The 72,089-nt window shown below is 39.6% G+C and overlaps 1 protein-coding gene across 1 annotated transcript; it reads right to left on the bottom strand.

Annotated features, from left to right (window-relative positions):
- Positions 1–55,064: 55,064 nt before the first annotated feature.
- LOC144478480 (uncharacterized) lies at positions 55,065–61,290 on the bottom strand. The gene is made up of 6 exons (XM_078196400.1): positions 61,212–61,290; positions 60,699–60,779; positions 60,011–60,385; positions 58,048–59,142; positions 56,236–56,586; positions 55,065–55,327 (listed from the first exon to the last, which is right to left on the bottom strand). The coding sequence occupies exons 1-6, from the start codon at positions 61,288–61,290 to the stop codon at positions 55,065–55,067; spliced, it is 2,244 nt and encodes a 747-aa protein (XP_078052526.1).
- Between the last annotated feature and the right edge of the window lie 10,799 nt (positions 61,291–72,089).

The raw sequence follows: 72,089 nt of genomic DNA, 5'->3' as shown, positions 1-72,089 counted from the left end.
AGCCACATCCCATTAATTTCGCGCGACCCCGTGTCTTCGCCGAAATGAAAGAACAAACGCGTAATCCGCTCGCTTACCGCGCGACAGCACCCAAAAACTTTTCGTTTCCTTTTAAAAAATGTTTGACCAACATTAGTTGTATTACGTTGCATTCACTTGTGACATGTTTGTTAGATTTCAGACTGGATCTTTTATAAAAGTGTTTTGGGAATTTTCTTTCAGAAAATGGTAATCGAAGTCAGCGAATTCAATTCTAAATAAGAAATGTCAACTGTTTACAATATTTAAGATTCTTAAAATATTCAACATACTAAAATTTCTCTGTCTATGAGAGAGATTTGTTTTCAAATATTTACTTTCGTTGTTTGTATGAAAGTCAACCTCTTAGATTTTAATAATTGTATACAACGAATGCTATATCATAGGAGTTAAATACAGTTCTAATTAAAATGCACAATAATTCCAAAAACTGTATAATTGCATTCATGATAATATGGTTTATAAATTTGTATTTTATAGCAGTTCGTATAATTTTGCATCTCGAGATACAGACGAATTCTGTAGCAACCACGTCGATACAACTTAAAATTCATAATAATTTCAAAATATAAACGTATAGAATTAAATGCATGATGATATGGCTTATAAATGACAATGATAAACATTCATGACATTCTGCATCACGATGACGAAGAATGCTGTAACATTCGCATTCACAAGCGTCTTAATAATTCCTAATCCATCAAAAGACTCGTGTTAAATAACTTTATCAAAGTTGAAAGCTCTATATTCATAATATTTTATATATTTAAAGTCTGAATATAGTTTAAATTGAAACTTTTGTGTATCATTTGAAATTTTGGCTACGGATTCCAGCCATAATAAACGGAGAAAATCCGCAGTTTAGCGATCAGAAAGGTATTCGAGGACGCATTTAGCAGACGGTAGGAAGCCGTTTGGGTAGACAGGAGCTCGTAATATGGCTTATTAAAATTACAGAGGGCAGCCAGGGGTGGAGGGTTCGAGCGTCGACCGCATCCCGGCTAGGGACAGACCGCGACAGAGCCAAGACAGCTCGTGACCAGAGCCGGAGGGAACGTAGTTTCGAATAAGTCCATTTCACGGGTCTGCTTTATACGGGCTCCGGTCCCGGGGCTGGTCCAGGCTCTGGTCCAGGAACTCGACCGCCAGGGATTGCTCTCCGCGGACTACCACGCCTTTCCTGGATTAATGTTATAGCTCTTCGGTTCGCTCAGACCGCGAGGAAGACCGGACAACTGCTCGTCAGTTTCCCGGTGACCTCAAACTGCGTCGCCTGGGTATGATTTAATCGGCTGATCCTGATAACCGGGCGAAATTACCGCTCAAGTTTCGCTATTATCTCTCTAGATGGACAATTTCGTGAACTACAGCCTTTCGACGTTGTTCAAACGCGTTTGAAGGTTCGCGATCTGGATGAAAAATATACTGTTTCGTTCGGGAGAGTCCACGAAGTCTACTAGTCGAGAATAATTGTCATAGCTTTTATGGTTGAGTTAGGAAATATTGTCGAAGTTGGGAAATGTTCTTGTCCAGGCATTGCACCGAAAACGATTTGCTATTTCAATATCATTTTTAACTACATTCCAATGTTCAGAATGTTGTTAACAATATACTATCGTGTTTGGGAGGACCTAAAGAGCTGATTCATGAAAAATTGATTCGTGTGACTTTTATGATTAGAGTAAACAAAATGTTTAAAGTTAAAATCGTGTGTACAGGAAAATTGTAGCTAGGCGCTTCGTAGCTTCTGAATAATGTTTGTTTATATTTAAATATTCCCAATGCGTTTAGCAAGTATACAGTTACATTTTCGCGACTATTTATAATTCCCGTAGCTACACACCATTCCTAATACATTGCGTTTACAGTAGGAACACTTCTAAGAAGAGAAAGATCGCAGAAACCTCATCATCGAAACCTGCTCCTCGTTACTTTTTCGTTGGAAATATCATCATAAAACGAAAACAAGCAGAGAAATATAATTGAAGCAATAAGGACATGATTATAACACTTTTACACCCCAGAAACATTAGAAGCGGATCGCAAGAAACGATCGGTGCAGTCGCGGACGTCGAATTACCGTCTCTGATACCGAACGTAGAACGTGACGACACTCGCGCAGTCGGTAATTATGTTTTACAAGGAACAAATCTCACCTAGCGGTGTCCGAGACGGTTGAAAAAGTGGTTTCCGGTAACAGAACGGTCGAACTGAATGGCAGTTTCTTGCGCCCGTTCATTGCAGAGACAAATCCAGGGGTCTCGTTCTTGCCGCCTCGGGACGCGTTAATCCCATTTAAATCGCACGACGGATATTAAAACCTTCATCCTGCTCGAGTAATTGGGAGAGTATAAATTGCAAAAAAGTAATCACCCGAGAGAGAGAGAAAGAGAGAGAGAGAGAGAGAGAGAGAGAGATCGCAACCAGTTTATTTGCGAGGAGTTGTCAAATGGAGACCGTCAATGTCCGCGTAATCGTTTGATGTCCCCGTGGACTGTAAAACGCGGCGATCGGTTAGGTTAAATAACAGTCGTAAATTTTCACGTTTTACGGGAATCCGGTGCCGGAACGAATAAATCATCAGGCCGAAGTTTTTGCCGGCCGAGCGAGAGAGGAGGGTTCTAATAGAACCAGTTCTATGACGATTTTTCAGGCGGTTCGATTCGTTTCCTGGCGGCCGTGGTTCGCGAAACGGATTTTTCTCGGCTTGTTCGCTGAAACGGAATCAACGATTCGATGAATCCGCGGATTAAGCGGCAAGATCGGCAGAATCGCAGCGACGCGGATCACGCGCCGCAATGCCGGAAGAAAAATCAACGGCCACATGTCCGCGTGTACCACTGCCGCGCCGGCGATATTAATTACGATAATTGCCTCCGAGATGATAAATGACTCGGCCTTACACGGGCGACTATTGAACCGGCCACCATCCCGTTCTCGCGACAACGATCTTGGTCGTCCTGTAATTAAAGTCGGCTAATGAAGCATCCGCGGACGCGCGGCCGGCCGATCGAAAGCTCGCCTCTTCTGGTTTCGACGTCAACGCGTTTTTCTTCTTGCGGTACCCGGCTTGTGAGGTCTCCCTACTGTTATTATGCAACAATTTCAATTTTATTTGACTCTCTGGTTCTTGGCTGATTGCCGTAGTTTGGTCGGCCTGTGAAAAGAGCGCCGGAAAAGTGACAAAGTTTAGTGATCTGCAATCGAGGAAATTGTTTGAAATGATCGTTCAATGTAGATGTAAAATGTAAATGGAAGACATATGTAATTACAATTATTTTACAGACTTCTATAAGCAGGAATGCAATAAAGGATTATTAGTGCAAAATTAAAATCAAAGTATAAGTTTTGTCGTTGTACATGACTACCAGCGCTTTAGTTTTCAAGTCTTTGCGATAAAGTTAAATCTTATTCGGATTGCTTCGAGTGAGGATAATATTTATCTGAAATAACTGTTTGAACGAGTTTCCCTTAGTCGAATATTATCTTAGAATAATTTATTGTTCGAATGATTTTCTATTCGGATAAGTCATTAGCCGTATAATTAATTAATTATTCAGATGATCTTTTATTCGAATAACTCGAATAATTAATTATTCAAATGTCTTTTTACTCGATTATTTCTATATTCTTTGCTCAAATAATTAGAGGAACCATAAAGAGACGCGCTATATTAGATCAAATTTATTCAAATCAATTATTTTTCCGTAATCAATTAATCCTGTGCGAATACAATCTTATGATGTGTGTCGAATAAAATTTGATTGGTCAATCTTTATCGTTCATCCGACATCCGACTACAATTTTGCCTAACACTGGCATGGAGTTCATTCGCTATGCTTATATGTAACAATTTCCTGAACAGTGATCGTGGGTTACAGAATGTAAATTAGCCGCGTGAACAATGCCAAGGCCTTAGGAGCACGTATTCAAATTAGATTCATAACGAGGATCGGATCTAGTATAATTAAATAACTTAGTCGAGAGGAATATTTAATATTCCTGTTGTAAATATTACCATACGTTACCGTTGAATTTACGATATTAAATTTGCACAATAACGAACGTTATCTGGTGCATCGAAATTTCCGAGGTGTCTGTTAACTTTGCGAAGCAGTCGTATGCTTTGTAGGAGATCGCTATCTAATTCAATAATGGTTGCGAATTAGGTAAACACTGTGGCAAAAATGCCGAGGCTAAGATTCTGTCACAACGTTTCACTTTTACCAGGCGTACCAACGGGCGTGACTAACAAGCTATTCGACAGGTTTCCCTGCATACCGAATCTCGGTCCTACGAACGTTTTAGCCGAAAGGTTATGGAAAAAGTCAGAACTGCGAACGGTAATGCTACATACTCGATCGTGCATGGCGAAGTGTCTCCAGCGGTGACTCATTAAATAAATATTGTTACAATCTGTTTCCCAATTCGTTCGAACATTAACGCATTAGAGAGCGGAACGTGATCATTTTATAATAGAGAAAAGCTGCTGACCCTGGCTCTCTTAAACTCGCAAGTGACTCACCCTGTACAATAGCCCAACAATTAGCCGGCGAAGCGTTAGGCAAACATTAATTTCGGCTGCCTAATTTTGAAGACCAGAATCAAGTGGAAATTTCTACGCAGTGTTTAACCCCTTGCAGTCGAGTGGTGAATCTGAGTCGCCGTTAAAATTGTTACAGCGCGTTCCAAAACAGTTTTTATATTATGAAAAATTAGATTTAAAAAAATTATTAAAATTATAACTGTTGTTGCATGAATTGCAAGATTCAATTCTATTTGCATAAAATACAGTTTGTCATATAAAATGAAAATGCTATATGTCAGAAAAGCTGATCTAAATTAGTCGAATTTTTTAAAATGTTAATTGGACTAGTTTACCATTAAAGCCAGCCATTAAAAAGCTGCGATTTTCACGATTTCTGATTGTTCCTAACTGTTAACAACGGCGATCGATTTGCGAAACACGTTTTTCAAAGTTCCGTTGTAAATTTAAATAAAGAAAGTTGAATGATTGTTGTACTTTCAGTTCTAATTTTTACCAAACAGAGATAATTTTAACCAAAGATGGCATAATTATAATCATCGCTGAAAAATATATGATTTTTAACAAGTTACGTTGTTTTCATATAGATCATATCATTTCTACAGACAGTGTCAAAAAATGGCGGTACCAAATTTTCCGGGCAAACATGTGTTAATTACATGATAACATCTGATAACATGTCAAATACACGGCAATTGGTCAGCCCGCAATAGCCAGCTCCGCTACCCTGCACTTTGGAAGAATTGAATATTTCCCTGCATGATACCACATACAATCGTGGATGTGCCGTAACTGTATAAAATCCAGTTAGCCAGCAACAACCATTGCGACATGAAGAAAATAAATTGGCTAAACACGGAGGGGAGCGAGTGGACAGTTCTTGCAGCGGAGCATCGCCGCGGCGGAACCTTCCATTTCGAGAACTATAGCTAGAAGAGGACTGGCCTGATCGAAAGAGGAGCGTATCGAAAAGCGGGCCGCTTGATTACGCGGTCACGGTGACCATGGAGATCGTCACCGATAGAAGAAATGGTCCGGTCTCGCGGTGAATCGGCTAATCCTGCGATTCACACGAGGCAAGGACGTGGAACGGCTTCTTGAAAGGTCCGACGCCGATCAGTCCAGCGACGATCCTTCTCGCCACCGCATTTACAATCGTTAGCCCCCCTCCCCTCCTCCTCCTCCTCGTCCTCCTCCTTCCTTCTCTCTGCCCCACGGTGGAATCGTTTAGCGTAATTACGGCTCTTGTCACGGTTCCTCCGTCCCCTCCGTTCGAGGGCCCTCGGCCGACAAATGTAACCGGTCGATTTTTCTCGCTTCCACGCCGCGCCGGCCACTGGAACATCGTGAACCCCGCGATCGGTGTTGATGGATACCCGATGGATGACCGCCCGGCGCATTCCAAGGGCCCGCGACGACATTAAGCCGCGGTGAATCCGCGCGAGCCGCGCCGCCGCACGATCCTCTCCCGGGTCCTCTCTCTCTCTCCGGCGCCTTTCATTCACTCACGGTATAATGCACCGGGCATAATCGAGCGTTAATTCATTGGCCCCCGGACAAAGGACGCGTTCCAGAGTGATACAAAGTCGCCGTTACGCTGCGCCGAGCTCGTCCACGGTCCCGGCTTTTTGCGAGATCCCTGTTCGACTCTCCTCGATCCTTCTTCTCGATCTGGACACCACGGGAGGAGACCGGAGACTGCTGCGCCGCACGCGGTAAATACCGTGCAATTGTTTTATCGGGAATTATTGTTAACACTCCAACGGCGGGTGCCGGGTCCACTTGGACGTAGGCTATGAATAATGTTACTTGACGATTTAGTTTTTGATATTAATTGAAAATACACGTTCCGTTCGGCTTCATTGAAATGATACGCGTATCTTGACCCCTTGCACTACGACTCCTTTCACGCTGCGTTGATTAGCATTTATTTGTCCTTAATATTTTTCTTAATAGGACCAGATCAATTCTGTTTCTTTTATTGTCTTTATTTAGTTTCGTTTTTGATAACAGACGAATTCAATTTGATATCGATTTGGAAGGAATTGATAATATTCATATTTACTAGAGTTGACATGGAATATTTATCACGAGTTTTATTTGTTATTATAGTGCAAGAGGTTAATAAATATAGTGAACGAAAGTGACGACTGAAATTATAAATAATCCTTCTGGTCAAGAAGATTGGTTGTTCGAGCGTTAAGGGTGGGCGACAATCGATTAGCAGTCATTTTCTAGATTTAGTTTTGAAAACAGGCATTTTGATAGCTTTTTTACACTGCTTTTATACAGGGTGTCCTGGAAATCGTAGTACAGCCGGATTGGGGGTGATTCTGCATCAAAAAAGAAGAAAATATTTTGATATAACATTTTTTTATCTCGATCTCCATAATTATGTTATATGTTCACTCTGTTGTTTTCATTTCCTACTACTGGTTCTGGAACTTCTCCTTTGGGTTTGGTAAATGCACCATAGTGTTGCAAACTGTTATTCAATTTGAAAAACATTTGTCGCGATGGTTGTCGATATCTTTTTCAATAGACAATTTTTGAAAATATTTCGAGATCTAATAACTTTTTGCCATGGTACTCTAATCATTTTTTACGTAGAATGTACAGGGGAATCGACCTGTGTAAAAAAATTTGCATTTCCATTTAAAGAAATGATGCAATTGTTAATTGCACATGCACTGCTGCATCTAAAAAATTTAAAGGCCTACAGATGTAGCGCACTTCGAACCATTTATTTTTCTTCTTCGGCATTTTTTCATAAATGCAATAATAACGGAGTATACAAATTATTTTGTCGATTGGTAATTTTGGTAATAAGATTGTCTTGGAGAAGAAACAATCGTCATCATGCGCGGGAACTGCAGTAATCATTGCAGCTTTGAAATGTTATTGTTGTTTCATTTATTTGAATCGTAATGATAATTATTGGCTTTAACATACTACTGTCACGTCACGTGATATAACACGAAATCATGTGAACCTGCTTATTTCTATTATCTCGAATGTGTTGGATCAGATTAGGCTGTTGTAACACTGTGAACCATCCATAGACCGAATTCTTTCAGTGAATATAATAAGATTTATCTAACGGTAAAATAACAATTATAAAACTATATACACAGATAGTATATGTATGTATAAGCAAAGTTTACAAGTTTAAAGAATTTTGTTACAATTAATTTACTTTGTAACTCGCATCAATAGTTTAATATGCTATTTCCTAGAAACCCAGTCTACGTCTATACGGTATTGAAATGCCAAATTTTAACTTATTGCAGAGATATGTGTAGCATTTTGCAGCGTATTGTCAATCGCGAGGCTTCCGTAACACTGCATGCAACACTTCCTACAAATATCCACCCTGTACATTTCGTCGACAGCAAGACCTTCACTGTTACAAAGCTTGCAAACATTAAATTCGCCAAACAATGTTGTTAACGATGCAATCGAATTGTTGCTCATTATCAATATTGAATTTCTTCCTAATTATCTTCGTAATAATATGCGACAGCCAGTCCCAACGACTGATTCAACTCCTTCGCTTCGTAGTAACGATTCTATGCGATAGTATGCGCAGCAGAAGGGTTAAACAACCTTCAGAATCCGGACAAACCCGGGTCTCGGCGGAGTGTTCAATTATCACCCTCGCCGTTGACGAGGAGAAGTCCCCTCGTCCCCGAAGAAAGGGTAGTCATCGCGGAGTAGAAAGAAGTCGAGATAAAGATGACGAGGATGAAAGAAAGGGAGAAGGGTATACGTGCCGCGTATACCATAGCAGAAGAATATCTTCGGGAGCCGTGAACCTGTCAATAAGGTGGATTCCGAGCCGCTTGTTCGGTAGTGATGGCCTAAAAGAAGTGCCGCTTAGACGAGGGAGAGAGAGGGAGGGAGAGAGAGAGCGAGAGAGAGAGAGAGAGAGAGGAAAAGGGAGAGAAAGAGAGAATGGCCGCGGCGAGGGCGAACGAGGAGGAGGCAGAGGGAGGGGTCGGCGAAGGCGAAGGTGAAGGCGAGAAGAAGAGGATATGGTCCCAGGGATCTCGGAAGCTGGCCTCTGGCCGTTCTCGGGGGCCGGCGTGACTTGCAGCTCGATTTCTGGCACAGAGAACTGACGGATGCCCGGTCCCGATGCTTTTCTTCGAATGCCGTATCGGGACACGTTGATGCCCGCGCGCTAGTCATTAGGCGGTATCGCGCGAGAGATCGTTAAGGAGCAGCAACCGCAACAGCAGCAGAACCAGCAGAAGCAGCAGCCTGTAAAAGGAACGCGCCGACACAGAGCTCTCCGCCCGAGTTTTGCCCGCTTTCTATCGGAGCCACGGTGACGTTATGTAATTACCGGCCGATGAAATACACGTCGATCGATGATACACCTCTCCCGGACCCTGGGACCACTCTTGTCTCGCCGTCTGATCGGCCCGTTTAATACGTTCTCGCCGGCTGGAGAGTTCGCGATACCACCGTCCCTCCAACCACCGTGCCATCTCCAACGAGTAATTATCCTGCCGCGACTTCGCGCGGGTCAACCAACGAGCCGGCGCATACTTTTGAATTGTTCCGGCTGCAGGGGCAACGACTTACGTGTTATTATTCACTGCTGGACTTTACGGATTCGATGGACTTTTGACAAGCATTGTTAGAAAGGGGGTATTTTTCATACGACTTTCGTCTTGTTGGCTTGCTCGGAACGTAATTTCGATTTTATACCTCCGGAGACCTTAGGGTGGATGGCTCTCAACTGTAATGTACTAAAATTACAGTTCGATTTTTCAGCTATTTAATATGTTTTTAGTGTAATACAAATTAATGATTTAATAATGTTTTTAATGCTATAAAGAAAGGCGTTTCTGGCTACAATTTCGTAATTTTTGAAGAGTTGTGTTCATATTCTCCTGCCCCGTATTCTCGTATCTGTCCATGCTTTTTGTATATAATTGTTATTGCATGCAAAAATACTAGATCAAGATAAAAGCACTAAATGAACACTTAAAATTATTTATATTATTATCTTATTATATTGTTTTCAACGAAAAGGAAGTTAGATTCAATTACGCGGTATAGTACAAGACAGCGCAAAAATACGAATATGTTCTGGTATCTGACTCTACTACTGGATTTATGTTGAAAAGATTATTGTTTATTTATTGTTGTTAATGTTATCGCTCTCAAGTGACATTAATAATTAATTTATATTCTTGGACAAGCGTTCTTACGATTTTTGACTTAGGACTTAAATCGCTCAGAACTGCGGCAATTTAAAAATGTTACATATTAATGAATAAACATAATAAAAAAGAATAGATCGTCAATTTATATTTCCTTGTTCTATACGTTTCTAATCTGGTGGCACGATAATTGAGCGATCTACACTAGTTGTATTTTTAACCAAGCGATTTCATTAAACAATATTGACATTGCACATGGTGTCTCGCATTTTTCCGTACATACTACCAAATACAGCATTTATGGATCTTTTGTTGTATAATATTCTAGTCTTACGTTATACACATGAGGTGTATAGAAAAATGCTTGACACCCTGTATGTTCTGACAGTTGGCATTTCAAAGCTCATTCGTGATAAATTTTCTTGTATTTTGTGCAATTGTTCTTTCTAGGCGCTGTATAAAATATTGAAAATCGGAAGCAACATTCACAGGTATAATTCTATAAAATAATTTACAGAGGATACTATGTATTTATTAAATAGACCAACTTTGTGGATTCTCTGACACTCTGGCGTTTTAGAAAAATATTGGGAAAAATGTTGAAGAAATGCAGACGTTTTTATCTATTCATTACTTTCAGCTCGTATTATATATGTACTATGCAGTAGGGGAAAGGTTACAGTTATGAACCTATTAAGGATAACTGAAAATTATGACATTTACGCAAATTCGATTTCTTAACTATATCGAAGGTAGTTACTAGAACTAGAAAGTACTATAGTAATAGTACCCAACAGTCTATACAGAAGATTACACACAACTAGTACCTTCTAGTAATTGTTTTAAAGCTTACAGTAAACTAATGGAGTACTTAAATAATTTTATTATATTAATATATATCAAATGTTATGTTAATATTTTACTGTTCATAATTCTTTGTCATATTATTGTAATTGTCATGAAAATAGATAAAAGTAAAGGTACTTCGGACAACCTCAGCAATTTTTATCTCTACATCCATATAAGTTCAATAAGTTATCAATAAACGGCTTCTATGCATTCACAACAAGAACATGTAACTGAAATATAAAATTGCGAAAACTGCCAAAAGCAGGGGTCGACAACCTTTTTTGGTCGCGGGTCAAATTCAACCAAAATATGAGTATTAAAAAGACGTTTAGGTCAGAGATCTTTTCGTATTAAAACAGTCTTTTTGTAAATAATAAGATATATTCTCTTCGACATCATATGTCTTATAATTTATTTTTATATACTATACTTCATTTTCGGAACTAAAGTGGGTCACTTGAAATTATCAAATAGATCACTCGGTGACCCGCGGGTCATAGGTTGCCTAAAGTCGTTTATCTCAAAATGATTTAAAAATTTAAACAATTTATTCTTATTCAACCAACCATGTCGAAACATTTTTACTTTTGCATAAAGGCCCGTAGTCTAGTCATCAGGCTCGAAACAAAGCAATCTCCGTGTCAACCTTCGAGCATCCTCCGACATGCATCCGCCGGAATCTCTCGTAAATCCTGCTAGCCTGGAACAAGGCACGATGAAGCAAGCTTCTAAGTAACTGTCTAACCCGGACGAAAGTTCCAGAATGCCCGGGACCGTCGTTTTACGTGACCCGAAGGGAGACACAACCTAAGGAAACCCGGTGTCCGAGACATGTCCAAGCTTCGAAGTAGGATCGGTCCGAGTATAGGGTACAGAGGGCCGCGGCCATTAACACCTCCCGGACAAATCACTCGATTTTCTCGGACGATTTTCCCGCAGCACGTCCGGCAAATAAGAAAACACGATGTATCACCCGTGGGACGTGGACAAGGAGTCCGAGGAACGGCGGGGGCAGGAGGAGGGTGGTTTACTGGCCGCCGGTAATGACGAAACAGATGGTCTTTCTGGGGGCCGGGGCGGAGGACGCGCGAGGAGCACGCGTGTGTCCCGCAGGAAGAGGGGCCAAGGCAGGAACCTTGATGAAGTGCCGCCATTATCGGTACAGGACAAAACCCACTTCTGCTTGGACGTCCGGCGACTTTATTACCCGCGAACACACGCATCCACCACGGGTCCCACACCGGGACCCGGCTGTCATTCTCTCTTGCTCGCTCGGTCTCCGTCTTTCGTGGATCTCGACGGCGGTAGACGGGGAGCTTAACGAGCTTACACCGCTATCGGACCTTCTCTACTCTTTGGCGCGGAGCGAACGTCGTCGCTGGCTACCGGTGTAATCTCTCTTTCTCTTGTCCGCGCTCGTCCGCGCTCGTCCCAGGCATATTCGAGGCGGTCTTGCAGGAATGCTCGACCATAGCTCGTTTGGGAAAATGGATGGGAAACGCTGATGGATCCCGAGCTACCTCCACGAGCGAAAACGAAGATTGGACGAATCAAATTCTTGCGTCTGATGCACGCTGAACGGCTACCTGGATGTCCCATAGCGTGATCACCGGCGTCGCGTGAGCGTAATTTATGGCGAACGTGGACAGATGAGATTGAAACGGCGGAGAGATCGAAAGAATTTGCAACTCGTTAAAACTATCGTGGATGGAACTAATTTCTGGTTGGTTCCTGTGTCCTGTAATTGATGGACAATCTTTTGACCCGCGGCTATTGTAATTCCTTGCGAAATGGATTTCGTTTGACGATTGATCGAGACGTCTTCTATTAGCGATCCTCGAGCCGGACACGATCTGCAGTCGCCAGCCGAGGACGATCACATCGGTCGTCGTTGATGAGGACATTTATCTAATTGACTGTTGCGAATCACACGCCTACCCGTCACGGATAAGAATGTTCACGCAATACATTCTCCCTAAACACGGTGCATTCGTTTGCGCACCAGGCTCTTCGACAGTTCGTCGGCGGTGCCGGCTAATTTTAGACAACAAAATCTTTTACCTCTTTTTCGTAATGTCTGAGATGTATTTGTTTACCTAGGGTCAAATGTGACACGTCACCGATTTTCGATTGTTAATCGAAGGCCGAGTAATCTGGAATTATTTTGATTCGAATTTATGGATCGAAATAAATATGTTTAAGTGACCAGAAGACTTATCAGTAGACATTGGATTTTACTTTATTTATTTAGAAGAATTTAAAAATATTGCAGCATTATTTTCACTGTGTCAACGCTTTGTAGTTGATGTTATTTTAATTCGAAGTTGAAAAGATGTTTTCTGATCTATAATAATCTTATTTTATATAGTTCAATGCAATTTATCCATATGAAAGTGAATCTATTTTCGAGTGACAAACAAATCTGGCAGTGTTACAATGATTTTGAAAAATAATATAACAATTTTTAATGGCACCACAGGCTTGTCACTCGAGTCCAAAGGTTATGGAACAGTAAAATTAACATTACTTTTGAGATAAAGCGGCAAAATACAATTTACTTAAATTTTGCATACTTTTCACTATAATAATTGCTCCAATAAGGTATTTATACAATTATTTCTCAAAAAGGTGTCCTTGCATCTTTTATACAATAATTTGAAAATTAGGAACCGGTCGATCGATTTTGGTAGATTTAATATTAACATCATTGAAAAAAATACATTTTTGTCTAATTTCTCTTTGATATCAGACACGATAAACAGTTTTATTTTGCATAAAGTTCCGCCGTCTATTTGTCAATGATAGCTTAAATTTTTTATTTTTGAAAAGTGATCTATAAATATCAAGACAAAAGTAGAGACTTTCACTGTATGCGACACAAACAGATGAATTTGGAAGGTGAAATGATAGCACACTCGTCAAAGTACCTATAATTGACGTAAAAAGGAAAATTACATGTTGACGTGTTAATATTAATAATGCGTACTTCCGCTTTTGTTCTCAATCACCTCAATCATACTCTCTGGTAATGATTTATATTAGTGTGTCCCATAAGTTTCTTCCTTTCTGTACGGGAAATGAATACACAATATTTATTGCTGAGTGAGCAAGCCATAACGAAAGAGATATATCTTTTTGTTCAAAATACGTTTGTATAACATGTTTCATTTATGTTTCATGAAAATGAAAGAAATCTGGGCTATCTTTAACAAATTAAAAACACAGGTGCTATAATTTTGTCTGGGATTGTAACTTCTGTGCACAGTAAGAATTAGTTACATATTGAATTATTAAGAAGAAACAACATGAAGAAGCAGTTAAGTCTAAGAATACATACTTTCTATTTATAAATTATAATATAACACAATATAATATAATAACAATCACTGTAACACAAAATCGCTTTTTATAAATAATTACTGAAAACATACAACCTACTGAATTTAAATACTAGGTATAACAACAAGTTATATTCGATGATGTTATTTTAAGTTCACATTTTTGATACATTCTTCAAAAATGATATTTATAAATTGTAATCACAGTAGCAAGAGGGCAAAAGTAAGGACAAAAACTATACAATACAATAAATACTGTTAAATCCATATAAAATTTATTATTTTCTTTCATATCAGGAACAGACAGAATTTTCCGGTAGACCTAATATAAATCTGACGGTAAATTCTGTTAATATTATAACAAAGCATTGACTTTCACCCGACTACGAAATTTTTAAAAAATATATATTTATTTAAGATGTTTCGAATATTTGTATACCAAGACAAAACAAAGTGAGACAAATATAAATATATACGTGAGTTTTTAGTTCATGTAGTATACTCGTCATAGCTAACTCTTTGGACACATTATAGGTGCACGCTTTTCAAAGACCCTTGCAACAGCAAAGTTGTTAAATGCTACGTCTTTTAAATATTTAAGCGTTAAACCGAGTGGAGCTGTGACGGCGTTTCTATAGACTCTCATTCTCGGTGATTTGTTATAACTTATGCTCGGGGAAGTATAACCCCTAAAAAGGAGAAAAGACCAGGTAAAGCAAGAAACGAGCCTGAGCCGAAAAATATGGAAGTCGTAGCTGCGTGCAACAGACTTGAGTCAGAAACGGCGCAGAAAACATCGGAACGTAGTTTTGTTTGTAATAAATTAATGACAGTACAGTCCTTACCCTGCAAAAAACAAAAATGGTTAACGAACAGTGAAACGGTGAACTCGATAACGACGCCGAAATCTTTTCAGAAACGGTTCAATCGCCGGTTAAATCGTGTCCGCGGCAATATTTCTATGTCAAGGCCGGTAAGTCAATCCCCGGCAGCACGGCATAATCGCATAATTATCGGCGAAACCAGTTGTGCATAATTGACTGGATAATTGCCGCGGAACGGCGCGCGCACGCCACCAGAATACAAAGTATTAATTCTACGCGAAAATGTTGATGATCAGTCGACCGGTAGACCGGGTCCTCGTAACTTATCGTATCAAGAGCCGTATAGCTAATTTATCGTGGAAAATTGCAGGATGTCCTTCTAAGGAGGAGCCGCGTGTCGCCGATGGATTGCAGCCCGTGGGCGTTGACGCATGCGGAATGCATAAGTGTCGCTAGCCTCTTCCGTCCCGTAACGAAGCGTTTGCTCTTATCGCGACGATCGCTCCGAGCGGCGATTTTTTTCCGGTTTAACAGCCGATGACACAGCGGCCACGGGCTGTTTGCGCACCTCCGATGATCGCTTAATGACCTTGGAAAATGTGGATCCTCTTTTGAACAAGGAACGGGGAAAAATCCGGAGGAAACGGTTTCCGCGGCGGCTGGTATAAATAGACCGCGGAATGCGCTTATGGCAGAAATGCTAGACAGAATTTATGGCGGGAGAATGATCGGAGGTGCTCTCGCAGAGGGATCGGAGATCGATATTTCAATCGTCGTTTCCGTGTTGTTAAAATCGTATTGAAGACGATCAAATATTTCGAGCATTTCCCTCCCAGTTCGTGCAATATACATACTTCGCACGATCATTTCACAGCACGTGTATTTACAGGTCTCTCATCGATCGTTATTGCGTTTTTGTAATACCCATCGTACCGTCAATTAATTTGTACAACATTGTGTATACTAAAATCTTATAGGAATGAGCTCGGATAAATTGTTGTCTACACAATTTCAGATTAAATACTTTCATTCGATATTTACTAGTGTTGAATACAATTTCCTTCGCTTGAACATTTGCTCGATAATGTCGAAAACAATTTTATTCGATTGGATATCCTGGTTAATGTAACAATTGCTCGATAACGGCAGATAAAAATTTATCTCTTACTCGTCATCGGAACGTAGTTTCTTCCAGCTCTGACCGACACCGACAGGAAGGAAAATAAAATAGCTCGTACTGTTTGCAGAAATAATGGCGTAGGAACATAAATTCGCGTTTCGAGAAAGAATCGCGAGCAACTGGACTTCCATGCAGTTCGTCGAAATTTATGGAACGATCCGCACGACAACGAGCATAATCGGGTAATCAGAATTGTATTCGAATTGTTATTGCCTGCTGGTAAGTAGAGCTTAATTTATACACCGAGCCGGGTATTTTATAATATTCCCCGGCCGGCTGGCTCATTACGACTTTCTCTGTTCGTTTACGGTGCACCGTGCTTCGGCTTCCACGGCGATTTATCGCATCGCATATAGGCGAGCCCGAGATCCATTACGACGGGCCGATACGGGCCGAGGATAAATAAACGCGGATCACCTCGTTTCGCCTTGTTCCGGGGACACCGTGGAATTTCGACCCGCGATCGTCACCGGTCCCACGGATAATAATTATTCTCGGCGCAGGAATGGTAGCAGCGCGGCTAGATACGCCGGCGTTCATAAATATTTCGACACTCACAATTAGTGCAATCTAATCGAGAGGTTCTCGTTAGGATTCGTTACTGCCGAGACATGATAAGATGTCTGCACAAAGCCGAATTACACACGTGTAAATTGCACTTCATTATTATTTAACTTTACTGTGCCGCTTCGTTAAAATTTACAGCTGCAGCGAGGACTTTTAGGAGCTGCTAGGACTCCGATTTAGACCAGCACTCAAACCAATTTAGAGCGTTTTAACCTCTTAGGCACGGCTGAATTTTGCGCAAATAAAATTTTTCATAACTAAATTACCATTTTCCTTAATATATATTTTTTCCGTATAGTTTTTATGTATATTGATTACATATGTTCTTTTCTTAGTGTATTGTACACACACACTTTCACATCAATCGTTTACTCGAATAATTAATTGATAATTTTCAGAATTTTTGATAATCTGTTACTTTCATTTCTCTGCTTATTGTAGAAAAATGTAAATACAAAGTTGATTTTTTCGTCGATTTTATAAATCCACACTTGCGTCGGTATTTATGTTGACATCTTCAATTTTTAGGCACTCTCGCGTATTTCTATCGTCCAAAAGAGAACGGCGGCGAGACAAGGCGGGTGAGCTTATGCTCGCAATGTTAAAGCAGCGGTAATGCGACTGCCAAGGGGTGCAACCCTGGTCTAACGCCGCAGTGGATACAAAGACCACATCTTGACTCCCCGTCGGCCGTAAGGAATTTTAATATAAGATTTTTGATTCTGTGCACATTGAACAACGTAAAATAAAAGCTGGAGAGCCAACACTCCGGCCTGACATAGCAGCAGTGGCGGTTGACTGCACGTCGCTGACAGTATCATAGTATGCCGTATGTGTTACCATGCCACCCGTCACACAATATTGAAAATGATGCGGCATGCAAGCGTGGACGCGACACTCGATGTCCAACGAATAAAGCAGTCAGTCATTGAACTCATTCAGACCGAATCACGTCTCTTCGTTTCGTAAACCCTTGTCGTCGTTTTAGCAGTGCGTTGATATCCTCCGCGGAAATATCCAACGCCTCCAATCTTGTATAAATTCCACGGACTTCGGAATAATTCAAGTGCGGAGAAGCGAAGGGTCGTACGTCATTACTTGGGTTTTGACACGTCTAGCGTCGAAACGCAGATCGAATTCTCGATGCACCGTTACCAGTCGATGAACACGGTCAAATAAAAGGACGCCGCGAGATACAGCGATCGGCAGAGTAAATGATTTCTAAATTGGATCGAAGGCGCGTGGCGCTCGCGCTCGCTCGTGCATAACGCGCCACGAAAAATCAACGGTGATCCGCGATCTCTGCTCGATTCGAAATACGGAAGAGTATTCGCGAGTTGCGGTCGGCTCGCGGGGAAAATCATTTTCTGCGAAACGAACGAGAGGGACTCTCGAACGGTCAATAATAAATAATGTTCAACGGTGGATCTGCAAACTGCACATTTCACGTTTCACTGTCGGGAATCCCTTTGAACCTGCGGTATATCGTCTTTTATAGAAACGAGAAAACAGCATCCAGGTTGCAGAATGAGACAAACATTTTGGAGGATCACTAAAGATCTGTATACATTTTTTACTGTGAAAATGTACGAAATAAAAGTTAACCAATTTTATGTTCACTTGCTCCACAATTTCATTTTATTTAAGTTATTTAATAAACGAAGAAAACCTTTGGCGTAAAGGTTGAGTTTGCATCATCTGATAAAAGTGCGTCGTTTTAATTGCATAATTGCGTAAATAACGAAATCATTTGCGGTCTGGATTAACGCTAGAACTACTGAACAAATCAAAAGAATAGTTTTTGATTTGTTGTTGCATATTTAGTAAAATTATAAAAGTCCTTTTGTGGGAAATGTTTTCATAAACTTCTTCACCGAAGCATATACGTATTATTACAAAAATTGTGAAAAATGTTCAATGTACAGAGCAATACATCCACATTAGTAACGTCTTATAATAATATTGTTAATGGCATAGTTATGGGTAACGAAGGTTCACACAGTGACAGTTGGCGTATAGAAGAGAGTACTGTGTGTTCCCATTGCGATAACAATATCATCACGTTATATTCTCATGCTCGCCAACAGATGGATTTCTTTCCCGAAAACTACCTAAGAATAAATAAAGACATTTTTTTTAAATATCTCGAAATCTAATAATTTTTCGCCGTGGTACCTAATCATTTTTTACGTAGAATGAACAGAAGAACCGATCTGCATAAAAAAGTATGCATTTCTATTTAAAGAAATAATACAATTGTTAATTGCACATGTACTGCTGCATCTAAAAAATTTAAAGGCCTACAGATGTAGAGCTCTTCGAAGCATTTGTCTTTCTCCTTTGGTATTTTTTCATAAATGCAATAATAACGGAGTTATGACTTGAAACAATTGTGTGGACCACCCCGTATACCGCTAAAACTGTCCTTACCCTTATCCCCGTCTAAGTCCGTGACGGTGATTTCTTTGAAAATTTTTTCCCCAATCACTCCATTGTCATCTACCAGCATACTTCATGCAGGTAACACCATTTGGTTACCTCACACCAAATCTGCCAAGATCTACAAGGGGTAGAGAATGCAATGAAATTTTCAACATGCCTATGTAACTTATTAATGTACCTTTTAAATATTCATTATGGGCTCAGATAAAAAGTTTAAATAGCTTTACGACTTTCAACAATTCTGAAATAAAAGATGTGAAACCAGTCATGCTATTAATCCATTCTAAATTACTAGACAAACTCTGTTATACTACATTATTGTATCGTATATAAATACCAGATTCTTATACTTATGTTCTTTCACAAATTGTACCGATTCTCAGGCAAACAACGGAGGATCAACGCGACAGGTACACAGGTGAAAATAGAAGAAATTTGAAAAAATCGATTGATTACTGATCGGTATGGGGATTTCTGCGGCGACAGTGCGGTTGTTGCGCGGCGCCATGGTGTCCAAGGGGGCGTCGCGTCGAACGTGCAACAACAAACGTCGTCGTCGTGTAGAGCACGCCGAAAAACTTTATGAACGGTTTATGAGCGCAATAATCCGCTCGCGAGTAACACAATACAGGCTAATTATAGAGGACGAGGTCCAGGCCGGTCGACAGGCATTAACGTACCCGTTAAACTCGCGGCCACGACAGCCTGGGTGGCTTCCCTATTTTTGTCTTTTTTTTTCTCTTATTTACTCTCCCTCCCCTTTTACAAGCTCACCCGTCTCTTTCGCTCTCTTTGCTCGTCTCTCTCCCTCTCTATCTCTCGCTCTCTCTCTCCTGGCTCTACGCCGGTGTTCCTCGCACTTTGATCCTCGCGACGCTAATGCGTCTCTGTTATTTCAGTCCTTATCCCTGACAGCTAGACCCCGGCGAGACGCTTGACAACGACTTTTTCGATTCGTGTAAAACGATCTCGACCTCGCGGGTCGATCAGGCTTGCGAAGTCACCGACAGCGGCTTTTACGACGCGGGAATAGTGCCGAGCGATTGTGACACAGGTGCCGAAACGCGTGGTACGCGTTGGAACATCGATGACGGTGCTAGTTTCGGCGAGTAGATCTCACGGGATTTTGTTTCAAAAGGTATTTTATTGGGAGCATAAATTAGTTCGGTCCGTTTTCAAAAGATAGCTCTAACTGTTATGACTGTCTCATAGTAACAACTGATTTCAACTGTTCCTGAGAGATTAGATATCTGCCAATAACATTCAGTTTATATTGCTTCGAGTTTCATTTAATACACCTGTTTTTTACTCTGTTGAATATGTCAAGTGTTGTGTTAACTAAGCAGCATTTCGAGAAGATTTTAGTTTTCTGCTTTAATTGGAAGAAAAGTGCAGCTGAAGCACATCGAATGCTTGTTCAAGTCTATGGTGAGAATGCTCCAACTGATAAATCATGTAGGGAATGGTTTCGACGCTTTAAGAATGGTGATTTTTTAGCGTTGAAGACAAGCCTCGCTCTGGGCAGCCAAGAAAATTTGAAGACAAACAATTCGAGGCATTACTCGATGAAGATTCAAGTCAAACTCAAGAGGAGCTTGCAGAATCATTGGGAGTTACCCAATAAGCAGTTTCCGTACGATTCAAATCCATGGGAATGATTCAAAAGCAAGGCAATTGGGTGCCGTATGAACTGAAACAAAGAGACCTTGAAAGGCGATTTTGCACTTGCGAGCAGCTGATTCAAAGGCAACAAAGAAAGGGTTTTTTACATCGGATTGTGACTGGGGATGAGAAATGCATATTCTACGATAACCCCAAGAACAAAAAATACTACGCTATGCCAGGTGAATCATTGCCATCGACCTCAACATCAACACCAAAACCGAATATTCATGGTTCGAAGGTCCTGCTGTGTATCTGGTGGGATCAAAAGGGTGTTGTATACTATGAGCTGCTACAACCTGACGATTCCATTACGGGCCATCGGTATAGGCTGCAATTGATTCGTTTGAGCCGTGCATTACGACAGAAACGACCGAAATACGATCAGAGACATGACAAAGTCATTCTTCTCTATGATAACGCTCGGCCTCATGTCGCAAAAGTTGTAAAAAATTATTTGGAAACGCTCAAGTCGGATATTTTACCGCGCCCGTCGTACTCGCCGGACATTGCTCCTACTGATTACTGGTTGTTCCGACGGATGCAGCACGATTTGGCAGGTTACAGATTCACTTCTTTTGTAGAAATCGAAAATTGGCTTGTAACTTGGATCGCCTCAAAAGACGAGATATTTTTTCGAGATGGAATTCGAAAATTGCCTGAGAGGTGGGGAAAAGTAGTAAACAGCGATGGACAATACTTTGATTAATCTGTTAATTCATTTTGTTCTCGAAATAAATGCATTTTCCACCACAAAAAAACGGACCGAACTAATTGTACTCCCAATAATAGAACATTATTTTGGCCCTTGATTATCGCGTTTAGCTGTCATTGACTATCGTTGCCAAAATTCTTCGCTAAGTGTTGCCAAAAATCCTGAGTCGATAATATTTTTCCTCTTTACGGTCGCTATATTGTAGACTGTAACCTTTCTTGCGGTAATTATATTTGCTTAATTATAAACTGAAACCTTTTTATGTTAGTTATAATCGTTTACTTGTAGACTGTAACCTTTCTTGCTGCAATTATAATCGTTTAATTATAAATCGAAACCTTTCTTGCGTTAACTATTGACGTTTAATTGCAGACTGTAACCTTTCTTGAGTTAATTATAATCGCTTAATTATAAACAGAAACCTCCCTTGCGTTAATTATAATTGCTTAATCGCTAGCTGTAACCTATCTTGCGCCGATTAGAATCGCTTAATTGTAGACTGTTACCTTTCTTGCGTTAATTATAATCGCTTGATTATAAACTGGAAACTTTCTACACTACATTTAATAGCTCCTTCAATTCAATTAGATTTTTTACATCACTGCGGTTTATATCTTGTCATGAACATTATTTAATATTTTAACCATCTCAGTCTCGGTTTTATTACTGACTTCTAGTTCAAGTTTACTAATTCTTCTGAAACTTCACTTGTTTGTCTTATGTAACAAAGAATTCTCCCGGTAAATCAGCAAAGAAAGAAAGGAAGAAGGAAAGGAAAAAAGAAAGAAATTCTTGAAATACGTAAATGAATATAGAGATTTGATTTAACAAGGCTCGGCAATATTAACAAAATTTAATACAGTATATGATAAAGGCATTTTATGAACAGGAATGAAATTCGACCAATAAGGACATTTATACAAGGTGGTCCATCCGATTTCTACACCTTCTGCAACTTCCAAAATATACATTCGATAACAAATATTTCAACACAAAAGTTGAGTGGTTTAAAGTGGCTTAGTATATACTGCATTTATTGTTTTTATAGGTGGAGCTATTACGGAGATTTGAAGGATAATTATCCTTTATTAAATAGAATAAAATAGAATAAAATAGAATAAAATAAAATATATGGAAGAATATTGACTACTAAATAAAGAAAAAACTTTATTATCTCTACATTTTATAGGTTACGAATAATTTCACTTTATTGTTTGAAAATCTTCTTCGTGTGACGAGAAACTTCGCGTAACTTTAAGGAACGTGAAGAAAATGTTTAATAAATAAAGCGAAATTACTCGTTAACTATTATGTTTAGGGTTAATGAAGGTCAATACATTTTACTTAGAATTCGATATTTTTCCATGTTTTATGTAAAAAATATATTATGCTATTTTTTGAAAAATTTGACCTTTAAATTTACGAAGCGACTCCACCTATGATAACAAATTAACTATCTTACATATTATGTCGTTTTAAATCACGCGACTTCTGTATTAAAAAATTTGGATGCCCAATGCATATTTTAGATATTGAAAAAGTGTACAAATTGCATGGATCCCCCTTATAAACGCGACAAATATCGCAGTGATGAACATGTCACCGCAAATAACAAATATCGTCATTTAATATCACGTTTCGACGGAAATAATACAAATCTTATTTTTTGAACTTACAAAGGTACAGTCTTAACACAGTTCTCAGTCCAATAGCGCAGTCACGAGTTCCCTATTTGTTCGATAACAAATGAGGTCACTTCCCTCGCAAGTCAAGGTCAACGTTTCCATTTAAAGTGCCCGTCTAATTATTTCTGAAAAGGGTTAAACGCGTTTTTTACGCGAATGTTTGCTCTTCGAATAATTGGTATGCAATTTGTACTCTACATAATTGCAATCCGTATTCTTTCAGAAATCCTGTTGCTCCGAAAACCGACAGAAACGTAATCGACCGGCGAAGATTTCCGTTTGGCTGACGCGCGGCGATCAGTCACTGTAATTGGTACCCCCTCGCGAGACGAATGTTAATACTTCGGACGAGGTGGAAAAAACCCGAGAAACAAATTGAATCACCGGTGCATCGGAGGGCCAGGAGGTCACCTCGGGATCTCGGCCTTGTTCCCAACTGAGCCCGGCAACGGGCTGATAATTAAAATTCTCGGGCTATTTCTCGGTCGGAATTAGCTGCGACCGTAACCACTCTCGCCAAGTGGAATTACGCGAAAAATAGGTCGCCTTTGGAAATTTATTGCGGAAAAACCGAACGGGGTAGAGCCACGGAACCTGTCGCGATGAATTCGAACACAATTCAGTATAGTACCCAATTTTTATTGAACAGAAGTATTTTATAAATTACTCTTAAGATATCTAAATTTAGTTGCGAGACAAATGTTTCAGTGATTTGACGATTAAGAAAATTACACTGAGAAGTGAATGGATACATCCTACGGTTGAAAAAGCAGTTGGCTCTCTTGTAAAAAGAAATGTTTGGAAGACATTGTTCAGTTTAATTAGTAATTTAATTATTAACACAAAGGTAAATATTAACACTTAAACGATCGTATCCGCCAGTGAAGATAAGTGGCACCTGAGAAGTAAATCATGTCACAGCAAATCACCAATAAATTTACTCATAATTCCACAAAGGAAATGATTGTAAATACTACCCTAAAATAAAAAAAGAAAAGCTTAAATGCCCGCGTACTACTTTCCGTAGGCTTGTTCTAAGACCGGCGATTTTCTTGTTGCCAAATGAGAAGCAAAATAGTAAATTAAAAATTCACACATTTATTAACACTTTACTGACTGGTGGTCTATAAATCGGCTTTTTCCCCCGATTGATAGCCTATAAATCGGTTATTATGGTAACCAATAATTTAATATTAATTATTAAGATAAACGTGATAGTTTGTCCTACCGCAAGGTTAAATATTACTATACAATTTTCTAAATATTACACATCACTCACGATTAAGAAAATAAATAAAATCAAAATAGAAACGAAAATTTAACATTAAGCAACATTTTTACGATCGGTCGGTAAAGTGTTAAGATTGGAACTAATATATTATAACGATGGTTTTTAAAATAAGTTTAGTAACTCCGCAAGATATGATATTTTTGGAAGCAAATTCCTTTATGCACTACAACACGAGAAATCTCGCGTTAAGTGTTAAAATATAAAATGTTTAATTACTAGGACAATTACCTTATAATATTATCAGAACAGATTGCAGAATGTATCTCAGCTTTAAATCGTTCGGTTCTCCAGCAATAAATTTTCCAAAATGACCAACTCTCGGACACACTCGAAGCAAGCATGAAAAATCATTTTCGGGTTACCCGGAGGTGCGTTTCCCGCGGAATCGTTCCGGATAAGGTCGTTTTACATAGCGGTAGACACGATTACGGTATCGGATTACGCTGCCGGTTCGGGGAATTAATGTTCATCTCGCGACGCGGAAAAATTGGAGCGATTTGCGGTCGGGCGAACCAGCCTCCGAGAAAAACTGGCTGCAAACTCGATTTCAGACGCGGCGCTGACCGCAAATCGTTTTCATTCTTTTCACCGCAGCGCCACTCCGAGGCAAAACCTGTCCGCCACGCTGCCTTATCTCGAAATCGAACTTCTCCCCGGCCTGGGTGCGAAAGGTCACCAACCATTCCGACGATGGGAAAGTGGTAACTGTTTCCGCTGCGCGGACCAACTCAAGGTCCTTATTTTTCAGCCGCGAAGGTCGCCGTGCTTTCCTTTTCTAGCAAGCTCTTGGCAATAAATCAATTTTACCGCGGCTATACCGTGAAATCAAAAACTGTATAAGGGCTGATTTTCACGTCCACTGCCGGTGAGTTATCTCGTGGTGGACGCCCACCATGATGCGTCTGTTAAAGGGTTTTTACGTACTAAAAGAAGAACGCTTCTACCATTTTTTACTTATTATTATTATTTTTAGTTATTACTTTCTAATCATTATTATCTTCTACTACATATCATCTTTACTTGTTATTATTTTTTATTTGCTATCCATTTTTACTCGTTACTGATTTATTTAAAAAAGGAGAAGTGTTGCTTTGCAGCGAATTATTTGCAGTGACACGAATTTTGTCACAAAGAACGTTTAAACTAACTCTCACGTGTTTCCCTTACCATCTTCAGTTTCTAAAAAATTTCTTTGTGCAAAGAGATCCGACTATCCAACATCATAAATACGTGAATGAGAATTTACAATAGCGTAAATCAGATTTTCGTCACTATGAAAAACAAAAAGTATTATTATTTGCTGGCTAAATGAGTTGTAAAGATAATTTAGAGTGTTTAATTTAATTTACAGTAACTTTATAATCTACATCGCTTGTTTTTTAAACAATTTATACAGATCACATTTGAAGACATAGGCAAATATTTCTGGACACTCCCGTCACTACAATTTCAACTGAAATGCCACATCGCCAAGAAACACGAGTGCATGTTCTACAGCTTGAAACTAGCGTGCGCGATTCCAGTACTTTGCAAATGCATACGTTCTAGCGTCGTCTTCTGTCAGCGACAAAAACGGTTAAGAAATGGCTACCCGATGATTACGTGGTGCGCATTTGGAAAGCATCAAGTTCCCCCCATTGCTGAGAAACCGATCGTTAACTCGGCATTTAATGTGTTGAGCACTGTCTCCCCGGATGAAGTATAGTTTCCTGAGCAGATACCGATCCTGATAGCATCGGCTGTAATCGCCACGAGATCGGCGCGTTTTCCCAACACCGAAACATCGCGATGCGCTCCGTTCCCGCGAGATTGCGTTTCTCGAAGCTCAAAAAGCTCGCGGGGTGAGATTGCGTCGAGATTCATCTCGGCTCCGCGGAACGAAGGTAAATCGAGGCGTGCAGAGAGAGCCCCGTAAAAAGGACCGGTGGAATAATTCAGGTCCGTGTCGGAGCCGCGTGCAGATTACACCGTGATGCGATGTCAAGAGTCATCTCGTGACGGTCGTGTTTCTTGTCGGCGACAAGTAATCCGGAATCAATTACTAGCATCGCAGCCCTAAGGAACTGCTCCGTCGGGAGACAGAGCAAGGGAGAAATAGAGAAGGAGAGAAAGCGAGACAGAGTGAGAGAGAGAGAGAGAGAGAGAGAGAGAGAGAGAGAGAGTGGGGGAGAGTGAAAGGGGAGAGACGGCCTGTGGGACGCGACGACCTTTTTAGAGGCCGGCGATCATTAATCACCCGCTTTTTAGCTCGAAATTCCCTCGCGCCTAGTTTACAAAACGAGGGTCGTCGAAATCGCCCCGTCACCCACGACAAGGGTGCTGCTTTTTATACTTTCACCGGCGCGGACAGACGATCTACCGGCTTCCACGGTGTATCGTTGCTCGTTTCCGTGCGATTACTTCAACCTCTTACTTATCCGACGCGATCGTCGCCGTCTTTCGACCGGCCAACGTGGGCGTAGAAAATCCTGCTTCCATTAAGTACACGCCGATTCACTGCGTGTGAAAGTTTACGAGTAGCTGCGGGTTATAATTGATCCGGCACTCCGGCACGGCCGGGAAGCGTGACGCAACGCAGACAATGTTTCTCTTTTCTATCGGTTGCCTCGGGTCAATGAAATTTCGACGCTCGGAACCGCGAACTCGGCTTAATCAATTACGCTAGATTCTGGATCGTGCGCATTGCCGATAATATCGGCTAGGCAAAATGCCAGACCGTGCGGACGTTAGAAGAGCTGACGAATATTGTCTCGGCTTGTTCAATTTGTTTATTGGCTCGAGTGGCGCATTTTTATTTAGTTTCTATTTGTTGCTGTCGATATAGAAACGGTGTCTAATTATAATAGTCTAAATAGTCAAATGCAGTTTGTCATTGTGTGGAAGTGTGAGTGTGTGTACGTGCGTTGTCCTTTTTTGTCCTTCTTTAGTCTGTAAGAGAACATTATAACGGCAACGCGTCTCCGTTTTTGTCCAACAATAGAAGTAATAACGAAAACGTATTAGATCTCTTAAATAAAACATAACACCAAAACTTATCACAGTTGATGATCGTAACGATGCATTGTTTTAATGAAATTCATGAGAAGACCATAATGAAACTATAAGGGTTGATTGCGAAAAAAACAATACATGTACAAAACAATACACTACGTACTTATGAACCCTTTGCACTCAAAACCATTTTAATTCTAAGTCTAAAACAATTTTTTAACTTACAGTATTTCTATTTTCTATAACAAAATTTGCTTTATAATATGTATACAAATTATTATGAAACGTAATATAACAATTTTAATGGCGCTTTAGAGTCGCCACTCGAGTGCGAAGGGTTAATAACCCGTACAGCTTTATTTCCCTAGTTCTACCACCCATCTGTGAAACCGTATAACCACGCGACCCGCGCTCTATCAAGAGTTTGTGAAACGTATATTCACGTGTCTCGAACACAATGTGTTAAGACTGAATCGTCGAAACTGGACCATATACGACAACAAAGTCTCCGTTCGTTCCATCATCGCCTGATGGAAACAAGACCGGATCGACACTAGGCCCGGCTCATTACGATCGGATTCCTCGCGGCGTCACCGTCGGGAAAAAGTGTCCATCGCCGGTATTTCTGGCCTGCGTAGCCCCCGGTGTCGCTCGCAGTCACAACGCGCGTGACAAATGAGACGTTGTCGTACGTTTGTTCAAATTACTCCCGGCATTCCGCGCGCCACGGTCCTCTCTAGCGCCCAACGAGCTTTGAAATATTACCCTCGTCGCGTCGCGTCGCGTCGCGTCGCCTCGGCCGTTTCCTGGGGCCGAGACCCGAGAACCAACAACGCCTCGACGATCGCCTAACGGTTCATCCTCCGGCTACGACGCGTTTCGTTTTTACCGGTCCCGAGCAGAAGGATGGAACCCTCTAAGCCGCGGTAGCCGGGTTAGCCAGCGATCGCGGCAAAGTCCTCGATTCCTGGCGCGTTTCTTGCGAGGACGTTTCACCGAGTTTTCTTGTCAAGCGCACGCGGAATTCTTCTACCGAGCGCTTCCTATGATTTCTCAGGCTTAACGGCGTCATTTGTGTCACAAGGATCAAACTTCTTTCCCGCGTATGCGTCGCGCGAAATTACCGAGCGCGGACGGTGTCCCTGATTCGTGGCGAATCGGGGCCTGATTCGCGAGACTCTATCATCGAGATTGCGACGCGATAGGCATAGTTACTCGTTTATTTCGCACGCTGCGATCCGCTTGTATTTCCTGCTTTCGCCACTCGTTACACGAGTTTTCACTTGCCACTGTGGGGTAACCGATTGTGCCTTTGCATCAAAAAGTAACAAAATTAGAGAATGAAATAATTGAATATGTCTTGTTTAATATATTCTTACACATTTTTATCATATCTTCTTTGTTACGATGTAAACGGAGGAAATATGTACATGTAAACGTATTTACAAAAATAAGTATCTATTGGGTTGGGGAATAAGTTCGTAGCGTTTTTATATTGTCCTTTATTTTACAACGATTTGTTGCTGTTTGACAAAGTGTATAATGTTAATTCCATAGAGCTGTTTCTGCTCTACAAAACTGTGTTAATAGTTATAACAATAAATTAATAAATTATTTACTATTTATTATTTTATTTATTACGTGAAAGTAATAAATAAATAAAGGAATAATGTAATTTCCGTCCTTGCAAACGTCGAGGAATGTTTTTTTTCGCCAAACACTTGAAATCTGCAAGCGGACAGCTCGAATGGTTATTACGGTCGCCGATCGTGTGTCGCTACAGCCTCAAAAGTAATAACAAATTGAATGACTTAAAAAGACGATTAGCACAGTTTTGTAGAACAGAAACAGCTCTATCGAATGAAAATTATACATTTTGTCAAACGGCAACAAATCGTTGTAAAATAAAAGAAAATATAAAAGCGCTACGAACATATTCCCCAACCCAATATATTCTTTATTATCACATTATTTATCGATCGAGATATTAACTTTATTTTATCAAAGAATATTCCCCCGAGTTTACATTAAATGTCCGGGGGTAATTACAATTCTATCGTATATCGCCGTCGCTCAAAAGAAAATAAATAAATAAATAATAGATAAATGTTAGCAGTAGATAAGAAATAATAAATAAGTACATAAATATATATAAATAGACAAAGTGAAACAGAAAAAGAAGAAATGGACATAAATAATATATACAAAAACGTGACAAGATCAATACATTTTAAAGCTTATTGTCCAGGTTATGCATATTACATTCTTTTGACTTTTTATTTCGTTCAGTTTTGAATTGAAGAATTTAATATGTCCTATTCGAAAAATATCATAATAATAAAGGACGTATTCACCGAATAAAACATATTAAACTTTGTTATCCTTTTACATTGTTTAATTTTAGATTAAAGAATTTAATATGTTACATTCGATAAATGATATAATAATAAAGAATGCATAATAAAAATAAACAATGCAGAATATATTTATCAAATAAGACACATTCAACTTTTATGCTCTCTTATTTAATTCAATTTTGAATAAAAATATTTAATATGTCTTATCCGATGAATACGAAATTAATTATTCCCAAGAACAAACCAAAGTAATTGGTCACTTCATAGTAACGGAGTGACGATCACAATAGCGATTTATCTCTAACAATTAATTTACTAATTGTTGAAATCCTAAAAATATTAATGAAAAACAATTCGGAGCACCGAAGAGTCCAACAGAATTAACCCCCTGCACTACGATTCCTTTCACGCTGCATTGATTAGCTTTTATTTGTCGTTAATATTTTTCTTAATAAGACCAGACAAGTCGTTTATTGTCTTTATGCACTTTCGTTTTCAGACTTTGATAACAGAAGAATAAATATGATTTCGATTTAATATAAATTAATAATATTCGCGTATTTAGTAGATCTTACATGAAATTTGTATTACAAGTCCGATCCGTTACCCTAGTACAAGGGGTTAAAAAAAATAATGTACAAATGACACGCTAAATCGCCGAACGACGTTAGGTATTGGTGATCGATCTATCGCGCGTCCCGTTCGACGGGGATAAAACCGTAGAATACTTTTGATAGCGAGCACGGTATCAAAGCGGCGCAGAGAGGGAAGCTCGCGCCCACGCCGGATGGCAAATAGTCAAAGATCCTAGTCAGAATTTTTCCTTTGATTTCGGGGCCGCGAGCCGCGCACGATAGAAGCCAGATTGCCGGATGTTTGCGAGGAGCAAACGTTGCTAATTAAAATCCCGCGGCTCTGCTCGGCCGGTAATCAACGAATGCCTTTGGGCTGCGAGGATGGTCAACGATCCTCGACCCTTCAACCACCCCCTTCCCACCCCACCCCGGCCCGTCTGAACTCGTTCGTTCGGCTCGATCGGCTTCGACGTCGCTTTGCTTTTTCATCCCCCACCGTTCCGACCTTCCGCGTACCTCCCTTGCCTTCGCCCGCGCGAATCTACTAATCGAACCGTGACTCTCCGCCGTGCTTGTTTTAACTTTTTGCACGATTTTTTTATTTCCTCTGGAAGACGGTTAATTATCGCACGTCGACTAACGAGAAGTTCGTAGAACAAAAGGGGGTAGTCGCAGCTTCTTCTTGAACGAAGAGCGTTCTTTGGGTATTGTTTCTGAGAAGCACGAATTTGGAAGAAATCTGAGGTTTCGATGGTGCAAACGTTGAGCAACAATTGCGATTTTTTGCAATGCAGAATCTGCACGTTTAAGAACATCCTGTAATTCTGAGTTTTTTAGCGGATTCTACGGGACTCTACCAGCTTCGCAATTTATATTAACAGCTTGTTATTATAAATTCAACAGTTTTATACACCTTTGCAAGCTGTATTCGTGTAGTTTTAATTACGTTTGCGGAATTATAATTTCTAAGAACGTAGCGATCGTTAAGAGCATTGCTTTCTTTTCTATAATTTTAGGTGTACTTAAAACGAGCCGAATAATGTCAAGAAATAGATCATGGTAATTAATTATTCGCACGGTTTGAATGGTAAAAGGATTGCACAACATACCTGACGATGCAGCCTTCGATCTCCTTGGCCAGCCTCCTCGGCGTGTACTCCCTGTCGTCTGGCATCGTCTGCGAACACAAACATCGTTGAGTCTTTTTGGGGTCCCGGCTAAGTGAACAGGACCTAATTCTTTCAATTTGCTCCGAGACGCTTTCGAAAACACGTGTCACTTTTTAGCTCGTAAATTGGCTCGGGTGCAAACGAGGGTGCAAACGAGGTACACGATTTCCGCTTTATTTTAGAGCGACGATAGCACGTGCTCGGAGGGAACCCGAACGCTCGTCAACCACTTCCGCGTGATGTACGAGCGAGACTTAGTCTTCTTGGTGACATAGTTATGATCGCAGTACCTAAGCACGTGGAGATTTCGTTTCCGAGGCGTTCAGCCACTGACGGATCTATGGCAACGGTTACCCGACGCTACAACGTGATCCATCGACTTCAGTTTCATAGCCGTTTTAGTAACGTGTTTGCCGCGATTTTGATCTTTTTAACCTGTCGTGCAACCTCTAGTCATTTGCCAGTTAGCTGTTGCGTCCTCTTTGAAAATAGTGCACTTAACACTTTACTGACCGGTAGCCTATAAATCGGCTTTTCCCCCACGATCGGTAGTCACAATAACCATTAATTTTTTATCTATTATTCAGATAAACGTGTTAGATTGTACTACCGTAAGCTTCAATATAATTCTATAACTTTTTAAATATTAAATAACTTTCGCGATTAATAATATTAGTACAATTAAAATAGAAACAAAAATTTAACGTTGAACTAGATTTTTACGACCGAACGATCGGTCGATAAAGTGTTAAAATGTATCGTGAAGGAAATAACAACTATTTGTTTCCATTATACAGAGTGTTTCGTTTAAAATGAGTCACTTTAACCCTCTATGAGCCCGTGCATCATCGAGGTCACATGACAATGTGTCGATATTTTATTCAATAATTTTAGTTCCTTAAACAAGATGACGTATACGTATTAATTATATGTATAAGGTCTCTGAGACAACCAATAACAATATTGACAGTTGACAGTTCCATCAACCTAATATATCAAAGTAAATGCCTTGCAAGTTGTCTGCAGGTAGAAGCCAAAGGAAAAAATTCGGCCCATAGAGAATTAACCCCTTGCAGTACCTTCATCTTCATAGTAACAATGATTAAATAATTTTCGATCGTAATAATTTCTTAGAGGAGAAAATAAATTGATATTTATAGTGTGTTTACATTAACTTCTGCGTTTGAATATTAATGAGAAAAGGAGAGAATCTAATGTTGACTTAAAAAATAACATTCAGAAGTAACGTGTTATTATTAGAAACAACTATCACGAGTCATATTCGTTAAAGTACCGCAAGAGTTAATTAATTAATATCTCTATCAATAGCGAAGTTATAACAAATTTTCTTTCAGAAAATACGATTCCAAAATTAATTTTCTTCCGAGCTACTTTCATCATAATTTTTTTCGGACTGTAGAATTATGGTTACGTTTGGAATGTCATTTTAAGTCTAGTGTGCAAATTAATATCGATAACCTTAAAAATTCCAAATGAAATGACTATTAAAAAAAGATACTTTATGCATCGTATTTATTTTTTGTTACTAATCAAATTCAGTATACTATATTTTTCGTAACATCACTATTGAAGCAATACACCCTGTATGCAATTATTTCAAGTCTGCAGATTTTATGCATTTATGACAAACACAAGTATTCGTAATATCAAGTAGCAGTAGAAAAATTGAAAAAAATTAAATAACATGAATACATTGCTCTTGAATTTCTAGATTTTTGAAGACAGTGATTTTACAATAATCCGCAGCTGGTCGTGATAAATGTTATTTACCACATCGAACCATCTCGTAAAAAGACGGTGCCAAAAATCTTCAGTACCCCAGCCTTCAAACTTCCAGAAAAAGTTCCCCGAAGAGCCCAATCCATCCCTACGACTCGATAAAACAATAGCCTGCGTTATAAATCCAGAGATCAACTCTAGCAATCTCTCCAGCCATCCATCAGAAACCGCACGCGCTTTCCCGAATCCCGTTTCACCGCTCGAGGCTCGCAACCCCTGCAAATCCTGGCAGCACGATCGCAGAGACCAGGTGGATCTCGTTCATCAACCGCGCAGGTATCCGAAAAATCGGGATTCCAGCACCGGAGAAAAACAACCGGCAAGGATCGTAGCGACCTCGGCGGGCTTCAGCGCCGGGAGAAAAGAAGGTCCTGGGAGACGTCCACCTCCATCAACCGAATTCCGATCAAAGTACTCGGATCTGAAACCCGGCACCCCGAAAACTTTTCCCGCGGACCTAGGCTGCGGCCAGGTCCGCGAGATGGTATCTCGGGCTGCTCGATCCATGCCTGAGGTCTCGGAAAGAGCTGCCCGGGGCAGGGCTATTAATAATCGTCGGGTGTGAAGGCGCGTGTCGCGTAACGGGTGGCGAGGAACGTTTGTTTGCTCCCGGTGGCCACCGGGTTGACAAACTGGGCGGAGGAATTGCCGCGACTCGCCACGAGACCTACACGTACGAGAGAGAGACAGATATAGAAAGAAAGAGAGAGAGAGAGAGAGAGAGAGCAGATGTGAGAAAGAGGGTGAGAGAGAGAGTGAGAGAGAGAAGTAGATAAAGAGAGCTTGTGAAAGAGAAATAGAGAGAGAGAAAGAGGGTAAGAAAAAGAGAGAGAAATCAATAGAGGGACAGAGAGTAAAATAAAGAGAGAAATAGATGGAGAAAGAAAGAGAGAAGGATGTTTTCACGCCGGATGAAAATAGTGCGGAACGATCCGTCCACGGCTGGCCCCGAGAGATTTATCAGGGCTTAATGGCCCCGGGATCGTAAAAAGAAAGGCTGCAACCGAGACATTGTCAACGAGTTTGTCGAACTTGTGTCAACAGAGGCACGCTGCCAACAGCTGCCGCTGGTAGCTGGCTGCCACCGTTATTCCGACGTTAACGACGACTTGTTTATAGCCACGACACCGGGGGACCGCGGCGCGAGCCGGAAAACGAGCGTTCGGGGAACGGAGCCGACGTTCCTTTCCTGGACAATTTGTTTATTCGATGCACGGGATAAAGAACCGGCCCGTTGTTCCCTCTGTAATGGAGCAAACAAGGCTACTGGTAAATTTGGACCGAGTATTCTGGTAGAGGGGTCGAAGGTTCGACTCTTTTTGTTCGGTCGTTCATTAGAAGTGGAGTGACTCTCGTCTAGATTTTTAAATGGAACTTGGGGAACGTCTTTATCATGAGCCGATAAGGAGCGATATCGTTGGTCGCAGCTGCTGATCATTCTCGGACAAGCGAATCCATAAATTGTTTATAATTAAATCGGTTTTACTTGCTGTGATTAGAAGAATTTAAATCATTGGACCTATCTTTCTTCTAAGAGTTACTATTTGAGCCGCTTGACTTGTTTAAATCATCGTATGCTCTCCGAAAAATGAATCCTTATTTAATTGAAATTAGAAAGAAATTCTATACTTATTATTGGAACAATTTAGATGTGAATAATATTGATTTTGTTGTTCTCTTACTCATATAGAAATTCATGGTGATACAATTGCTGTTGGCTTGGCAAGGGATGATAAATAAATCTATTCCAGCAACGCTTGTTAAAATTTCCTTTATCTATCCAGAGAAATCTTATTAAGTGTTCGCCTTTAACAATATTAATATTATTATAATATATATACATATATTATTATTAATATTACTATGCAAAGTTCATCAGACAGTCTTAATTATTTGGAACATTATTACAATAAAAGGAAGAAGTCATAGTTTCGTAACATTTTACCCTATGAAGCAATTATTATGGTTAATAGAATTAGATCAGTACTTGCTTTCCGAGTTGCAAAAATTAATATTGTAAATGATCCAAAGACAGATTACAAAAATAATAACATGGAGTTTCAAAAGGAGAATTGCTAAGTATGTGATTTTCAAAAGTGTTTCTTTCAATGTTCAAAAAATAAACTATGAAAAATTGTATATACATAGAAATCTGCAATGTAGCTATTACCAATGAAGTCGTTGCCTAAAATATTCAAACGATGTAGATAAACCTGCTACAGTCTAAGAACTGTCTACACAATTTTTAATATTTTCGGAAAAAAGGAAGATTATTATCGTGTACTTAAACAACCATAAAAGCACCATCTAGTCGCAGTAAATGCACTTTTGCCATTTTTACAAGTTCCAAGATACAGTAAATTCTTTCTAATTGTTCTTCAGCTTGTAAACAAACATGAACAACATGGGTAACTAACAATTTGTAGTTATCAATTGGTAACAACTATAAAATCGTGGCTCAAAGCTCGACTAATCGTATCTTCTCTTTCCAAATTATCCAATCTTGTTTACAAATTGATATGGGAGAATTGATTACAGCTTCTTTCATTTCGAGTGTCACTCATCTTTGTCATCAGTCACTAAAACAATCAACATCTCTCATTTTTGTCACATTCACGGACTACCTACCGCTGAAACTAATTGCTCGCACTTGATCAACTTCTGTCCTCCTGACGACATCGACCCAAGCTCCCTAATTTCTGCCCGAGCTTCCATTTCATTTCGAAGACAAAACGAACGTCGAAAGGGGGAGGTTGCCCGCGGATAACGATTGTATTCGAGTTCCCATCGCGCCGATCGAAATCGTTTCCTCGTTACGACGGACGCAATAACTTTTGCTGGGAACAGCCGGCAGCGCACTAGAATTAATCTTGCTCGTGACGAATGTCCTAATCAAATCCTCGATGATCGAGCGTTCTGTGTCTCATTCTGAGGAACCATAGGAGATCTCGAAGAAAATAGATCACAGATTTCTACAGTGATCTTTATGCAAAATAGAAAGTTTGTAGGGCAGTGGACTCGGTTAGTGTGGGCTGACCAATTGCTACGCCTTTGATTTCCTTTCGGACACGATTAACTTTATATTTATTCCTTTTATTTTGTTTATCTTTTAGTAAAACGATTTAAATTGTTTTATTGGATACATATAATGTCAATTATAAGACATATTAAATATTGTTATTAAAAAGTTAATGAAATAGAATTTGTGAAAATCTATTTTTTAATAAGTAGACTCAATACGTTTTATTCGATAAATATAAAGTTAATAATACGACATATTAAATTTTATTTATTCACCAATAAACAAGATACAATTTATTAAGTTCATTTTATAATTAAAAGTTTGCTACGTCTTATTCCATAAATGTATATATAAAGTTAATTGCAACACATATTACACTTTTCCATTTTAAAATGAAGAAAACAAAGATTATTAAAGCTTACTTCGCATAAGGAAATTCAATATGAAACTATCAAATTTAAATTTGCAACGCCGGTACATATTAAGCCAACTACATTTTTCTTTACTCAAAGCTTGCGAACCGTGCATTTAATTACCACGTTCTCAGGTAAATCTGTGCACGAAATTCGAGCATTTCAGAAAGATTATCGCCAAGATCGAGCCTGAAGATCCTCGGAACAGCCTGTTCCGGAAGAGGAATACGTGTCGCAGCGAGCAGCGAACGGGATGCAGCACGTGTTTAAATCGGTATTAAGTACATCGGCGGAGGAGCACAGTGCCAAGAGGCGAAGTCAAACAGACGTTTATCTAATGTGTAATGGCATAATTTGCGAAGGGGCTTAATCACATCAGTGTTACTTGGCCGTCCAGCAGAGTGGAATAAGCTGATCGTGTCTCAGACTTCCCTCTCCGCCTTCGGTGCTTACCGTTCGTCCGTGGAACCAAATTGCATTACACCGTAAAATTAGGGGCCCGCGAACCGTGATTAATCGGTTGACAAGATTCGCAGCGACAAACGACTGGATCGTAGCGCCGCTGTCGATCCGAATGTCCCACAAATGTGTTACAGTTTGCTACAATGAGTCACTCGGGCTACCAAAAATAGCGAGTGCGCTGACGCGCGAAACCAATGAATTCAAACAGCCCTAACTTCGGGTAAAAAAATCATACGAGGATCTACCTGGACTCGTTTTGAAGCAGGGAACCTATACTTCGGCATTCTGTAGTGCTTTTTCTCAAAATAATTTTTACATCTCATGACTGAGAAAACAATCAACTGTACTTTTTTTTACGTAATTCGGACAATTTTACAGATTCAAATGACTGTACCGAGGAAGAGAAATTTTGTTTATGAATAAAATTAATGTATACGTGAAGATTAGAGTTTTCCCTTTAACACTATTCCTACCGACACTTCACGTATACCTATTCCTACCGCGGCCGGTCAAATGACCGGTCTTTCACAACTTGTATTTTTCAATGTTGCATGCAGACCAATTTACCAGTATAAGAATATATTTTCTTTTATTCAAGAGTACATAATCTACATTTTATTCTTTTTCGTCGCATTTTTTATATATGCGTTTCTCAACTGTACATTTTCCGCATACGTACTTTTTACAATTGAATTGTCTCCGGTGTTCGGGTGTCATTTTCTTCAACTTGTACGGAGTTGTGCATTGAATTGAGAATTAGAACTTTCTTTCATGGTTTGGCTTTGTAAATTTTCAACATACAATTATCTGAGCGATAGAGTTTGGTCGAGAAAAGTGCCATGTCGTCGTTTTTCAGTTTTGCCAGTACTGGTAGCTCTTTTCTATTTGCTCTAATTGTCCCAACAATCATAGTTTTTTTTGCTAAAAGTTTTGTTGCTATAGGTAGGCTTGTAAAAAAAGTTGTCTGTGGTTATATTTCTTCCACATACGGTTCTGCTAATTTCATAGTGACAAACTCTCCAAGAGGAACTGATGGTTCTCTACTTTCATCTTTTCCCAAATATGGAAAGCCGTTTATTATATATTTGCTACGTACATCGTACAAAATTGCACTTATAACACGTAATACGATATAAAATATTACAAAATAATAATAAAAGACTGCCAAGTATGCTCTTTGTGACTTTCACGTTTCGATGCACTCTGTTCGTGTCGCAAGACTATACTGATTTGAATTCGTGAGAAGACCTCTATACATTTTTTTCAGTTATAAGTTTATTTATTTTGCGTCATAGTAGAAAAGATGGCGTAAGAACATTCAAGGATCTGGACCGTGTCGGATATCAATCAAGCAAATAAACAACGCTAACCCTATAGTCGAGCGAGAACTGTAAACACTTGGAAGTGCAGTAAACCATTTTCTGGAAGGTACTTCTCGGATAAAATCGTGCCACAACTACATTACCTTTTGTTTGTAACGACTTTATAGTTTTGGCATTGAATCTTAGAGAGAAACTATTATAAAAATGTATTAATCGTACTACCGGTCAAATGACCGGTCGTGGTAGGTAAGACAGACTACAAAGATTTCTCAGAAAATAAACAATAAAAAAATAAGCGAATATTGAAAAATGTATCATACATATATATGAGGAAAAGTCGTGAAGTTTAAAGGCGATTCACTTACGTTGAATGTAGGAAATTCCAATTGAAAATTTAAAAACGGTCATTTGACCGGTCCTGGTAGGAATAGTGTTAAAATGACGAATTAGAAATTGGTCCAAGATTTTCCTACGCTCTTTTATCGCACTTTGTGGTGAACAATGAGTGGTTGTTGCAATAATCTATGGTTCTGTGTACCGAATACTGAATGGTTGTTACCGTTTGTACAATTAGTGTCCGTTTAGCATATATTTAGTGGATTTATTCTATTTATCCTATCGTATTCTATATGTTAAATGTAGTCATTATAATTATATTATACTTACTACATCTGTACTATTTTATCAATTAATCGTTTCAGCAGGTTACCATACGTATTTTGTATCTATTTATTTATATTTTATTCTACTCAAGACATTCATTTTTATTGTTATTTACAATAAGCCATCTAGCGAGTTTTATGTACAGTGTTCATTTTACCTGTTTATTTATTTATTTATAATACTATTAGCCTCTGCAGGAGGGCGTTAATTCTGTAAATATCACCGTGAAAATTGTCCTCCCGGAAGAACATAATCTGAAAATAAATGATTGGGGTCTGTGTTTAATCCATATAGTGTGCGCAGAAACGATCAGTAACATTCTGCGCCATCGCTGATTATTATTATGTATAATATTATTATATATTATCCAAGATCGTAGATCTGTCTACTCGAATTGTGTATTTGGAGCTAGATGAAAATACGTTCTTTTACAAACAATTACCAGTAGCCAAATTACAAAAATTCGTCAAAATAAGAAAATAATTGATTCTAATGTTTACCAAACCGAGATAATTTTAAGTGAAAAAATATATATCACATATCTTGAACAAGTTACGGTCTTTTCATATAGACCATATCGTTCCTACCAATAGTGTCAAAAAATACCGGCATTTTATTAACCAACATGTGTTAATTAAAAACAGAGGAACCGAGAACATTATTTAGGACGACGAACACCCCCCGCACAAATCGTTCTTCACCACCCCTGATAACCCTGGGAAAAAGACAGCGGTTCCGGGTGTCACTCGCGAGGGGTGAAGCCTGTTGTTTCAGAACTGCGCTCGAATTAGGTCATTTACCCGACCGTATCCAACGCTGCTCACAGGTTTCTGTAGGAAACGATCTCGCAGGCGCTGAAATTCGACGAATTTTATTCTCCGCGGAACTTCGAAAGCAGATCTTTCTGCTCGAGGTAGAAACGAAGTCGAATATTTATTTAATAAATGAACTGCGCTCGGTCTCGCGTTTCCCCGATTACCGAGTTTATGGCAGCAAATTGCGACGGCCGGCGAGGAGAGCGTGAAACACGAAAATTCGATGGGAAGAGCGCAGCCTTTTCTCCGACGATCTTTCCTTTCGTTAGAGATCCTGGGAAAAGGGACGCTGAAACTCTAATAATGTACGTTTAGCGCACGTTGTCGTGCATTATTGCGGATTAAAGGAAGTACTTCGACCGTCGATTCGACTCGAGCAGCCTTAACCCGCGGCGGGTTCGAGAAAATGAAATTCTACGGCACGCAACAATGGGTCCTTTCCAGCTTGAAACCACTTTGGGCCTTTCGCTGGAACGGGACTGCGGGAACGGGCACGCGTTTATCGCGGGGGAGTGTCTGAATTTATGACAACGGGCTAAAAACAGATTTATGCGAGCCGGTGAAAGAATTCGTAGTGTTCGGATTTCGTAAGACCCCTCGAACAATCGCGTGGAACAACAGAAGTGCGCGTTAATATAATTCTCGGGCGAAGGAGGAGAAACGCTCACTGTCATAACAGAACGTGCCGTCGGTGGAGGTTACCACCCACGCTCGTCGGCGAGGCTAATTACTGACACCTCTCTCGCAACAACTGCCTTTCTTTACCAGCCGCACAAATATCATCTTCGAGCATCATTAAAATGTCCTTCTAAGACAGAGTGCCGGTTGACTCGTCAATAAGGATATCACATTTGCTCTCGCGCATTTTCAAAGCCACTGAAAAGATAACAAGGCGATGGATTGCAATTTTAATAAGTTCTAACAGGTGTTTCATAAACCGTGGCTCAAAGTTCGATAAGAGATAAATTATTCATGAAATGGCAAAAGCTATCGACTGACGACTTTCCATTTTATTTCTTGAACGCCTGACGCCATTTTTGCTTAGAAATAGTATACAAATAATATATTTCCAGTATATAATATACAGGGTGGGGCAATAACTATTGCCACCTCAAATATCTTCGAAACACAGTACGAAGGGGACCATCCGGTGGCGATAATAGTTTTCTTGCAGGTGGAGGTACTACGGACATTTGAAGGTCACCTTCATTTTTTTAAATGGTTCGATCTGTTTCTGCTTCCGTATCCGAAAAAAAATTATTGCAGCCTGTGCGTCAACAAGTTCTGACGCTGTAAGACTTACAAGTCAATCAATCGTAAAAAGAATCCAATGTTGCATTGATAGCGATGGTCATCATTTAGAACACCTGCTATAAACGTTAGTTTTATTCGCTACCAAAATCGTAAGTATTATCGCCTTTCTCTACTTTCTATGACCTTCAACGACCTTGTTTAATAGGTCGTTGAACTCGGTTTAAGATCCTCTATCATGATACGGAAGCAAAAACAGACCGATCCATTTTAAAAAAATGAAGGTGACCTTCAAATGCCCGAAGTACCTCCACCTGCAAAAAAAAAACTATTATCGCCACCGGATGGCCCCCTTCGTACTGTGCAATTTTGTTTCAGAAAATATTTCTGTGAAACTTTCAGTTTCGAAGATATTTGTGGTGGCAATAGTTATTGCCCCACCCTGTATATTAATATATTTAGTACTATATTTAGTAATACATTTATAGTAATATATTTATAGTAATATATTTATGTAATAACATCGAACATTCCTGAGCAATTACTGCCATGAGTACGTTATCAATTATTTTAATACATTTATTTAGAAAATTATAATTTGTTGACGAATTATGAAATTCTATGTATCATATTTGAAATCACTTGGTCATCAATGATATCGAAGGTATGAATACCTTGAATTTGATAATATTACAGTTGTTTCATATATAATTGAAAATATTGAATATGTAAATCAATTTCGTCTACTCGATTATGACAATTGAGTTATTGTAGCTTGGAATACTCAATTATTTACTTGATTATTAGTAATTTCTATATATATAATTAATTCATAAACCCTTGGTTATGAATTGAAACAGATGCAATGCCAGGCTGAATTAATCAAATATCATTGATTACATATTGACCTAGTTTAATATTTGTTTGTAGAGATTTATATGTATCATACTTAGTTAACATACTTCCTTAATATATTTAGTCTTTTTATTTAAAGAAATTCTGATTATTAACATCTAGGACTCTAATTCATTAATATAGAAATATAATTTCTTATTTATAACTTAGAAGATGGATTTATTATTTGTAATAGCTTATTTCTCCACTCGTAGCATTTAAAGTTGAATTACTTTTGCTCTCGAAGCTATTCTAAATACTAATCACAGTTTTAACAATTCTGTAAATATAATCCAATATAACAGTGTAAAAATATAATTAAAATATAATTAAAATATAATTAAATCCGCTACGGAGACAATGCAGATACATTTCAAATGTCTCCGCTCCGAAGTCATCGAATGCAGAGGATTAACTCTTTGAGACGCAGGATTCCAGGAAATAAATAGACCCATGTGGCACAGAAATTTGATTGCGTTTTTAATGAAACAAAATTAGTATATCTCTATTGAAAGCATATAAAAGCATAAGAACAAATAATAATTTAATTGAATTTGTTGTCATAGAATGGGACACAGATAGTCCCACCGTGCCATGTGTGTTTACGAATAAACAGAGCAAAAATATAACTATGCAATGATACGAGGTGGGTCTAAAAATGCCTCACCATGCATTATCATACATCAAAATTAATCACCGTGGCCTAAAGAGTTAAGGAAGTCAGAACCACGTGTAGACAATTATAAAACAATTATAAATTTTATAGAACATTATTAAAAATTTCTTATCAAGTAGTAACATATCCACGAATCAGAACAAAAATAGTTATTATAACACCTTACTAATTAGACGTCAGAATTGAAAGAAAGAAATAGCAACAGATTGTAACTACGACACACAAAGAAGCCCGAAGGCAAATCGTTCATGAAATGTGGAAAGCAGTGTGGAGCGACGACGCGGTCGAGGCACCGAGGACAGCTTGCGGGGGCGTCCGAGGATCTGGAGGCGCAGGGTGCAAGTCACCCTCCGATCGTTCGGCGCAGAGTTCGCCGCCAGGACATCGTAGTGACATCACAAAAAATCACGGCGCTGCTTTCCGGCCGGATATCTTTCAATTACCCGTTAATATGATAGGCGGCGGGCGTAGTTGCAAGTCATCGGTACGTCGTTGCCCGCAGCCACGCACGCTGGCCACCGCGTGATTAATCGACGTCAACCGCAGGCCTCGCCGCCGCCGCCGTGCCGCCGCAACAAACGCGGGGAGAATCGTCGAACGCGTTGACACGTCGATCCGTGGATTTACCAACGCGATCTGATATACGTTGCGATCCGATAGGACGCGAATCCACCCCCGCACGCGGCGCCCCAAGCCTGAATCTAACCGGGAATTACTCGCCTCGGTACGCGCAACTCACTTTCACCCTTCGGGGCCTCCTTCGTCACCGTTTCGCTGCTGTGTTTTCGATTTGAGTGATGTCGTAGCTGTTCTTAGTGGCTGGCATTCTTGCAGGATTTGAGTGATAAAGTAAGATTTTTTTAATATTGTATTCGACATGGAAGCCTGAAGTTTGATGCAGCGATTACTAGACAGTTTTTTTATCACCGTTCAGCTGGTAATTCAGTCGCGAATCGATTGTTTTATTGTATTTCTTGATAATGTAATGCTTTAACCCTTCGAACGCTATCAACCCATATATGCGTTCAACAAAGTCATTAACCGTCGGCTATGAATGCGTATATGGGTTCTCACACAATCATTCAATTTCATAAAATTATTCAATCATTATATTATTCATGTTATTATTATTTAATAAAATAAATAGTTTTGTTGTTTTTGCTATTCAAATTATTTCAACTACAATCAACATATTTTGCAATAAAATTTAAATCAGCCCAATAAGCTCTTTGTCATTTAAAAAAATGGGCAACCCACCATGTGCTTTCTGATAAAAAGTAGGCAGCCCACAGAAAATGACTAACGTCGCACGACTCAATGCTCAAAGGGTTAAGAATCTTTTCCCAAAGCTTTGTGACAGAGTCATTGAAATGGCGGAGCTGTAACGGATTTAAGATGAGTAGGATTTAATTATAATATAACGTAAAGAATGCGACACATTTTTCCTAAAATCATGCTTCGTTTATATATATTTTAATAAAAACTGTTTAATCTTCTTTAGATTTTATATACATACAGAGTGAACTCTTTCCTATAAACCATATGCAAAAGATAAAACAAACATAAACCATACACTACAATGATACTGTTTCAACCCTTAAACGGATTATAGCAGCCACGGCTGTTCCGCGCACCTTAAACCAGTCATTATTAATATACGTTAATGTACTTATTTAAAAATTCATATAAATTCTCTATTAACTGATCGAGTTTGCAATATTGCAACGTAAATACATGCAATTATTAATTCCTAACTATGCCACATTTACTGAAACCATGACTGGCAGTAATTAACAGTCGGGTTAAGGGTTAATCTCGCCATCCTGAAGTAGAAAATAATAACAACCAATTTTTGGAAAGTAATCCAATGAAACAGTTTAATATGACCGATTGTTGTGCCTTTATTTCATTTTCTGGCATAATTGACTTGACATTTATCGAGTAAGACATGTTACATCTTCCTCTTCCAAAATCAACAAAATAAAAGAATAAACTAATTACTCGAAAATTATGTTATAGCAACTCCGCGTGCAAGCCCGAGTTACCTAATGTCAAATAAATGAGTTCGGGATCGTGAAGGTTTGTCGAAGCTTGAGGAAGTTCTGGAGAAAAGGGTTTCCGACGCGGAAGGTAGGCGTGTAGCTCGTTCGATTTTAAAGCGCGTTCGAGCGGCCCGAAATTACACGAGCAATTAACTTTACGACACTTGGCAGCGTTCGAAAATCCTCCGGGCGGGCGTCGGCTGTTGAAGGCTCGCGTGCTCGACGTCGAAGGCTTCAGGGGCCTCGTGAAGTCGTGAGACGCGCGCCGTTAAAGCCCGCGACACCGTAAACAAAGCCGCGCTATACTCTTCCCGTTATTAATAATAACCGGAGCCGATTTCGGCTACGCGGCAGAAGCCGGCGGGGGCGGGAGGGAGGAGGAGAGAACGTGTTTCAGCTTTCAGCGTTTAAGTTGGCTTCGGCTCGTGACGGGGCCGCGGCGAGGCGTCTCGTACGAAAACATTCTTCGTCGATTTACTTTCGGGAATTCACGCGTAAACGTTGACGTATTTAAGGGAGGCTGTAAACCATCTATTTCGGTGTCCCGGCGGGAATCAACGCGGCCGTTTCGCGTTATCGTCGCCACTCGATCATTTTTTCCGTCACTCGTCATCTTTCGCTACCGAAGTCCGCCGGACCGGCCAGGAATAGCCGCAGCCTCGTGCAACGACGCGTTTCGCTAGCTTATGTTCGTTGGCAACGAGAAACGTCCCAGCAACAACGCATTTCCCAAAGAACTTCATATTTTCGAGGGCGAAGCACGACTCGTGCTGAGACTCTTCCATTTTGTAATTATCAGGTCGATCTAAAGTAACCCTTCGCCCGCGAACCGGCCCTTATATTTCTAGCCCTGATATTTCAATCATATATGTACCCCTTTATTTACCCTTTGCACTTGAATGGTGACTCTGTGGTACCACTAAAATCGCTATATCACGGCCTAAGGTAATTGTTAAAAGTTCATATTTAGAAAATTGTTAAGTTAGAACGAGTCATAACGATCAATTTCGTATATATAAAAGAAGAGCACTTTGTTGCATAGAATGGAGATAGAATGGGAGAGGAAAATTATTTCAGATCTACAGTTAAAGTGACTTCGAGTGCAAAGGATTAAACCATATATCGTAATATAGATCATATTGAATTTAAATAAGCCCAATCCTGACATTGTCATGAAACAATAGTCGCGTTTATAACTATTATACTTGGAGTAGAGCTAGCTGGTTCCATCATCTAAGAAAGGGACGACGAAAGATCAAGTACGCTTAAAAATTAAATTACGGCTTCCGGATCTGCCATCGTTGCAGCATTTGTGTACCAGATACACTTCGAAGCGCGAACACTGCTCCATCATTTATCACAACTTGCGCTTTTGTTCTCTGCGTTCATTCGATCCAACGAACACATCAATGAAAATACAAGCAAACCGTCACCGATAGTCTTGCACGAGCTTCGACCAGTAAGAAACGAGGACTGTATGGACTATCGATGACAAAGAAAATAGAGGAGCTTGTGGAAGCGAAGTTTCGAAGCAGTCCCATGATCGATCGATCTTCCACTGTCGAAGCGTCCGGGAATTTTTGAATTCCGCGGTTCGACGAAAGGCGCGTCAAGGTCAGTCACGGACTAAAGCGTTATCTAATCGAGATAGTCGTCCTCTTGTTACAGGGCTGCCGTGTATATCGGCATTGCTATCGCGAGGAAGAGGATGCCTCGTCGTCGAGTTGGATTCGCCGGGCTGAACGACGGTACGACAAGGAGTTATGATATCGGCGCCGATCGCCGCGCCAAGTGAAAACATGGTGGCGTGAGTAATATACAACCATAGGGCGATCTTTTATAGTGCAGGGACTCCGAAGGGAATGATCCGCGGCCACGTCGGCCGAGATAGGATCGTTCTAACCCCCGCGCGAACCAGAGGAGAGGGTCAAGGAGGAGCGAACCCGGAGCAGTCAGCGATTCTAGTCGTAAATAAAACCGTGTCTGCTACCAATGCCAATCCTGGACCGAGCACTCGGTACCTGCCCGATGCCGCGTTGCCACCGAAGCTCTAGCTACCTGCGAAAATTTATATCGAGGACACAGAGTTTGAAAGCTTCTCCGCTTGGACAGGGTCGAGATACTTTTGTCTTCCACTTGGTTCGTTCTGCGAGAATAATTTCATTCTTTATTTATGTTAAGAGTAATTATATCGTATTCGAAATAATTGTGTTCTTTATTTATATTAGCAATAATTGTATTCTTTATTTACATTAAGAATAATTGTATTCTTCATTTGTATTAAGAATAATTAAATGATTTGTTTACATTAAGAATAATTAAATGATTTGTTTACATTAAGAATAATAATATTTTTGTATTTTGTATATTTTTGAGTTTTTAAATCCCTTTATTTTGTATATTTTTGTGTTCTTTTATCCTCTTATTGCGTTTATTTTTTAATAAAAAAAGTGTAGCATGGTTTCTTCAATAAATATACAGTTAGGCAATTGATGATTAGAGTGTACCGATAGAATGCAACAATACATTGGAACAATAGACAAAACAACATTGGAACAATAGACTGCTGCGATGGACTCAAACAATGAGATGCAACAGTGAAATGCAACGACAGAGCGCAGCAATAGAGTGCAACAATAGGGTGTAAAGAAGGACCGCTATGATGGACTGCAACAATGGAGTACGAAAGTAAAGTACAACAATAGAGTAGATCAATAGAATGCAACGATTCAGTGCAACAATAGAGTAGGATAATAGAATGCAACGATTTAATGCAACAATAGAGTAGAATAGTAGAATGAACGATTTAGTGCAACAATAAAGTAGAACAATAGAGTGCAACGATTCAGAGCAGCAATAGAGTAGAAAAATAAAGTACAAGGACGGAGTGTAACAATAGCGTAGAACAACAGAGTGCGACGATTCAGTGCAGTAATAGAGTAGAACGATTCAGTGCAGTAATAGAGTAGGACGATGAAATGCAACAATAGTATGAAAAAATGGAGTACAAAAATGGAGCGTAACGATGGAGTGCTACAACGGATTGCAGCGATGGGCGTGTAAATGTAAGAAGCAGCATCTGCCGCTGCAGGAACGATTGACAAGTAACGATTAGGATTGAAAGGATGACCGGTGACGTTATCTTTTCCGCGATTCGCTCGACAAGGCGTTCGCGATACTTTCTTTCCTCGCTTGTCTAACGGCCCGTAGTAACGAGTTTCGCACGATCGGCACGATGATGATTCCCGCTCGAAGGACTCAGGAACCTAGAGGGAGTCTAGAAGAAACCTAGAGGGAGCTTCGAGGGAACCTAGAAGGAGCCAAGAGGGGATCAGAGGGAATCGCGGCATGGCAATCAGCGTGTCGTTACGAACCACGATTTTTAAAGATCGACGCGAGATTCAGTCGAACTTTTCACCGCGGAGCTCTGGGGAATCGAACGGAATCGGAGTGTACCGTTCGATCTGATTTTTAGGCGATCTCCGCGCGCAGCCAGGGGAACATTCCGAATAGGTGGATGAGTAAGGGGTTACTTGTGGCCATTGCGGAGGAAAGCAACTGCAGGTGTTATTTATGGGAGCTATTCTATTTCCAGCATAATTCACGCTTCCTTGTTCTCAATATGATTTTATTAGGTATGATTGGAATAATTAGTAGACTCAGGACCATTATGCAAATTCTCATTTCTACACTTTGTTTTAGAAAAATTGAGTTTAAAGAATTATTTCCTTCGTTGACATCAAATTAATCACTGTGAACTGAAAATAATAATGCTATTAGAACTCGTTAATTTATAGTCTTTCTTGCATTTGGAACATCTGCACACGCCATAAATGTTTAAAGATTCGCGGTCTAGTAATTAGCCATAACTAGATTGCAAATGATATATATTTTTTATGAAAATTACTAGATTTAATAGAAAATTATAAGAACGTTTACAGAAATTGAGAATATTTCCAAAATGACAAAGGAGAGAAGACATTATCAATTGACTTATTCGTTTTACAAGTAAGTTAAATAATTTTAGAATAATTTTAAGTGTATAATAGTTTTTAAGTAGAATAAAAATAACTTTAAAGTAGAATAAAAATATTTTTAACAAATAGATAACAACAATATTTCGACGCCTGAGTAAACAGTTCAATGATAAACGCGCTCGTCGCTGAACGTTTTTATTCAATTTCAATATAAACCAGGATTTTTCAATTGCTTTCACTGATCCGGCAAAAAATATTTTCAACAAGAGTAGGTCAGTATTCACTTATCTACAGATTAGGACATAAAAACGTGTAAACAAAATTTTGTTTCATGAAAAATGCTGTTTACTTCGATTTTTAAACGTTGATACATACATTTGATGCAAATAATTTTTAATATTTTCTCTTGATGGTGACGCTAAAACTTGCTATCCTTCCTTCATCAAAAGAATTTTCTAATTGTTAAATTTTTTTGTATTCGATAAATTGTCAAATGATAGAAGTCTTCTATAAACGCAGACATTAAACTCCATACATAACAAATAATAATAATCTAATAAAAATAAAATAATATGGTTGAAACAAATGTCTTTGTTTTGGAGTTATGCATATATTATACAATGTGCATGCTGCGTACTCGAATATATAAAATAAAAACTTAGAAAACTGCATACCTGCACAAAATGTTAATATTGTCGCATTCTATAAATCTTATAGAAATAATTCCATTACAAGAGTAGTGATTTTAATCTTAGAATGACCTTGTGGGATAGCTAACGATCACTTAATATTTTTAAATTCTCTGCAAACGTGTAAATAATAAAAAGTTATGTAAGGCTATGTTAAGGTTATGTCTACAAACGTGCAAATAAATACTAAAACATTGAGGTTTCCCTTGTTCTCCTAACTGATGACCTACTTCATATTGTACATTTAGAAAATAATAAATAATATTTTAATGATTAAGATTGCCTTAGGATAGTTCTGTCTTTGACGTGAAAGAATATAATCAATTTTTCGTACATTTAATAATATTTATTATACAATTTAATTTCGTTACCTGACTTCTAGCCAGCGTGATGGTAATTTGTAAATAACATTTCTGAAAAATATATGTCTCAAATGAGTATATGAATACTTATTAAACCACGATATGACATTATTCGACAGATCTTTCAGGTAGACTTAATATTTTGTAACGTCTGCAGCCCGTCGGTCATTTATACCGAAAAGTGAAAATGTAAGAAATGCTTTTAGAATCTGCAGCCAATATTAAATGAAGCGGAAAATTTCCCAACGATTAAAAGTCCAATAAAACCAAAGAGAAATTAATATTCCTTTAACGCGACGATTCGTGTCCTACATTCTTGATGTACCACCCTAGGAGTTCTACGATTTAGATGGTGGAACTTCCGGCGGAAGTTAGTCGATCGCAGCTGCCGGCTCAGCTTTGAAACGAGTTGGCCAGGTCCGAGAGCAATCAGGTGGTCCAATCTAGCATTATTCGCCGGACTTATTGGTCGGTTTCGAGGGTAGAAAGGGGCGTAAAGAATCTCGGAGCGTTGCGTAGCCTCGTGTATACCGCGATTAGGTGGGCTCCTGCGATTTGAATGATTAGATAGGCTCGACGATTCGGAGATGCTGTTGCCGGCGGTGAAATAACAGCCTCCGGGCAGGATCGGCCGTGTTCGTGACCGGTAGGCACGCATCTCGCGGCGCGGGTCGATAGTTCGCACGAAACAACGGTCTCCCGTCATCCGCCTCTCTCTCTCTCTCTCTCTCTCTCTCTCTCTTTCTCTCTATCTATCTATCTCTTTCCCTCTCTGTGCAGGTTGCACGGACTGCACAGGTTGCACATCGTGTGCACAAGTTGCACTGGTTGTACAGGTTGCTGCTAAGTACACGTGTCCAGTCCTACGGCCTAGCCGATCGTTCTCCGCCTTATCATCCCTCCCGTCCCGCCGCCGCGCCGATCCCTCGACAGGTGTGTCCGATGTGGATTAACGCGCGATCTCCTCTTCCGATCCCGAGGATCGAGACGAGAGAGATCATGCGCCGCGTGTGGCAATTTTCTCGATCGGAACGGAAATCGTCCGCGACGTCCAAATCTCCCCTTTTAATCGGTCGGACCGATGTAATTTCAGCAAGACTCACCTGGATGCGAGCTGGCCGGGCCCAGAGGCCACCTCCACGAATCGGAAATGGCGCGCCGGTGATCCTCGATCGCCTGTGGACCTCGGGGCTTCGGACCGCCGGAGGATCGACTAGTTTTATTCAACGCGACGGTTCAAAGGGACGATTAAACACGACGATTAAACGCGACCATTAAACGCGACGGTTCGACGCGACGATTAAACGCTACGGTTCAACGCGACGATTAAACGCGACGAGGTGTTACGTCGCGAAATTTTGGTTAACTAATTAGTACCGTTGCTAAATTCAGATGGCAATACTAACCGCGCGCTACGCGAATGATTAACACATTCCGTGCCACGTGTACCATCGATGATATATGCTTGTATGTTTATTTAATGGGCTAAAAAATAGTTTAGAACAAATCTAGAATTAAAGAATTAATTTACACCACAAGAATGGATCGTAATGAATTTGTTTTATTATTATGTACGATAATTAATAATTACAGAAAATATAGCAAGTTTTAGTAGAATAACAAATGACTAGAGTGAAGATTTTGTACAGAATCATTCATCGAGTCGAGATGTGACAAAGAACAGCGTTGACCGGTACTAACTTGAATTAACAACATTTTTAGTCATTACTGATCTGTATTTATATTCGATTTCCTATCAGAAAGACCCAAAGGTGCAGCGTGATGCAGTCACTACGCTGGCTCGATTATCTCCCCCCTCAGCCTTCTATATTATCGCCATAGTAATTTTATAGCAATTATTATTATATTACTATTAACTGTTCTTAATTTGACACTACTGCATTAAGAATTAGAGAATAATTTTTCAAAAGAATTTAGAATATTCTTTTCTTGAGAATTTAATTTAATTACTGGCACAGTTCCGATTGCATCGTGTATAATGAGAAGCGATGTTGCTGTGACTTTCTTCTTAACACATACAGCATTAATTGTAATTAGTACATCCAACTTGACTTGACATAATCTTACTTAAATCTTGGCTACATCTTCGGGTTATCAGCGAGAGATTGCGCAAATTATTGTTGGTCATACAGGTACAGTGAACACGTGCAATGATTTTTAAATATGCGTGTCAATTAGGATATCTCGAATTATTTTAGCCGTTTGACATTTTAAGAAATACTTGATTGACAAAAGACTATGCTAAGTGTGCGTAGATCGAGAATAATAGTAGTAGACAATTAATGGGACATTTATTGTGCACTTTTCAACTTAATATACTTTCACAATCGAAGGGGAATCGAACCTTGATGGCGCGTGTTGTGATTTGATTTAGTGCGAATATTGATTACTGCGAATCGGAGTCTGTGGGTCGAGATCGTTGTTCGTGTACACGTGGGACATTGAAACGTAGATTCTTCATTTCTTCTGGTCGCAGGTACGAATAATTTTTCCGTTCGTATATTTCCTCGATCTCTCTCTTGCTCACATCTAAAAGGTTAATCGAACGTGATCGTCCCAGCAATATTCTTTCATTAATTGCGATTAAATGAATAAAAAATTCTTGTCAACGAAAGTTCTTCATTGAGCTTACATCTGTTGTTTTCCAATAAATATCGTTCTCTATTGCAATTAAACAGATGTCTTTCTTTATTCTGTACTAATAGATTCTTAAACCTTGTCTGTATAATAAATAAATATACAAATAAATAAATAATAGAGCTCTGACGAAACGTGAAGATCTAGAACCGAGGGATCGAAAGAATACGAAAAATCATGTTGACTACAGAAACTTCTGAACCACCCTGGTAAATTACTAAATATCAATTGTTATTATAATTGAATATAATCATTCCGTACTTGATAAGTACTTCAGCCTGGCCATATGGAAATTGTCCTCTTTGATCCTTTTTTCGGTGGAGGAATTGTTCAGAACATAGTCTGAAAAATTATACTTCGTGCCCGTTCTTCTTTGACCTGGAAGGATTGTCAAAATTTGTTCGTGTCATCGGCGCCAATCTTCTAAATGCAATTAGTGATTGAATAGCAATTGCATGAGAAACTTTAAGTACTTGTAGTCACGTTCGGCCGCGAAATGCTATTCCCAGGTATGGTACGTTGATCAGGGTGGATTGTTCCTTCGCGAGGCGGACCTGGATCGGTATCCCCTCCTCTGTCATCTTTGGGTACATGTTCAATGTCAGTCGCGTGCATTGGCGGTGATGACGAGTCGCTGCCGCCAATGTGAGGGTTTGACAGACTCGATGTATGGTCTGTCATTAACGCGTTTCTTGTTTCTGCTTAAACGGCAAATAAATAAATAAATAATTTACAAATCATTGACCGATTTCGGCATCTATACGAAAGAATCGCCCTTGCTTTGAATTTAAATAACTAAGCCGAAAAAAATCACCCCCAAAACCAGCGGATACTAATTCTACATACGAAGGTAGTCGCTTCTAATTGCCATAAATGAAATTTGTTTAAAAAATTCTGTTCGCTCCCTAGAACTACAAAGGCGAAAAAATATTAGAAAATGTTCGAAACATCCCTCAAGGTAAAGAATTTGAAAATCATTTGCTCAAACGAGAAATAACATTGTTGAAATCTACGAAAAGCATCCGGAAGTAGAGATTTCATTCTTTCAAATGACTTTTGAACGACATCGATAAGATAATTCTTGCCGAAGTTACAGCAGCTCGAAGCCACCCATTCTACTTAGAGGTGGTCGCTTTAATCCAGCAGAGCGTGCAACAAAAAAGAAGTAGAAAAAACTGCTATCGTAACGTTCAACTTTTCGATTAGTTGTTTTTCCTTATTATCGTATAATGAATATTTCGCTGGTACTCGCTGATAAACCGCTCTGCCCGATCCACGCGAAGAAAAAGCCCGCGCAGTCGCGATCGGCCATTAGAACGCATCCCCGGCGTTCCTCGGCGAATAATGCCTTTGTTCCGCAATTACACCGCTCCAATTAAGGGCTGACATCGAGCCGGCTTTAACGACTATTCCGCGGCGTGGTAATTCGGTAATAAAATGACTTTCCGCCGGCAGCTTATTAATCGAGCCGCGCGGCGGTGTCTCGTTTGTTACGAGGGCGATCCACTCAGCGCTAATGTAACGCAAATAGACACGATCGAAACGTTAATTATACGATCGACCGTCGTTTGATCAGCGGCCGTTCCCATCGACCTACGCCCGACTAGAGCAAGAACAACCGTAATCGTCGGTTTGCGAGACCAGGATCCAGGAACCAGCGCATTAAACGTTCCAGGTATCACCTGGTTTTTCTAATTACCAACGATCCAGCCAGACGCTGCCTCGATCCGATCCACTTTGTATCCCCGGCTTTATCGCCGTGGAAATCGTTTCCTAGCGATCCGCAAAGTCGTCGCTCGGTCCCGGCGCTCTCTAGCGCTTTATCGCGTTGCCAACCGTCTGCTAGCGAGCAAAAAGGCAGCGTCTGACGAGGAAAGCGAACCTTTGGGTCACCGACTTCCTAGAAATTGTCTAGACTTGTAGATCCCGATCACTATGGTATCCGTACACTCCTCGACGCTTTGGCTGCCACGCCAGAAATATTTCATTTAGTCAAATTCAAATTGGAACGTCGAGTTTTATTGCGTGTTGCACAAGTCATTTCGGTATTTTTCTAAGCTGTCTATTTGGAAAACGGAAATTACTTTTGCAACAACCCGATACGATAGAAAAACTGAAAATAAAAGTGAAAATAAAGTGCAAATGAAAGTAGAGCATAATAATTTCGCAGCATAAAATGACAAATGGCAGCATAATAATTGATTCTTGAATTTGAGCAAGTTATTTCGTCGCGCATGAGTGATGGAATAGTTGAACTGTAAAATCAAATAGCTTTTTAAAAATCAACCCTTAACTCCACGCAACTTTAAATAAATTGTTCGTATGCGTTAATGTACATATTTTAATTCTCTTTCGACTAATCTATTTGTATTTACTAGTTTCAAAATATGCAATATTTACTGAAACAATAACTGTAGTAGTATTTGTGAGTGCAATTAAGGGTTAAATTAAACGACTCGATTCGTTACAATTTTTGGAAGATTGCAATTGATTGGAATGGTGACGGATGATTTAAGAGACGCCTTTCCAAGTCAGAGTAACAAATTCAATAAATCCGCAAGGATTTATGATAACCTTATGCTCTTGCTCTGTTCTTGGACTCACCAGGAAGTCACAAAGGCTGCCGGCGGCGAGTCGATTGATGGATTCGCCGCAGCACCTGTCCTTTCGATAGCCACTCGTCCACTGTGTCATCCCCCATTGTTCTGCTCGACCAGGACATCGCAGTTGTTCGAGGCATTAGCACGTATTTTTCTGGAGCGTCGCGACGCAGGCTTTCAGGGATCAGACGTCGTTCCAAAGATGACACAGAGAACCTGCTCAGCTTCCTCACGCGTTTCTCAGTCTTGGATCTCAGATGTCTGGTTCCGCTTGCTGGAAACATAGTCAGATTATATTGGCTGCCTTATCGGAACGGTATTTTTGCAAAAATCGATATGCATTGGAGAAAGTTTAACGAGGATCGGCGGTACTATTTCGGGCAGAAAATGCTCGATTGGATTATTCAAGGAATTAATTGGATGTATATTAAAAACGAAAAATAGTGTTGCATATTGTACGCGGTAGTTGCGTGCGTCAATGGTATTACTAAAATAATAGGATGAAAAATATACGAACACTTTTCAATGCCTCCATATCTGTATTTTCATCGTTAATGAAAATATTTTGGAAACACTGCACTGCCAGCAGAGAAATTAATCGAGAATTTTATTTCGTTTTTATCGAATACTGTTTGCCAAAAATAGAAAAACATTGATATGCATTTACTTAACGCTTTCGTTACGGCAGACCGCACCGCTGGAGTGACGTTACGGAATGAGGCTTTTATAGTCTTTTATTACATTATATTCTATTGTATTGCATTCTACTGTGTAATGTCTTGTTGTGTTGCATTGTATTATATTGTGTTATACATATCTATACTATATAGTATTATATGCCGATTATAGCCGACACCCGTAGCGAAAGGGTTAATTATGAGTCCAGTTTCCTCCGGCATTCCAGTAGAAAACTTATTTTAACCAGACATGCATCTAATTTTTAATCTGATAAATCGTCGTAATCGATAATAAATAATTTTAACATTCTCGGGTCTCAATAAACACGAAAGTGATAACGAATGAATGATTATATTTCTATTTTGTCAAACGAGGGACAGAGGACAATACAAAAGGAAACTGATTCGATTGGATGTCTGAATTTTCGGCTCCATAAGTTTATCGTTTGAAAACATTATATCTATGGCTTGGCGGGCTGACACCTACCGCTCTAGTCGGGCGTACCTTTGCCTCGAGACAGGTTCCGGTTTTGCACAGCATCGTGGGACACGTTCCTGGTAGGTGGCACAATCTCAACCTTCATGGTCCTCGCGTCACCAATTGGAGCTTCTGGTTTTATCTCTGGTTTCTCCGGTTCAATCGTTGGGCGAATGTCGAGCTCGTGCACGGCCTTTCTCCATTTCTCGAAGTACTGCTTACTGTAAGGATAAGGGTCCCCTGGCACTCTAACGTATTCGCCGTCGTTGATGTAGTTATCATCCATGGCTGGAGGCTCATCGGTTTCCTTCTCGTAAGCGTTCTCCGACCATTCTGTGGGTTCTTGCGCCTTCTTCTGTTCTCCCTTCACGGTTTTCTCTGAAAAGTAATTGTCCACCGCGTCGACCAGATCATTATAAGGAAAAATAAGGAAAACCGCAGCAAGTCTGACCTTGATATTCCCGATTTTCTAGGTCAGCATTGCCAGTTAAAACCTCAATCTGTTAACACGTTCCGTGCAGAGCTGTTTTTACTCGACTCTTTACACTGGCTATTTGATATTTTACTAAACGTTAGTATATTATATGTAATTATTAATATATTAATATTAATATAATATTAATAATTAGTATATTATATGTTAGTATATTATATGTAATTATTAATATATTAATATTAATATAATATTAATTATCGTATACATAACAATAAAACTGACTTATATAACCCATTCTTGTGGTGGAAATTAATTCTAAATTTGTTGTAAACTATCTTCTTAGCGATCTAAATGAACATGTAAGCGTGTACCATCGATGATACACGTGGCATGGAACGTGTTAATCGAGATTTAGTGGAATTGATCCTTGTCACAGGACCTTTCAAATTGTTAATCACAACAGCAACAAAGTAGACATGTTTGCAGCCAATATCACAAAATTCAAAAAGAGTTTATATAAACTATTGAGTTGGCAACTAAGCGATTGCGGATTTTGTCAATAGATGGTTCTATCATATTTTTTTCTTTTGTTAACGGGTTCAACGCACCTAAACTAAAATTGTTTTCTTGTTGTTTGGACTTCCACCTCTGATGTATTGAAAACATTGTATCGATAAGTTACCTAGTTTCGTTTTTATCCTAGTTTGAAGGTGGCGGAAAAAGACGCGCATTTCAGACACATTTTATTGTTATTTCCAAAAAGGCAGGATCAAAGCACCTGGCCTACATTGTTTTCTCGATGTTTGTTTTTTACCTTTAATTTAATAAAAACATAGTAACGATAAGTTATTTAGTGTCATTTTTATCGCATTTCAGGCATGTCTTATTCTATTATTTCCAAAAGGCAAGAGCGCACCGCAAGCACGCAAGAATTTATATGCCGCATATGGGAATAAAACTTTGAAAAAAGACAGTAGCGAAATTAGTTTGACTAATCGACTAAAATTATATTTCGAAGCAAAACTTCTATATCTCTCCTCTTAACTAAAATCCCCAATCAATTAATTGCCAGCCAAATATTTATCTAGAATTTACTGCTTCACTGATTCTCTATTAATACTAATATTATCTTTTTGTTTCGTATTTCATAAATAATTAAACAAATAAAGAAATTTCAAAAAACACCAGTTAACGCATTAATTGGACAGTAGCATATTAAACTTTCACTGATCATAAAAAGCATCGTGAAAACAGAGACTGAAAACATTATGCAATTTGAAACGCTACTAGTGCGAACCATTATTAATAAGAACTTTGAACGATAATATGTATTCTGAGTGAAATGTAGCCAGCAGTGTTCTTCGGAGTCACAGAATTGTTTCGCAAAATTCAGTAGAACTCACCTGGCGCTGTTTCCATAGGTATGGTCTCGTACCCAGCCACATAATCGTCTTCGTACTGCGTGTAGTTATTAGCATGCTGGTAATAAGGATCCTCAGACTCCAGCGACCTCGAATCCTTCCTCTCGCGGAGGTTTATCGAAATGTCCTGCATCTCCGGATCCTGATACGTTCTTTGCAAAGAGATTTCCATCTCTCTTTCCGCAATAGCGTTCAGACTGTCTGCAAAATCTGCATCGGCATCTATCTGACGAGACTGATACTGCGGAGGCTGCATCTGGTCCTGACTCGCAGCTTCCTGCGCGTTCTCGGCTGTCTTCGCCTCTGCAGTGCCAGAACTAGCTCTCTCCGTAGCTACAGAAGCTTCCGGCGGCTTAGCATCCTTGATTCTCTCAGTCTCGGACCAGTCACCATCGGAGCTGGTCGAGAAGGTCACAATATTGACCTTTCCCAGTCTGCTCATAGTTGACAACGTCGTCGAACCTTTAGACCTAACTTCGGAGCAGTAATTGTCCTCAAACCGTTCGAAACGTGGCGAATGCAGCATGTGCAGCTTCTTGCTGTCTATCTTCTGGATGTCTCCAGTCCGCTTCCCTTCCGTCTTCTTCATAGGAGTCTTTAACTCCTTCGTATTGTCACCTTCAACCTCTTCTTCCTTCAGGATCTCAGGGTTAACCGTTGGTACCGCTTGGACGTCCAACTTTGGCTCCGGTGGCTCCGGACGAATGCTCAGCAAATCGAGCGACTCAGTCGCCGGCACGAAGTCGTCCTTCCTGGTGGTGTCTATGGGCACCTTGGACTTCAGGACTAGGTCCTTCCAGGCTGAGATCTCCGCGTCGAAGTCGGTCCCCACGGGGATGTTGTAATCCTCATCGCCCGGCGAATCCTCTTTCGTCGAAGTCGCTTCCATCTTCCGGGCCTTCTGTTCGGCTTCCAAGTTGTCCGCCGGTCCTACTATTTTCGTGTCTTCCGCTATACCAGGTCCTATCGGCTGGTTCGACCGAGTTTCTAACTTCGACTTCACGGTGGGTTCCTCCTTGTCCGAGCTGCTCATCGCCGTGACGAGACCACTTGAGTTTCCGAGGTTGATGTCGCATACTGAATGAAACGATTGCGGTGGAATTCGAAATGGATTCAATGCCGAGGGCAATTCGAAAATGCGTGTTAATTGCTATACAGCTCTGTCTTTCTTTATGTACTGTTAAGCCTTTCAGACTGTATGTGTGGTACTATGAGTACCACATAAACAGTTACGCTAAACTGACTATTAAAATAAAAACTATTAAAATAAAAGCAATAAATAGTTACTAAAATATTAACAAGAAATGATCAGGAGTGACCAATTGTTTAGAAACAAAATTGTCATCTGATACAACATAATTTGTTTTTGTTAATGTATTAATAACTACTTATTTTAGATCGTATATGGTATTGTACTTTTTTATGTAGAATTTAATGATTTATCCGAATTAAAGGAGAAATACAAAACATCATTCATTATCATTCATGATAAAAAAGCAAAATAACATAAAACTGATTACAGTACTATCCAAGGTGTCTTATCTATACAATGTGCAGCTTTTATTCACAATATTTTTGTATACACCCACTATTTGATAAGCCTTTTGATGTCGTTGCGTTACCAGATTCACTCTGTATAATAAAATATAAAACACAGTAGGTGGCGAAATTGACATATACCTAAACTTTAAAAAACAATTAATAAATTTCACTTTTCCTACTTAGTCTTGCATATCAAGCATCACTATTCATTCGATGAAAATTAATTCCAACCAGCATGACATCCATGTACAAATTTAATACAACCACGAAGCGTTAAAATTGTTAACTCCATTTTGCACCTCACTCTATATACAACATCGCTTTCTTAATAGAAAATAAGAACATGAAAAATTTGGATTCAGTCTAACAGCAAAAAGTCAAGTAAAAGCAGTCGAGTACAAACCTTTGCCCCAGATCTGTTCCCTGTTTACAGCCTGAGTCGCTTGGCTTTTAGGTTCCTCCGGAATCTTGATGCCCCATTGGTACCTGTAGTTGACACCTTGGGTATCCTGAAGATGCGGCCCTCCCTCCACGTTAACGACATCCGGGAAACTCTCTGTGCCATCCACGCGCATCACCGGCTTCTTTTTCTTCTTTTTCTTTTCCTTCTCTTCTTTCCTCTCCTGTTTCTCTGGCATGTTTGGCTCCCTGATGGGTGGCTTCGTGTTCCTAGGCGAACAATCCGCCACCCCCCGGACTTGCATGCCCATCTTGTTTGCCACCAACGGAAAGCTGCGACTCAAAGGACTCGAATACCGTCCAAAGTACCCAACGGATTCTGTCGAACAGTTCATTTCAAAGTCCCTCACACCTATGTTGGCTACCTCTGGGGACGAGCAACTATCACAATATTATGGGGGAACTATCACGATGTAAACTCAGAAGCGTCTTTGATTTGGAAATCTATCGATTTTTGGGCTCTTCGGGCCCAAATGTCTATAAAGCGTTACATTAGCGCTGGTTTATTCGCTCGTGGATCGCACAATGGATTTCATTCATCGAACCGTGGACAAGTTCTCGTTATTAACTAGACTCGTTATTAATCGCTGTTGATCAGAGCAGACGGTGGTCGGCCGAGGAATCTTACTTACCTGACTTGAAGATGTCCTTAAGCCAGGAAAATACACCCTCTACCTTCTTTCTATCGCTGTCGTCCGTACATCGCACCGATGCTGCGGAAATTACATTTGTTTATAACTTGGTATAATCATACCGGAGACATTCAATGCATCTTCAATTCAAATCGAATTTGGCGGAATATTCTTTCTTCTATTTTATTTTAATTATGCACAGAATGAACAGCGAATCAAAAATAATCGATGAACAACTTTCACAAAACATGTGATATATTATAATTTTGCATAAATACCGACAGAAAGATATTCTTTAGAACAAAATAGAAGTACGATAATAACAACTGGTCCGAGTTAAGGAACTAACCCCATAAATTTCATTATGACGCGTTCACGTCGAGTTACTTACGGTATCAGAAATAATATAAGAACAGCAATAAATCTCAATGTTGATTCGTTTACGAGATAAAATTTGGTGAATCGAATAATATTTGATAAGGGAAATTTGTATGAAAAATCATGTTGACAGACTTGCAGTCAAATTCCTTCGGCACAGAGGGTTGAGGAGACCCCGTACGAGTTCCACCGAGCCGAAATGTCCCCTCAGCATGGCGTCCGCGTGTAGATGGAAAAATTATGGAGGACTGTAGATACTGGGCGAATTTTGTTGGCAGGCCGGACGTAGCAGACAGAGTTTCCTGATATTCCTGGCTCGATTGATCTTTTCAGGGTTTGTTGACAGGTTCGACAGACTGTCTGATTTTCCTCCGCCGTTTCGCTGTTTTCTCCATTCGCTTCTCCTTTCGAAATCGAGCGCGAGCTACCACCCGGCGATCAATTCGACAAATATTTTAATTTTAATTTGAATCCTTTAATGGAGCTGTTTAATATTAACCTTCTCTCGAATAGAAATGATTTTCCTTCGTTCTCCAACCAATTTAACTTATTTAGTATTAACGGGTCAGTTGTCCCTTTAATTTTTCTACAGAAATTCAACATAGTAGTAATAATAATAAAATAATAATGAAATTATTATCGCTATGTAGAAAATAATCACAAAATAAATATCCTAATTTCTGATGATATTGTACAGCTGATATTTTTATATTTTCCTTCTAATTTTTCTACAGAAATTCTACGTAATAATAACATTAAAATGATAATGGAAATAAAAATAAACTTGCAAATGATAATGGAAAAGAAAGCTGGAATAATTTCTATAATATTGCATAAATCAAATATAAACTAGACATAGAAATAAATTAAAAAATTAATTGAAATTATCGATAAACAAATCAATGGTATTAATATCCTATCGAGAATATTATCCAAAAGATTGATACAAGGAAAAACGAGAGACATATTATACTAATGACGCAGAAAAATTTTCATATATTGTCACAGATTATGAGAATTAATCAATTTTGTAAACTTAGAGTTACTGCCTGCCATGTTTATAACCATACAATATCCTAAATTGAAATAAATAAAAAAATTAATATACTGATTATGATAACAATATACTAATATATAATAACAATATACTAATATTTAATAATAATTAATACTAATATTTAATATCATCTTCGAAGAAGATAATGGCTGATTGGTGAATCTAGAAGTATAGAGAGATTCGTCAGAAATCCGGATCGTTCCTTCGTCTGTCAACGAAAATGAAATATCAGGTTGACGTATCACGGCTCACGGAATCTGATCGAGCACCCCGGCAGCGAAGTTCCGCGACGAGAAGTTGCCGTCGGGACATAATTATTCTCTGTAAATCAAGCGAGGCGAGTTCCATCGGCGTCGACTCATCGAAGGCCGTCGAAAACCGCCGGACTCCGGGACTTCGGTTAATCATTGCCAAAACTTTTCTCCCCATGAGACCGGAGACCCTCTCGCGCGCTTAATGCCATAATGGACACTTCTCTTTTCTCTTTCGGATCGCCTCCCTATTGATCCGAAACCACTAAACACGCTACACCTCCCTCGCCGGACTCGTTGCGCACACATTCTTTCCGCTCCGCCACCCCCGAGACTATTGTTTTCGCGAAACTTTATTGCCATAGTCGCCAATTGCGTTCCGTGTCCCATTCATGATTTATGCGACTATTTTCCAAGTTTTTGCGATACTTGTCAATTCACATTTCAATACAATGCTCGATTCCACTCAGTCAATTTTATTTTATTTGTGGATCTGCTTTAGAATTTTTATAATTATTAATTATAAATAGTTTAATTGTAATTATAATAAAAGCTTGGTTTCTGCATATAATAAAAGCTTAGTTGATATAAGTTGTAGAAAAATGATTCATGATGTAACTGTTGCCATACTGTAACACTTCGTTAACCCTTTATTATTTATTTGATCCTGTATATAATAATTAGTTATAATTAGGTAGATAGTTTCAATAGTCTAAACATTTTTAATTAGATATTATTAGATAGGTAATTTCAGTGATCTAAATAACTATAATTAGTTATAATTAGGTAGGTAATTTCAGTGATCTAAATAGCAGCATCTGGAGCAATAATTGACATAACAAAAGATCAAGATATATTATACATTTTTCTCATTAAATTTCATAGTAATATTGTTCTCCGAGGAAAATATTTTTAAAACAAGATTTATGAAAGATGAAAGTAGAGTTAAATATTGTTCGAATCGTCACAAGTAAATATTTATTTAAAATAATTATTCTTATAATTCTTGTCATCGAATATTATGTCGACTATTTGATTCATTTGATAAATGAATTCCTATTCGAATAAAATTTTATTAAACTAAATCTACGTCAATTATTATTAATCTACATTAATTTTTATTCGATTATATATGTATATACATTCGATAGTGTCAATAAAATATTATTCGTTAATTACCCCTATCCATCACTAGAATAAAATATTGTCGAACTCTAGGTCAAAGACGCCGCGAATGAATATATGCGACTAGATCAGCGTTACCAAAATTCCGAGGCAGTTTTTAATACCATAAAGGTATCTTCAATTTAGAAGGGGGTCTTGGCTAAATGATTAGCCAGGCAAACAAGTGTCCGTAGGGTTAATGAAGGGGCAAGAAGAGAGTAAACCCCGTTGAATATCGGACTCGCAGCAGTGTTTGTTTTGATTGCACGAAGGACACGTCCCCGGGTCAGAGTCGCTTCACCCTTGCCGCATGATCCCCTCGCGATTGGTATTCAGCCGGGCGGATCCCTCGGATCCGTGTAACAACATCGGAGACATGTGTCACCGAGGACGGTAGGTGGCAGCGGCCGGAAATAGCTGTTTAAAATTGCATCGAGGGCTCGCCGTTAGCGGCACGTGCGCTTTTTAATGTCCCGACGAATGCTTACGATAATGTCCTTTAAGCTTTTATTAACGGTTAGCAGCGGTACGTGGCCCGAATCGCCATGGCCATTCGCATGCGACATCACGAACCGCCCTTGGATATCTCCTTCGGGAGATCTGATCACACGTAACACATTTATTTTTCTCCTGGCCAACCGACCATTCATTCGCCTGTAATCCTTTTCGCGACCTCCGACATGTAAGGCGCTTGTTTTCGCCGCGGTCTCTGTGATTACAATGCCTCATAAACTGCATTCTTCTCGAGACAGGGAGGAGTGGGCAACATCTTCGAACGTCGTGATGTCTTCCCTAAATTTTATGTGTAATGTTTTAAATAATTAGTTATAATTAGGTACATAGGTAATTTCAATGGTCTAAACACTTATAATTAGGTATAAGAAGGTACGTAATTGTAATAGTCAAAATAGTTATAATTATTTGTAATTAGATAGATAGCTTCAATAATCTAAACAGATATAATTAGTTATAATTAGGTGGATAGTTTTTATAGCCCACATTTTTATAATTAGGTATAATTAGGTAAGTTGTTTCAACGGTCTAAATAGATATAATTAGTTATAATTAGATACGTAGTTTATTTATTATTTATTAATCTGTGGCAACAGCTTAATACTAATAATATCAGAGACAAGTCAACTTACTGATATTACTGATTACAAAATTCGCGAATCACACCAATTAATTAACGCTAGAACTATCAAACCAATCAAAATAACTGGTTTTCAATTCTTTCGTTTGTAATCCCTGATATTATACAAATAGTTTTGTGATAAATTTTTATATGAACTTCTTCACTCAATCATTTGTTATAATAAAACCCCTAGAAAATTAAACCTCTTCAAGCCGTTGGCCATGTATGTGTACGTTTAGTTTACCTAAAGTTATGTATATTATAGGTATTACGAAAATAAGAATCAGTTGAAAAATTATCCGGTACAGAATCCCATAGCAATACGAACAAAATCCCATCGAATGAAATGAGATGTATGATAAATGAAAAAGAAACGATTAAATAGATTGTTCTTTACTATGAAAATTCATCGATGAAGAGGTTAAATGAATCCTTGTTTTGTTAATGTTATAAAAGTATATTCATTAATCACGTTTAGTGTTTAGTAGTTACATTATTAACACATCAATAAATGTTGTACGTAGTACGATTAGGGTTACCCACCCCTATAATGCAAAAGATTTGATCGAGCGTCAATTTGCAAAATAGATAATTATTCGTTTATTTTACAACTCATGTTCCTCCGGGTTTACATTCGTTATCCGGGGGTAGCCACAGAAATAATACTTTTCGGGACACAAAAATTTCATTAAATACATATAAAGTGCATTAATAAATTAGAATAAAAATATTAAAATAGACAATACAAAGCACTCGTGCAGTTACTCGATAGACAGCAAGCGATCTTGGACAATACCAAGGAATACAGATGACGCGGTAATTACTCAGGACTCGAAAATCGAGGTTCACAGGTATCGCTTCTCGGTTTGAATCATCGCGAGGACGAACGGTCACGACGTCCCATCATTCCCACGCGTAAATGGCGGTTATTTTTTCACGGACCAGCCGAGAGACATACGGCGGGCCGAGAGAGGGTGGGACATTAGCCATAAATTCGTGGGTCCCCAGTGGCAAATACCGGAGGAGGCCGCCATGCCAATTGTATAAATTGGCTATGACAAACTTATCGTCCCAGTGGCACACGCGTGCCGCAAGCGTCGCCCACGTACGAGTCGCAGAGCCGGCCACCCCCGCACCATGGGGGTCGATACATTTGCACGGACATGGAATTTTGTTGCAGGTGCGTTACGCCGTGGTTCCCTCGTGGTCGTTTGAGACATCGTTCCCTGGAGGTCTTCGAAGATACGTGAGCTTCTACCTTCGGCCACTCTCGTGTCCTCGATTTCTTATCTTTGACAACTTGATACCACGGTTAATCTAGGTTCTTGATTCTTTTTGAGACGCATTGTGCATTAATTCGATTCCGATGCACTAATGTAAACGATAAACCGGGTGTTTTTCAACTATTTAAGATCGCTTTGATAATTGGGAAACTATTAACACTTTGCGGTCGAGTGGGGACTACATATAAGGCGCCGCTAGATATGATAATGTTACGTTTCGAAATCATTTTTATCAAATTTACTTATATTTGGAATATTGTTAAGAACTGTTAACTGTCGCACGAATTATAAAATTCAAATCTACAATGTATATAATGCTCTAGATTATATAAAATGGAAACACTAAGCCTGAACAAATATTCTTGATGTCCAATTAAAATGGCTTCGACTGCGAAGGGTTAATCTCATGCCCACGTTTCTGTTTAGTGACTTTTGTAATAAGGATGGAGTGTTCTTATAACGACAAAAATAGGTGTATTTCTTTATGTAGATAGTGTGCATCGTGAATATCAAAGGGTGATTTAGATTGCATTTGTACAACGAGACTCGTACACTATGGATTTTCATGGACCTACGTAATTTCATTTGTCAATTTATCTAGACTGATAATGCGTATATATTTTTATTTGATAATTTCTAGATGCTGAAGCCATATACATACATATCTTTATTTGGTAATTTGCATAATTTATTTGGTAATGTCCATATTTGTTACGGCGTAACAACAGCGAAACACCATGCCGATGAAAACAATTTGTATGTCAGGTAAAAAGGTACTCCTGACCACCCAAGCGGTACGCCGACGCTCACGCGAGCCTCGGGAAAAACCCAGGACTTTCGTTCGATGACACAGGAACGCTAGAATCGTAGACATATTTTTATTCTTCAATGCAGTAAGGTTACATCCCCATGCACATTTTTCTTCGCTGATGCAGAAACACTAGAATGGCGCAGATATTTTTCTTCATTAATTCAGAAGCACCGGGTACTGAAGGGAATAAAAATGTTTCTGCCGAGCTTCCAAAAGACAGACCGTAAGAAGTAGTATTTAGAATATTATGTTACCCGGCTCGGTGCTCGAATATAGTCCGACCAGGTCGATCCGCATCTCCGGAAAGTTAGCCGACACCGCTCTCCTTTATTAAATGAGAATCGCGCTCAATTCTCTCGACGGTATCGTCCAACTTCCGTCCCTCCCTTAACAGCAAACGAAAAAAATCGAAATAAAAACACAGCCGTGAAAACTCCGGGTTTCGAGCAATTACCGTTTAAACGTTGAAACGCGAAATCGTCGGAAATCAGAGGCGACGTCTCGAGTTCGCGGTTCGTGGGTGCGTGGGGGAGGTGGGCGGTAGGGGTGGTAGGTCGGTTTCGGGGGTGTTTTAAACCCAGGAAATTTCTCGTCGGGTCCTAAGTGAATTGAAAATAAAAAAAAAAGATAGAAAACGAGAGGGAGGGAGGGAGAGAGAGAGGCGGAAAGAAGGAAAGGCACGAGATAGGGTAAATTATGTCCGAGGTTGGTAGGCGACCATAAAGGCTGGCTAGGGCAATACTTTTCGCATCGGACCGACACAGGGGGTTCGGGGGATTGTTATTCGTGCGGCGTAGAGGCTCGGTGTCGCTTTCACTAGAGTCGGTTACTGATAAACGAGCGGTTTCGACCCCCTTCCCCACGCCACCCCCTGAATGCAAACTCACCCTTCTTACTCGACACGCCTCAACCTCGTGCCGCGCCGCGACGGTAGACCGGTGTAAATCGTTTTCCAACTTAAACGATTGTCGACGACAGACCCCCAAATTAATCGTCGCGATTCCGATTCGCGGATCTGTGACAGCTACGCTAATTGACGTCGAATTTGGGACTTCCACCCCCGCGCATCGATCCGATGACAACCCCTTTCTTTCGCACGTATCCAAGCACTGCAGTCTTCCATATTTTTTCGAGGCGAAATTAAAACTCGCCCCTAAAGCTAAATATTCGACTACACGAATTTTATCGGTGCTGTTGTTCATATATATTGCTTAAACAAATTATAGCATAGAAAAATATTGAATAAAAATAAGCCAAATTTGACGAACGATAACTCTGTAAAAAGTTATTCTAGGACGATGACTTTTTTTTAAATTGAAGCATGAAACCTCTACTTCCACATAGTTTATGTTTGTTATTTATTGTTATTTTCCATTTTTATGTTATTTTCCAGATAGTTTGTACCAGTATTTTATGTTTGTACACCCTTACTACAGCAACCTTTTCAACCCTTTCCAGTCGAAGCTATTTTCATTATATTTTCTCATCTTCGGTATTTCTATTTTACGCGATTTATTGCGATTTGTGCATATGAAATTGAGTTTGTAAGCAGGTAAAATACTTGATATTTTAACAATCTCTAAATTATAAACGAGTCTGATACTATTATAATTATTTCATTTCATATTGTTTCCTCTTGTATAAAGACAGTATTAATTGAAAAGTATTACAAAGTGTTGTGACAATTTCCTATGCTCCGTAAATCTTTTATGATTATCGTATAACGTTAAATATAGTATTTAACACTCTCTTCTATTAAATATATTGTTATACAAAATTCGGATTTATAAACTCACGATCCAGAAAATCTAGATCTAAAAGATCATCAATTCTTTTCAGTTCGATCTGTAAAATTCCAAAGCAAAGAATTTTGCAAAAGTTCGATATAAAATCGTTATTAATATAAGTAACGTGAAAGGGCCGGGCGATTAGGGTCGAGCAATCGATCAAGGTTTGCCGATCGAAGGGTTGTCGGGGGTGACCGATAACCGGCAAGGGTGAGCGTATCGTTCAGGCTGTCTAGCGGGAGAATTGACTCCGGCTGCAGAAGCTCGAATCTCATCGAGCCGGGTCCGCGTCAAATTCGAGCGGAAACCGGGCATCTTCTTGTCGACCCATTTTGCAAGTGTCGTCGTGGCGGCGGGCTAATTTGTCAGTTGTCGAGTTAGCGTCCTCCGGGGGATTCCCCTTTTCCGTGGGCCCACCCCATCGGGACGGTAATCAACCGGTGAATATCTAAACTGCAGCCTCGAAACTCGTCCCATCCCCGGAACGTCCACCCCCTTCGTTCTCTCATTTATAAAGAAGAGGCTATTCCGGGCGGGAGGTGCGATTGATCCACCCCTGGATCCTGCACTCCCCCCCCCCCCCCCTCCTCATCGCTATTCCCGCCTCGGATCCCGATCCCGCTCTATTATTCTCTTCTTTCCATGGAAAACTCGCCGATATCGGGGGCTTACGAACCGAATCCCGAAGTCCAAATTCAATTAGAAGCCGAAGATTGATTTATATTTGGCCGACCTGGCCAGGTAAAGGGTCTGTCGCTTCTCACACCTCTAGCGGCGGTGTCACCTGTATTTGATTCCAAAATTTGGTTCAGTGTTGTTTAACACTAAACCTGTCGTAGTATTATTATATTGGGTTGGCAACTAAGTGATTGCGAACTTTGTCGATAGATGGACTTTGCACTTTCTTTTGTTTTACTAACGTAGTCAAAGCATCTAACCTATAATTTTTTCTTACTGTTTGGACTCATACCTTTAATTTAGTAAAAAAATTATATCGATCAGTGTTTTAGTTTTGTTTTTATCCCAATTAAAAATGGAAGAACAGGACGTGCATTTCAGATATATTTTATTGTATTACTTCCGAAAAGGCAAGAACGCATCCCAAGTACAAAAGAAGTTATGTGTCGTATACGGAAATGAAGCCATGAAAGAAAGGCAGTGTCAAAATTGGTTTGCCAAATTTCGTTCTGGTGATTTTTCACTGAAAAATGCTCAACGATGTGGCCGTCCAGTTAAAGTCGAAGAGATCCATATCAAGGCCATTATCGATTCAGATCGTCATAGCACAACACGTGATATTGCGGAGAAGCTTAATGTATCGCACACATGCATTGGAAAAAAATTAAAAATGCTTGGTTATGTCAAGAAACTCGATTTATGGATCCCTCGCCAGTTTAACACGTTGACGCCGGCGTCGATATTAACGATTTTCTCTGTGAGTCGGCGCCTGAAATTTACAAAAATTAAATAATCATCCTAAGTTTACAACATTGAATTTCTATGTTTTTACTATTGAATATCTGTTTACAATATTCAGACAAAATAACATAAACCTATTTTGTAGTATCTATTTTGTGAAATACAAGCAAAATAAGCAAATGTACGCCGTTCACGGGTCTGACACATGCGATCCACCGGTGGGTCAAGCCGGCGTCAATGTGATAGGGAAATTCATTTGACGCAATGCATTAACATCTGCAATTCGCTTCTGAAACGCAACGAAACTGATCCATTTCTGAAAAGCCTAATTACTGGCGACGAAAAGTGGATAGTTTATAACAACGTTAATCGGAAGAGATCTGGATGATGAAAGATGAACCAGCCCAAACGACGTCAAAAGCAGAGATTCGTCAAAAAAGATTATGCTGTCAGTCTGGTAGGATTATAAAGGAATTTTGTACTTTGAACTTATGCCACAAAACCTAACGATTAATTCAAACGTGTACGTTCAACAACTCGCCAAACTGAGCGGTGCAATTCAAGAAAAGCGGCCGGTATTGTCAAATCGTAAGGGTGTTGTTTTCCACGACGATAATGCAAAGCCCAACACGTCTTTGGCGACTCGACAAAAGTTATTGGAACTGGGTTGGGGTGTTTTGTCACATCCACCATATAACCCTGATCTTGCGCCTTCAGACTACCATTTGTTTCGTTCCATACACGGAACTCCTTAAATGGTAAAATTTGTAATAATGCGGATGATGTCCAGATCACATTTAATTCAGTTTTTTGATAGCAAAGATCAGAAATTTTACGAACGTGGAATTTTGACACTGCCAGAACGATGGAGAAAGGTCATCGACAAGAACGAACAGTATCTAACTGAATAAAGTTATATTTCTAAACAAAAATTTTCAATTTTCCTTCTAATTTGAAATCTGCAATCACTTAATTGCCAAACCAATATATTATGTTATATTGTATTGTATTGCATTGAATTATCAGTCATAAGGTGTCATAAGGAGTCATTGAATGAATAAATTTCATAATTCAAACAACAATTATTATAAGAATAACAAAATGTCTAAATAAATTCGGTCTTGTAATTTTTATAAATCAATACACTACAGATGTGTTTAGTGCACGGTAGGTCTAGTGTCAGTAGGCTAAATACAATAAATATAGCTGTGTACGCAGCAGCTCGAGATTCGTGTTCTAAAATCGCCTGAGCCGCCCACGCAGTCGCTAGAAATCAAAAGAAGAGAGTTCCCTACGTGCTTCTCGGAAGAAAGTGATGCCTAAAGGGAGTACGGCAAAAGGGTGGTGTATCGCGAAACGATCCTCGGCTGAGAAAAAAGCTGGGGAAGTCGCGAGAAACGCAAAACTGCTGTAGCTAATGTTCCAGGCCGTGACAGGTGGATTGGCTCGGTTGTCGCGGGGGCTGTATTCCAAGAGAGAGAGCAGAGAGAAAGAGAAAGTGAGAGAGAGAGGGAGAGAGTCTTGTAGCGGTTCTCGGGGCTTTGTAGTCATCCATTCCGGGGCTCACCCCTGTGCATTATTTAAATAAACAAGAGAGACTGGGGGCAGATTGGCTTTCGCGTCTCTGTTCTCCTCCGAAGCAGTTCCAGTGACGAACAATTATCCCCTCCAAGCCTGGGAAAACGGTAGCAAAGGCTGGCTCCGGCTAGGTCGAAGTGACAGGCCAAGGGGGTGCCGACAGTGTTCCCGCTTGTTCTAATGAATTTTAAATTGCCTCGCATTCATAATGCAGCCCCGTTGACAGTCGAGATGAACCGGAGATGACAAAGTAAAACAGCCGACTTAATATTTCCGGCGCACGCCGAACGAGACGCGAAAATTACCGAGGGACGGAGATCTATAACAGAATCGGTGAGATAGGTTGACGATTTGTTCATTGTCCAAGAGCTTTTAATAAGGACCTGATCATTAGTGACAAGATCTCAAGATTTAAATGTTTTTAGAAATTATTTAGAGATCTGTGCAAATTGACAGCTTTCTGCTTGAGTAAAGACGCTCTTATCTCAACATTTATTTTTGTAATATCGTGATACTAAAACATTTCAT

This window comes from Augochlora pura, chromosome 2, assembly GCF_028453695.1.
Source record: "Augochlora pura isolate Apur16 chromosome 2, APUR_v2.2.1, whole genome shotgun sequence".
Taxonomy (NCBI): domain Eukaryota; kingdom Metazoa; phylum Arthropoda; class Insecta; order Hymenoptera; family Halictidae; genus Augochlora; species Augochlora pura.
The sequence above is the reverse complement of the archived record's forward strand: the minus strand, read 5'-3'. Positions and strand labels throughout refer to the sequence as shown.

Coding starts and splice junctions, on each gene's coding strand:
- LOC144478480 (XM_078196400.1), bottom strand. CDS start 61,290: ATGCTGAGGGGACATTTCGGCTCGGTGGAACTCGTACGGGGTCTCCTC. Junction 60,386..60,698: donor TAAGGACATCTTCAAGTCAG/GTAAGTAAGATT, acceptor ACTGTTCGACAG/AATCCGTTGGGTACTTTGGA. Junction 59,143..60,010: donor GGAACAGATCTGGGGCAAAG/GTTTGTACTCGA, acceptor CGTTTCATTCAG/TATGCGACATCAACCTCGGA.